Genomic DNA, 72089 nt, shown 5'->3' with positions numbered 1-72089 from the left:
GGCAGGAAGATTGAGAGTTCACAACCGGCCTGGTCTAATGTAGAAATACAATGTCTGCAGGAAAAAGAAAAAAAGATAGAAACGAGAAGGACGGGTAGGGAGGATGAGGAGGAGGGGAGGCACAAGAGGGGGAGGAGAGGGGTAGAGGAAAGGAGGGGAGTGGGACAAAGGGGAAGGGGGAGTAAGCTGAGGCAGTTTTCAAGTGAAAAGGGAAATGATATATGTTGTGATGTGACGTGACGTGATTTGAAGATGTGATGTGAAGATGTGACTTGTAATGTGCCATGATATCATGATGATATGATGGAATCCTGTGAGATGGTGACATGATGTGATGATGTGATGTGAAGTGACCTGGCGATATTAAGTAATAGTATGATATGATGTGATGTGATGATGGAACAACTGTATGTGAAGTGGTGATGTAAGGTGATGCAATGATGTGATGTGATAATGTGATGTGAAGATGTAACCTAATTTTCTGAGGCATAAATAAAAATTGTAACTCACACCAAGTACCTTTAACACCTTAACCATAGCCTTAATATCGACAACCCCATATCTGAGACATAATCGCAATCATACCAACACTGAAAAAAGGAGCCCTAAGACCAGAAACCCTGACCTCTAACCACAAATACCCAATTTGTTAAACGTAAGCACAACCGAAACCATTCCGTGACTTATCAGACAATGTTCTGCATCCTTGGAGGTTGGTGGCCTTTTTTTGTCAAGCATGCTTAAGGGGTTTCCAAGTTTACAAAGATAGACAGCACTCGATCCCCCACCAATACCATTACATGTGTGGGCATAGCAGGTACATGAACACACTGAAACCACAGCTGACCATTTATTCAAGTCTCCATTATCACCCAAAGTTAGGTGAAGCGAGAGCACACCATCAAGCATGGTATGTCAAGCTCTCTGATCAAGCAACCCCACACAGCTGAAGGCCACACAGGCTTGGAATCATGAATACTAACAAGTACTTCAAACACATATCTGGAGAAAACAGAGAAGAGAAGAGAGGCAGATGGAAGGGGAGAGGAGAGCACAAAATGACAGGAGACGAGGAGAAGACAGAAGACACTTTTCAAATGAAAAGGGGGATGAAATCCCACACTATTTTATTCTAAAGTCTGTTCCTACTAAAACAGAACTAAATAAGTACATTTGCAAAATTTTAGATCATAAATTATACTTTATAAAAATGAACCAGATAGCGTGGCACATTCAGGTAAGAATGAAGTGATGTGATGTGAGGATGTGGAGTATTCTGAGGATGTAATAGTGTTACGTGATGTGGTGATGTGATGTCATAGTGTAAAGTGCTGTGCTGATGTAATGTGATCTATCTTTCTGCAGCATAACTAAACACTTGTCATTCACACCATGAGTATCGGTAACACCCAACCTTGACATCAACGACCCTACGCCTGAACGCTAATCAAAATCCTAACAACCCTAAACACAGTAGCCCTAAGAACTCTAACCCTTACCTCTAACCTCACACACCTAACACAATTCCTTAAAGCCCAACCATAACTGACTCCATGACTTACCAGACAGTGCTCCGCATGCTTGGAGGTACATAGCCTTATTTTGTCAAACATGCTTAACATGTGTCCAAGTTTACACAGAAATACACAGCACTCAATCCCTCACCCATACCCTCACGTGTTTGCAGAGCAGGTGCATAAACACAGTGAAAGCACAACTGACCATTTGCTCAAATCTCCATGGTCACCCATAATTAGGCACAGCCAGAGCACACCATCACGCATGGTAAGGCAAGGACTCTGATCAAACAACCCCACAACTGCTGAAGGTCATCGGAGTGGCCTGACACACATTCTGAACCACACGGGTTCGTAATCATGAATACTAACATGTGCCTCAAACATAAAATAACTTAAGAAAACAAGAGAAGAGAAGGAAGGGAGGGGAGGAAGCAGAGGATGCAGGGGCGGAGGGGGCAGGTTAGAGGCAGAAACGAGAAATTAAAGTTTTCAAATGAAAACGGGAATGAAATCCCATTCTATTTTGTTCTACAGGTCTCTTGCTACTAAAACAGAACTAAATAAGTGCCTTTTCAGTAACTTGTACATCATAAATTAAGCAAGGAAGGGTGGCAAATTCAGTTAAGCTCCACAGTTACCAGGCTGAGGCAAGAAGACTGAAAGTTCAAAACCGGCCTGGTATAGTGTATAAATACAATGTCTGGAGGAAAGATAAAAGAGAAAGATGGGAGGGTGAGAGGAGGAATAAGAGGAGAAGGATGAAAAGAGGAGAAGGGGGAGTAGGAGGGAGAGAAGAAAAGGCAGTCTTCAACTGACAAGGGGAATGATGTGATGTGACAACATATGATGGTGTGATGTGACTATGTGCCGTGATATGTTCTTGTGATGTGATTTGAGGATGTCATGTGATACTGTGATGTGAAGATGTTAAGTCATATGTGATAAAGAGTCCTGTAAATTGGTGACGTGACGTGATTTGACGTGACGTAATCTGCTGATATGAAGTGGTGTGACTAGTGATGGTGTGACCTGATATTATAATGTGATGAGATGATATGGTATGATATTGTCTATTGTGAGGATGTGACGTGATGTGATGTGAGGTGAGGTGATGAGACATGATGTGATGTGATATGATGTGTTGTGTTTCTCTAAAGCATAACTACAAATTGTAATGCACACCCTGAGTCTACTTAACAACACACAACCTTAACCCTATCCTTAACATCCACAACCCTAAACCCTAATCTCAATCATACCAACCCTGAAAACAGTAGCACTAAGATCTGAAACCACTACCTCCAACCCTAGACACCTAACAACCCAATTGCTTAAATTAAAGCCAAACCCCAACCCACTCTGTGACATACCAGACAGTGTTCTGCATCCTTGGAGGTACGTAGCCTTATTTTCTCAAACATGCTTAAGGGATTTCCAAGTTTACACACAGAGATACACAGCACTCAATCCCCCACCCATACACTCACGTGTGTGCAGAGCAGGTGCATGAACACAGTGAAAGCACAGCTGACCATTTTTTCAAGTGTCCATTGTCACCCATAGTTAAGCGCAGCAGGAGCACACCATAAGGCATGGTACGTCAAGGACTCTGATCAACAACACCCACAACTCCACAATTGCTGATGGCCATCGGATTGGCCTGACACACATTATGAACCACACAGACTTGGAATCATGAATGCAAACATATACCACAAGCATAAAACGTCTGGAGAAAAGAAAGAAGAGAAGGAGCGGAGGGGAGGAAGAGGATGAGGGGTGAGAGGCAGGGAGGAGAAAATACAGTTTCCAAATGAAAAGAGTAATGAAATCACATTCTATTTTATTCTATAGGTAAGTCTCTTACCACTGAAACAGAACTAAAAAAGTGCCTTTTCAAGAACTTTTGAATCACAAATTGAGCAAGGTAGGGTGGCAAATTCAGGTAAGCTCCACACTTGGTAGGCAGAGGCAGGAAGATTGAGAGTACAGAACCCACCTGGGTCTAATGCAGAAATACAATGTCTAGAGGACAAAGAAAAGAAAGAGAAAAGATAGAAAAGAGAAAGATGAGACAATAGGAGGAAGAGGAGGAATGGAGGAAGAGGAGAGTGGAGGAGGGCGAGGAGAGTGGAGGAGGGCGAGGAGGGGGAGGAGGAGGGAGAGGAGATGGGGAGAAGGGAGGGGAATGGGAGAGCAGGGGAGGGGAGGAGGGAGCAGAGAGGACAGAGGCAGCTTTCAAGTGACAAGGGGAATGATGTGATGTATTGTGATTGATGATATGATGTGACCTGTGGGATGGTGTGATATTATGTGACAAGATATGATGGTGTGATGTCACGATGTGACGTGATATATTGACACGTAATGTAATGTGACATGATTTGAGGATGTAATAGTGTGATGTGAAGATGTGACTTTATATGAAGATGTGATGTGATGTCATATGATGTGAGGGAGTCCTGTGGCTTGTTTCGGTGATGTGATGGTTTGATGTGATGTAATGTGACATGATATGATGAGGTGTGGGGATGATGTGGAACGATATGTTGTAATGTGAGGATGTGACATATTGTGATATGAAAAAGAATTATGAGAAATGTGTTGAGGTGATGGAGTATATAAAATGATGTGATTATTTGACATGATATGAGGATGTAATCTGATATTCTGCAGCATGAATAAAAACTGTAATTCACAACCTGAGTATCCTAAACAACACCCAACCTTAACCCTATCCTTAATATCGACAATCCTACACCTGAACCCTAATCTCAATCATACTAAACCTGAAAACAGTACTCCTAAGAACACCCCAGACACCTAACAACCCAATTCCTTAAACTAAAGCCCAAGCCACTCCATTGCTTATTAGTGTTCTGCATCCTGGAGAGAGGTGGCCTTGTTTTGTCAAACATGCTTAAGGGTTGACACACAGCACTCGATCCCCCACCCATACCCTCAGATGTGTGTGCAGAGCAGGTGCATGAACACAGTGAAAACAAAGATGACCGTTTATTCAACTCTCCATTATCAACCAAACTTAGGCGCAGCGAGAACACACCATCAGATATTGTAGATCAAGGACTCTGATCAAACAACCTCACAACAGCTGAAGGCCATCGGAGTGGCTTGACACACTCTAAACCATGAATGGTAACATACAACTGAAACATAAAATGTCGGCAGAAAACAAGACAAAAGAAGGAGGGGAGGGGAAGAGAGGAAGTGGAGGAGGTGGGGGTGAAGGGGGCGGGGGCAGATGAGGGGGTAATGGTGGCAGAGACGAGAGGAGAGAATAAAGTTTTCAAATGAAATGGGAAATTAAATCCCATTCTATTTCAATCTTCTGGTTAAGGTTTGGTACTAAAACAGGACTAAAAAAGCGCCTTTTCAGTACCTTTTAGATAATAAAATTGATCCAGGCAAGGTGGCAAATTCAGATAAGCCCCAGAGTTGGTAGGCTGAGACAGGAAGATTGAGGGGCCTGGTCTAATGTAGAAATACAATGTCTAGAGGAAAGAGAAAAGACAGAAAGGAGGATGGGAAGGGAGGGGGAGAAGGAGGAGAAACGGAGGAGGGGGAGGAGAGGGGTAGAGGAAGGGAGGGGAATGGGAGAGCAGGGGAGGTAGGGAAGGAGCTGATAGGAGAGAGGCAGTTTTCAAGTGAAAAAGGAAATGTGATGTGTTATGATGTCACGTGATGTAAGGATGTGTTGTGAAGATGTGACTTATTATGATGTGATGTGATGTCTTGATGATGTGATGGAGTCCTGTGACTTGGTGACAAGACTTGATGATGTGACGTGTTCTGGTTATGTGAAGTGATGGTGTGATGTGATAATGTGGTGTGATTATGTGACATGTGTAATTATGTGATAGTGTGTTGTGAGGCGATGCATTATGTGGTGATGTGATGATGTGATGTGAGGATTTAATCTAATTTTCTGAAGCATAGCCAAAAATTGTAATTCCACCAAGTATCCTTAATAACACCCAACCTAAACCCTATCCTTAACATCGACAACCCCATACCTGAACCCTAATCTCAATCATAACAACCCAGAAAACCCCAACCCACTCCATGACTTACTAGACAGTGTTCTGTATCCATGGAGGTAGGTGGCCTTCTTCTCTCAAGCATGCTTAAGGAGTGTCCAAGTTTACACACAAAGATACAAAGCACTTGATTCCCACACCTGTACCCTAACATGTGTGGGCATAGCAGGTACATGAACACAGTGAAAGCACAGCTAACCATTTACTGAAATCTCCATTGTCAGCCAAAGTTAGGTACAGCGGGAGCACATCAAACATGGTAAGTCAAGCACTCTGATCAAGCAACCCCATAACAGCTGAAGGCCATCGAAGTGGCCTGACAAACATTGTGAACCATACAGGTTTCGAATCATGAATACTAACAAGTAACTCAATCATAAAATGTCTGGACAAAACAGAGAAGAGGGACTGTGGATATGGCCTAGTGGCAATAGCGCTTGCTTCGTATACATAAGGCCATGGGTTCAATTCCCCAGCATCACATACATAGAAAATGGCCAGAAGTGGCGCTGTGGCTCAAGCGGCAGAGTGCTAGCCTTGAGCAAAAAGAAACCAGGGACAGTGCTCAGACCCTGAGTCCAAGCCCCAGAACTGGCCAAAAAAAAAAAAAAAAAAAAAAAACAGAGGAGAGGACAGGAGAGGGATAGGGGAGGATAGGATAAAAGGACAGAAGAAGAAATGGAGAAGAGAGAATAAAGTTTTCAAATGAAAAGGGGAATTAAATCACATACTATTTTATTCTATAGGTCTCTTGCTCCTAAAACAGAACTAAAGAAGTGCCTTTTCAAGAACTAAATTTTAGGTCATAAAATTAAACCACGTAGGGTAGCACATTCAGGTGAGGTTGGCGTGATGTGATGATGTGGCGTGATCTGAGGATGTGATGTGATATGCGGATGTTATGCGGTCAGTTGATGGGATGATGTGATCTTTCTAGAGCATAACCAAAAACTTAATTGTAATTCACACCTGAGTATCCTTAACACCAAACCTTAACCCTATCCTTAATATAGACAATCCTACACCTGAACACTAATCTCAATCATACCAACCCTGAAAACAGTAGTCCTAAGAACTCCAACTGTTACCTCTAACCCCAGACAGTAACAACCCAAGTACTTAAACTAAAGCCCAACTGACACTCCATTGCTTAACAGTGTTCTGCATCCTTGGAGGTAGGTGGCCTTATTTTCTCAAACATGCTTAGGGGATTTCCAAGTTTACACACAGATACACAGCAATCGATCCCCCACCCATACCCTCACGTTTGTAGGCATAGCAAGTGCATGAACACAGTGAAAGCACAGCTGACAATTTACTCAGGTCTCCATTGTCACCCAAAGTTATGTGCAGCTAGAGCACACAATTCAGCATGGTAGGTCAAGCACCCTGATCAAGCAACCCCACAACAGCTGAAGGCCATCGGAGTGGCCTGACATATTCTAAATCATACAGTTTTGGAATTATGAATACTAACATATACCTCAAACATAAAATGTATGGAGAAAACAGAGAAGAGAGAAGACAAGGAGAGGGGAGAGGAGAGGACAAAAAAAGAGGAGAGGAGAAGGACAAGGAGAATAAACTTTTCAAATGAAATCCCATTCTGTTTTATTCTACAGGTAAGTCTGTAGCTACTGAAACAGAACTAAAAAAGTGCCTTTTCAAGAACTTTTCGATCATAAAATTGAGCCAGGTAGGGTGGCACATTCAGATAAGGTTGGGGTGATGTGATGTGATAATGTGACATGATGTGATGACTTGATGGGATGATGTGATATATCTTTCGGAAGCATAACTAAAAATTGTAATTCACACCCTGAGTATCCTAAACAACACCCAACTTAACCCTATCCTTAACATCAACAACCAGACACCAAAACCCTGATCTCAATCATAACAACCCTGAAAACAGTAGCTCTAAGAACTCTTAACCACTGACACCTAAAAAACCAATACCTTAAAGTAATGCCCAACCCACGCCATTGCTTAGCAGTGTTCTGCATGCTTGGAGGTAGGTGGCCTCTTTAGTCAAGCATGCTTAAAGGTTGTCCAAATTTAAACAAAGAGATACAGCACTCGACCCCCCACCCATACCCTCACATGTGTGCAGAGCAGGTGCATGAACACAGTGAAAGCACAGCTGACCATTTATTCAAGTCTCCATTGTCACCCAACTTAGCTACAGCAGAAACACACAATAAAGCATGGTAGAGCAAAGAATGTTTTCAAACAAACCCCACAACTACTGAAGGCCATCGAGTAGCACAAGACACATTCTAAACTATACAAGTTTGGAATCATGAATAAACATGTACCTCAAACATAAAATGTCTGGAGAAAACAGAAAAGAGAGAAAACAGAGAAGAGGAGAGCAAGGGCAGAGGGAAGGGCAGAGGAAAAAAGGACAGCAGAGGAGAAGAGAGAATAAACTTTTCAAATGAAAAGGGGAATGAAATCACATTCTATTTTATTCTACATGTAAGTGTCTTGCTGCAAATACAAAACTAAAAAAGTGCCGTTTCAAGAACTAAATTTTAGATCATGAAATTGAACCAAGTAGGGTGGCACATTCAGGGAAACCCCACAGTTGGTAGGCTGAGGCAGGAAGATTGAGAGTTCAAAACAGGCCAGGTCAAATGTAGAAATACAAATACAATGTCTGGAGAAAAAAGAAAGGAAACACATAAGAGGAGGAGGGGGTAAGGGAGGGAGGAACAGTGACAGGAAGGGGAAGGAAGAAGAGAAGGAAAAGGAGGAATAGCAGAAGAGGGAGGAGGAGAAATGGAGGAAGAGGCGGGGTGGAGGTGGAGGGGAGGAAAAGGAGACAAAGTTTCCATATGAAAAGGGTACTGAAATCCGATTCTATTTTATTCTTCAAGTGTCTGTAGCTACTAAAACAGAACTAAAAAAAAGTGCTATTTCTAAAACTTTTAGGTCAAAAAATTGAGCCAGGTAGGGTGGCAAATTCACATAAGCCCCAGCGTTGATAGGCTGAGGCTTGAAGATTGAGAGTTCAAAACCGGCCTGGTCTTATATAGAAATACAATGTCTGGAGGAAAAAGAAAAGAGAAAAAATATAAAAGAAGGATGTGAGGAGAGGAGGAGGAGGAGGAGGAATGGTGGCGGAGGAGGGGGAGGAGAGGGAGAGGAAAGGAGCGGAGAGGAGAGAGGCAGTTTTCAAGTGACAAGGGGAATGATGTGATGTGTTCTGATGATGTGGTGTGATGATGTGCAGTGATCTGGTGATGTGATGGGAGCTGGTGATGAGATGGGATCTAGTGATGTGAAGTGATGGTGTGATGTGATGACGTGATGTGATTATGTGACGTGTAATTACGTGACATACTGTGGGGATGTAATCTACTTATCTGAAGCATAACTAAAAAAAACAATCTGAAAGCATAACTAAAAAAACCAATCCTGAAAACAGCCGTAAGCCCTGAAACCCCCACCTCTAACCCCAGACACCTAACAATGTAACCTTAATGTAAAGCCCTACCCCAATGCATTCCGTGACTTACCAATGTTCTGAATCCCTGGAGGTAGTTGGCCTTATTTTTGTCAAACATGCTTAGGGGGTGTCCAAGTTTACACATAGAGACACAAAGCACTCGATTCCCCACACATACCCTCACATGTGTAGGCAGAGCAAGTGCATGAACACAGTGAAAGCACAGCTGACCATTTATTCAAGTCTCCATTATCACACAAAGTTAGGCATAACAGGAGAACACAATCAAGCGTGGTAGAGCAAGGACTCTGATCAAACAACCCCACAACTGATGAATGCCATTGGAGTGGTCTGGCACACATTCTAAAACACATGGGTTTGGATTCATCAATAGTAACATGTACCGCAAACATAACTGGAGAAAAGAGAGGAGAAAAAAAGAAAAGAGAAGGAGGGGAGGGGGTGGAGGAGGCTGGGACATAAGAGGAGAGGAGGAAAGGAGAGAATAAAGTATTCAAATGAAAAGGGGAATGAAATCCCATTCTATTTTGTCCTACACATAAGTCTCTTGTTACTTAAAATTGAGCCAGGAAAGGTGGCAAATTATGGTAATCCCCACAGTTGGTAGGCTGAGGAAAGAAGATTGAGAGTTCAAAACAGGCCTGCTCGAGTGTGGAAATACAATCGGGAGGAAAAAGAAAAAAGAGAAAAGATACAAAATAGAAGGATGAGAGGACGTAGAAGAGGAGAAGGATGAATGGAGGAGGAGGAGGAAGAAGAGAGGGGAGAGGAAGGGAGGAAGAAGAGGGGAGGAGGGGAAAGAGTAGAGGAGGATAGAGAGGTGGAGAGGCAGGAGGAGAGGGGGGGAGGAAGGGGGAAGTGGGAAAGCAGGGGAGGAGAGGATGGAGCAGAGAGCACAGAGGCAGTTTTCAAGTGACAAGTGGAATGATGTGATGGGTTGTGATGGTATATCAGATTCTTCTGAGGAGTTCCCAGTACATTATCCTTTCCCCTGTGTAATTACCTTAACAAGCTCCAGCTGTTTTTATTCTCAGAAGGTTTACTCCCTGATATGCAGCTGCCTACCCCCTTCGTAAGTGCAGGTCCTAAATGAGCATTTTTCTGTTCCCTCACCACAATCCAGATTTTTTGGGGAGTTACCAGTACAGTAACCATACCAGGAAGTACTCAATTTATTAAGCTACTGCTTTTCTTAGTCTCATTGGAGATATTTACTGATAAACAGCTACCTACGCAGCATGTTCATGTCGTTCCTAAATGAGCTTTTATCTCTCTCCCCTCACCAAAAATCAGATTCTTCTGAGGAGTTCCCAGTACATTATGCTTTCCCCTGTGTAATTACCTTAACAAGCTCCAGCTGTTTTTATTCTCAGAATGTTTACTCCCTGATATACAGCTGCCTACCCCCTTCGTAAGTGCAGGTCGTAAATGAGCTTTTTTCTCTGTTCCCTCACCACAATCCAGATTCTTTTGGGAGTTACCAGTACAGTAACCATACCAGGAAGTACTTAATTTATTAAGCTACTTTTTTTCTTAATCTCAGTGGAGATATTTACTGATAATCAGCTACCTACGCAGCATGTCCATCTCGTTCCTAAATGAGCTTTTATCTCTCTCCCCTCACCACAAATCAGATTCTTCTGAGGAGTTCCCAGTACATTATCCTTTCCCCTGAGTAATTACCTTAACAAGCTCCAGCTGTTTTTATTCTCAGAAGGTTTACTCCCTGATATACAGCTGCCTACCCCCTTCGTAAGTGCAGGTCCTAAATGAGCTTTTTTCTCTGTTCCCTCACCACAATCCAGATTCTTTGGGGAGTTACCAGTACAGTAACCATACCAGGAAGTACTTAATTTATTACGCTACTGCTTTTCTTAATCTCAGTGGAGATATTAACTGATAAACAGCTACCTACGCAGCATGTTCATGTCGTTCCTAAATGAGCTTTTATCTCTCTCCCCTCACCATATATCAGATTCTTCTGAGGAGTTCCCAGTACATTATCCTTTCCCATGTGTAATTACCTTAACAAGCTCCAACTGTTTTTATTCTCAGAAGGTTTACTCCCTGATATACAGCTGCCTGCCCCGTTCGTAAGTGCAGGTCCTAAATGAGCTTTTTTCTCTGTTCCCTCACCACAATCCAGATTCTTTTGGGGAGTTACCAGTACAGTAACCATACCAGGAAGTACTAAATTTATTAAGCTACTGCTTTTCTTAATCTCAGTGGAGATATTTACTGATAAACAGCTACCTACGCAGCATGTTCATGTCGTTCCTAAATGAGCTTTTATCTCTCAACCCTCACCACAAATCAGATTCTTCTGAGGAGTTCCCAATACATTATCCTTTCCCCTGTGTAATTTAACAAGCTCCAGCTGTTTTTATTCTCAGAAGTTTTACTCCCTGATATACAGATGCCTACCCTCTTCGTAAGTGCAGGTCTTAAATGAGCTTTTTTCTCTGTTCCCTCACCACAATCCAGATTCTTTTGGGGTGTTACCAGTACAGTAACCATACCAGGAAGTACTTAATTTATTAAGCTACTGCTTTTCTTAATCTCAGTGGAGATATTTACTGATAAACGGCTACCTACGCATCATGTTCATGTCTTTCCTAAATGAGCTTTTATCTCTCTCCCCTCACCACAAATCACATTCTTCTGAGGAGTTCCCAGTACATTATCCTTTCCCCTGTGTAATTACCTTAACAAGCTCCAGCTGTTTTTATTCTCAGAAGGTTTACTCCCTGATATACAGCTGCCTACCCCCTTCGTAAGTGCAGGTCCTAAATGAGCTTTGTTCTCTGTTCCCTCACCACAATCCAGATTCTTTTGGGGAGTTACCAGTACAGTAACCATACCAGGAAGTACTTTATTTATTAAGCTACTGCTTTTCTTAATCTCAGTGGAGATATTTACCGATAAACAGCTACCTAAGCAGCACGTTCATGTCGTTCCTAAATGAGCTTTTATCTCTCTCCCCTCACCACAAATCAGATTCTTCTGAGGAGTTCCCAGTACATTATCCTTTCCCCTGTGTAATTACCTTAACAAGCTCCAGCTGTTTTTTTTCTCAGAAGGTTTACTACCTGATATACAGCTTCCTACCCCCTTCGTAAGTGCAGGTCCTAAATGAGCTTTTTTCTCTGTTCCCTCACCACAATCCAGATTCTTTGGGGAGTTACCAGTACAGTAACCATACCAGGAAGTACTTAATTTATTAAGCTACTGCTTTTCTTAATCTCAGTGGAGATATTTACTGATAAACAGCTACCTACGCAGCATGTTCATGTCGTTCCTAAATGAGCTTTTATCTCTCTCCCCTCACCACAAATCAGAATCTTCTGAGGAGTTCCCAGTACATTATCCTTTCCCCTGTGTAATTACCTTAACAAGCTCCAGCTGTTTTTATTGTCAGAAGGTTTACTCCCTGATATACAACTGCCTACCCCCTTCGTAAATGCAGGTCCTAAATGAGCTTTTTTCTCTGTTCCCTCACCACAATCCAGATTCTTTTGGGGAGTTACCAGTACAGTAACCATACCAGGAAGTAATTAATTTATTAAGCTACTGCTTTTCTTAATCTCAGTGGAGATATTTACTGATAAAGAGCTACCTACGCAGCATGTTCATGTCGTTCCTATATGAGCTTTTATCTCTCTACCCTCACCACAAATCAGATTATTCTGAGGAGTTCCCAGTACATTATCCTTTCCCCTGTATAATTACCTTAACAAGCTCCAGCTGTTTTTATTCTCAGAAGGTTTACTCCCTGATATACAGCTTCCCACCGCCTTCGTAAGTGCAGGTCATAAATGAGATTTTTTCTCTGTTCCCTCACCACAATCCAGATTCTTTTGGGGAGTTACCAGTACAGTAACCTTACCAGGAAGTACTTAATTTATTAAGCTACTGCTTTTCTTAATCTCAGTGGAGATATTTACTGATAAACTGCTACCTACGCAGCATGTTCATGTCGTTCCTAAATGAGCTTTTATCTCTCTCCCCTCACCACAAATCAGATTCTTCTGAGGAGTTCCCAGTACATTATCCTTTCCCCTGTGTAATTACCTTCATAAGCTCCAGCTGTGTTTATTCTCAGAAGGTTTACTCCCTGATATACAACTGCCTACCACATTCGTAAGTGCAGGTCCTAAATGAGCTTTTTTCTCTGTTCCCTCACCACAATCCAGATTCTTTTGGGGAGTTACCAGTACCGTAACCATACCAGGAAGTACTTAATTTATTAAGCTACTGCTTTTCTTAATCTCAGTAGAGATACTACTAATAAACAGCTACCTACGCAGTATGTTCATGTCGTTCCTAAATGAGCTTTTATCTCTCTCCCCTCACCACAAATCAGATTCTTCTGAGTAGTTCCCAGTACATTATCCTTTCCCCTTTGTAATTACCTTAACAATCTCCAGCTGTTTTTATTCTCAGAAGGTTTACTCCCTGATATACAGGTGCCTACCCCCTTCGTAAGTGCAGGTCCTAAATGAGCTTTTTTCTCTGTTCCCTCACCACAATCCAGATTCTTATGGGGAGTTACCAGTACAGTAACCATACCAGGAAGTACTTAATTTATTAAGCTACTGCTTTTCTAAAGCTCAGTGGAGATATTTACTGATAAACAGCTACCTACGCAGCATGTTCATGTCGTTCCTAAATGAGCTTTTATCTCTCTCCCCTCACCACAAATCAGAATCTTCTGAGGAGTTCCCAGTACATTATCCTTTCCCCTGTGTAATTACCTTAACAAGCTCCAGCTGTTTTTATTGTCAGAAGGTTTACTCCCTGATATACAACTGCCTACCCCCTTCGTAAATGCAGGTCCTAAATGAGCTTTTTTCTCTGTTCCCTCACCACAATCCAGATTCTTTTGGGGAGTTACCAGTACAGTAACCATACCAGGAAGTAATTAATTTATTAAGCTACTGCTTTTCTTAATCTCAGTGGAGATATTTACTGATAAAGAGCTACCTACGCAGCATGTTCATGTCGTTCCTATATGAGCTTTTATCTCTCTACCCTCACCACAAATCAGATTATTCTGAGGAGTTCCCAGTACATTATCCTTTCCCCTGTATAATTACCTTAACAAGCTCCAGCTGTTTTTATTCTCAGAAGGTTTACTCCCTGATATACAGCTGCCCACCGCCTTCGTAAGTGCAGGTCATAAATGAGATTTTTTCTCTGTTCCCTCACCACAATCCAGATTCTTTTGGGGAGTTACCAGTACAGTAACCATACCAGGAAGTACTTAATTTATTAAGCTACTGCTTTTCTTAATCTCAGTGGAGATATTTACTGATAAACTGCTACCTACGCAGCATGTTCATGTCGTTCCTAAATGAGCTTTTATCTCTCTCCCCTCACCACAAATCAGATTCTTCTGAGGAGTTCCCAGTACATTATCCTTTCCCCTGTGTAATTACCTTCATAAGCTCCAGCTGTTTTTATTCTCAGAAGGTTTACTCCCTGATATACAACTGCCTACCACATTCGTAAGTGCAGGTCCTAAATGAGCTTTTTTCTCTGTTCCCTCACCACAATCCAGATTCTTTTGGGGAGTTACCAGTACAGTAACCATACCAGGAAGTACTTAATTTATTAAGCTACTGCTTTTCTTAATCTCAGTGGAGATATTTACTGATAAACAGCTACCTACGCAGCATGTTCATGTCGTTCCTAAATGAGCTTTTATCTCTCTCCCCTCACCACAAATCAGATTCTTCTGAGGAGTTCCCAGTACATTATCCTTTCCCCTGTGTAATTACCTTAACAAGCTCTAGCTGTTTTTATTCTCAGAAGGTTTACTCCCTGATATACAGCTGCCTACCCCCTTCGTAAGTTCAGGTCCTAAATGAGCTTTTTTCTCTGTTCCCTCACCACAATCCAGATTCTTTTGGGGAGTTACCAGTACAGTAACCATACCAGGAAGTACTTAATTTATTAAGCTACTGCTTTTCTTAATCTCAGTGGAGATATTTACTGATAAACTGCTACCTACGCAGCATGTTCATGTCGTTCCTAAATGAGCTTTTATCTCTCTCCCCTCACCACAAATCAGATTCTTCTGAGGAGTTCCCAGTACATTATCCTTTCCCCTGTGTAATTACCTTCATAAGCTCCAACTGTTTTTATTCTCAGAAGGTTTACTCCCTGATATACAACTGCCTACCACATTCGTAAGTGCAGGTCCTAAATGAGCTTTTTTCTCTGTTCCCTCACCACAATCCAGATTCTTTTGGGGAGTTACCAGTACAGTAACCATACCAGGAAGTACTTAATTTATTAAGCTACTGCTTTTCTTAATCTCAGTGGAGATATTTACTGATAAACAGCTACCTACGCAGCATGTTCATGTCGTTCCTAAATGAGCTTTTATCTCTCTCCCCTCACCACAAATCAGATTCTTCTGAGGAGTTCCCAGTACATTATCCTTTCCCCTGTGTAATTACCTTAACAAGCTCTAGCTGTTTTTATTCTCAGAAGGTTTACTCCCTGATATACAGCTGCCTACCCCCTTCGTAAGTTCAGGTCCTAAATGAGCTTTTTTCTCTGTTCCCTCACCACAATCCAGATTCTTTTGGGGAGTTACCAGTACAGTAACCATACCAGGAAGTAATTAATTTATTAAGCTATTGCTTTTCTTAATCTCTGTGGAGATATTTACTGATAAACAGCTACCTACGCAGCATGTGCATGTCGTTCCTAAATGAGCTTTTATCTCTCTCCCCTCACCACAAATCAAATTCTTCTGAGGAGTTCCCAGTACATTATCCTTTCTCCTGTGTAATTACCTTAACAAGCTCCAGCTGTTTTTATTCTCAGAAGGTTTACTCCCTGATATACAGCTGCCTACCCCCTTCGTAAGTGCAGGTCCTAAATGAGCTTTTTTCTCTGTTCCCTCACCACAATCCAGATTGTTTTGGGGAGTTAACAGAACAGTATCCATACCAGGAAGTATGTAATTTATTAAGCTACTGCTTTTCTTAATCTCAGTGGAGATATTTACTGATAAACAGCTACGTATGCAGCATGTTCATGTGGTTCCTAAATGAGCTTTTATCTCTATCCCCTCACCACAAATCAGATTCTACTAAGGACTTCCCAGTACATTATCGTTTTCCCTGTGTAATTACCTTAACAAGCTCTAGCTGTTTTTATCCTCAGAAGGTTTACTCCCTGATATACAGCTGCCTACCCCCTTCGTAAGTGCAGGTCCTAAATGAGCTTTTTTCTCTGTTCCCTCACCACAATCCAGATTCTTTTGGGGTGTTACCAGTACAGTAACCATACCAGGAAGTACTTAATATATTAAGCTACTGTGTTTCTTAATCTCAGTGGAAATATTTACTGATAAACAGCTACCTACGCAACATGTTCATGTGGTTCCTAAATGAGCTTTTATCTCTATCCCCTCACCACAAATCAGATTCTACTAAGGACTTCCCAGTACATTATCCTTTTCCCTGTGTAATTACCTTAACAAGCTCTAGCTGTTTTTATCCTCAGAAGGTTTACTCCCTGATATACAGCTGCCTACCCCCTTCGTAAGTGCAGGTCCTAAATGAGCTTTTTTCTCTGTTCCCTCACCACAATTTAGATTCTTTTGGGGGTTACCAGTACAGTAACCATACCAGGAAGTACTTAATTTATTAAGCTACTTCTTTTCTTAATCTCTGTGGAGATATTTACTGATAAACAGCTACCTAGGCAGCATGTTCATGTCGTTCCTAAATGAGCTTTTATCTCTCTCCCCTCACCATGAATCAGATTCTTCTGAGGAGTTCCCAGTACATTATCCTTTCCCCTGTGTAATTACCTTAACAAACTCCAGCTGTTTTTGTTCTCAGAAGGTTTACTCCCTGATATACAGCTGCCTACCCCCTTCGTAAGTGCAGGTCCTAAATGAGCTTTTTTCTCTATTCCCTCACCACAATCCAGATTCTTTTGGGGAATTACCAGTAGAGTAACCATACCAGGAAGTACTTAATTTATTAAGCTACTGTTTTTCTTAATCTCAGTGGAGATATTTACTGATAAACAGCTACGTATGCAGCATGTTCATGTCGTTCCTAAATGAGCTTTTATCTCTCTCCCCTCACCACAAATCAGATTCTTCTTAGGAGTTCCCAGTACATTATCCTTTCCCCTGTGTTATTACCTTAACAAGCTCCAGCTGTTTTTATTCTCAGAAGGTTTACTCCCTGATATACAGCTGCCTACCCCCTTCGTAAGTTCAGGTCCTAAATGAGCTTTTTTCTCTGTTCCCTCACCACAATCCAGATTCTTTTGGGGAGTTACCAGTACAGTAACCATACCAGGAAGTACTTAATTTATTACGCTACTGCTTTTCTTAATCTCAGTGGAGATATTTACTGATAAACAGCTACCTACGCAGCATGTTCATGTCGTTCCTAAATGAGCTTTTATCTCTCTCCCCTCACCACAAATCAGATTCTTCTGAGGAGTTCCCAGTACATTATCCTTTCCCCTGTGTAATTACCTTAACAAGCTCCAGCTGTTTTATTCTCAGAAGGTTTACTCCCTGATATACAGCTGCCTACCCCCTTCGTAAGTGCAGGTCATAAATGAGCTTTTTTCTCTGTTCCTCAGCACAATCCAGATTCTTATGGGGAATTACCAGTACAGTAACCATACCAGGAAGTACTTAATTTATTAAGCTACTGCTTTTCTTAATCTCAGTGGAGATATTTACTGATAAACAGCTACCTACGCAGCATGTTCATGTCGTTCCTGAATGAGCTTTTATCTCTCTCCCCTCACCACAAATCAGATTCTTCTGAGGAGTTCCCAGTACATTATCCTTTCCCCTGTGTAATTACCTTAACAAACTCCAGCTGTTTTTATTCTCAGAACGTTTACTCCCTGATATACAGCTGCCTACCCCCTTCGTAAGTGCAGGTCCTAAATGAGCTTTTTTCTCTGTTCCCTCACCACAATCCAGATTCTTTTCGGGAGTTATCAGTACAGTAACCATACCAGGAAGTACTTAATTTATTCAGCTACTGCTTTTCTTAATCTCAGTGGAGATATTTACTGATAAACAGCTACCTACGCAGCATGTTCATGTCGTTCCTAAATGAGCTTTTTTCTCTCTCCCCTCACCACAAATCAGATTCTTCTGAGGAGTTCCCAGTACATTATCCTTTCCCCTGTGGAATTACCTTAACAAGCTCCAGCTGTTTTTATTCTCAGAAGGTTTACTCCCTGATATACAGCTGCCTACCCCCTTCGTAAGTGCAGGTCCTAAATGAGCTTTTTTCTCTGTTCCCTCACCACAATCCAGATTCTTTTGGGGAGTTACCAGGAGAGTAACCATAACAGGAAGTACTTAATTTATTAAGCTACTGCTTTTCTTAATCTCAGTGGAGATATTTACTGATAAACAGCTACCTACGCAGCATATTCATGTCGTTCCAAATGAGCTTTTATCTCTCTCCCTCACCACAAATCATATTCTTCTGAGGATTTCCCAGTACATTATCCTTTCCCCTGTGTAATTACCTTAACAAGCTCCAGCTGTTTTTATTCTCAGAATGTTTACTCCCTGATATACAGCTGCCTACCCCCTTCGTAAGTGCAGGACCTAAATGAGCTTTTTTCTCTGTTCCCTCACCACAATCCAGATTCTTTTGGGGACTTACCAGTACAGTAACCATACCAGGAAGTACTTAATTTATTAAGCTACTGCTGTTCTTAATCTCAGTGGAGTTATTTACTGATAAACAGCTACCTACGCAGCATGTTCATGTCGTTCCTAGATGAGCATTTTTCTCTGTTCCGTCACCACAATCCAGATTCTTTTGGGGAGTTACCAGTACAGTATGCACACCAGGAAGTACTCAATTTATTAAGCTACTGCTTTTCTTAATCTCAGTGGAGATATTTACTGATAAACAGCTACCTACGCAGCATGTTCATGTCGTTCCTAAATGAGCTTTTATCTCTCTCCCCTCACCACAAATCAGATTCTTCTGAGGAGTTCCCAGTACATTATCCTTTCCCCTGTGGAATTACCTTAACAAGCTCCAGCTGTTTTTATTCTCAGAAGGTTTACTCCCTGATATACAGCTGCCTACCCCCTTCGTAAGTGCAGGTCCTAAATGAGCTTTTTTCTCTGTTCCCTCACCACAATCCAGATTCTTTTGGGGAGTTACCAGGAGAGTAACCATACCAGGAAGTACTTAATTTATTAAGCTACTGCTTTTCTTAATCTCAGTGGAGATATTTACTGATAAACAGCTACCTTCGCAGCATGTTCATGTCGTTCCAAATGAGCTTTTATCTCTCTCCCTCACCACAAATCATATTCTTCTGAGGATTTCCCAGTACATTATCCTTTCCCCTGTGTAATTACCTTAACAAGCTCCAGCTGTTTTTATTCTCAGAAGGTTTACTCCCTGATATACAGCTGCCTACCCCCTTCGTAAGTGGAGGACCTAAATGAGCTTTTTTCTCTGTTCCCTCACCACAATCCAGATTCTTTTGGGGAGTTACCAGTACAGTAACCATACCAGGAAGTACTTAATTAAGCTACTGCTTTTCTTAATCTCAGTGGAGATATTTACTGATAAACAGCTACCTACGCAGCATGTTCATGTCGTTCCTAGATGACCTTTTTTCTCTGTTCCATCACCACAATCCAGATTCTTTTGGGGAGTTACCAGTACAGTATCCACACCAGGAAGTACTCAATTTATTAAGCTACTGCTTTTCTTAATCTCAGTGGAGATATTTACTGATAAACAGCTACCTACGCAGCATGTTCATGTCGTTCCTAAATGAGCTTTTTTCTCTGTTCCCTCACCACAATCCAGATTCTTTTGGGGAGTTACCAGTACAGTATCAATACCAGGAAGTACTTAAATTATTAAGCTACTGCTTTTCTTAGTCTCAGTGGAGATATCTACTGATAAACAGCTACCTACCCAGCATTTTCATGTCGTTCCTAAATGAGCTTTTATCTCTCTCCCCTCACCACAAATCAGATTCTTCTGAGGAGTTCCCAATACATTATCCTTTCCCCTGTGTAATTACCTTAACAAGCTCCAGCTGTTTTTATTCTCAGAAGTTTTACTCCCTGATATACAGATGCCTACCCTCTTCGTAAGTGCAGGTCTTAAATGAGCTTTTTTCTCTGTTCCCTCACCACAATCCAGATTCTTTTGGGGTGTTACCAGTACAGTAACCATACCAGGAAGTACTTAATTTATTAAGCTACTGCTTTTCTTAATCTCAGTGGAGATATTTACTGATAAACAGCTACCTACGCAGCATGTTCATGTCGTTCCTAAATGAGCTTTTATCTCTCTCCCCTCACCACAAATCAGATTCTTCTGAGGAGTTCCCAGTACATTATCCTTTCCCCTGTGTAATTACCTTAACAAGCTCCAGCTGTTTTTATTCTCAGAAGGTTTACTCCCTGATATACAGCTGCCTACCCCCTTCGTAAGTGCAGGTCCTAAATGAGCTTTTTTCTCTGTTCCCTCACCACAATCCAGATTCTTTTGGGGAGTTACCAGGAGAGTAACCATACCAGGAAGTACTTAATTTATTAAGCTACTGCTTTTCTTAATCTCAGTGGAGATATTTACTGATAAACAGCTACCTACGCAGCATGTTCATGTCGTTCCAAATGAGCTTTTATCTCTCTCCACTCACCACAAATCATATTTTTCTGAGGATTTCCCAGTACATTATCCTTTCCCCTGTGTAATTACCTTAACAAGCTCCAGCTGTTTTTATTCTCAGAAGGTTTACTCCCTGATATACAGCTGCCTACCCCCTTCGTAAGTGCAGGACCTAAATGAGCTTTTTTCTCTGTTCCCTCACCACAATCCAGATTCTTTTGGGGAGTTACCAGTACAGTAACCATACCAGGAAGTACTTAATTTATTAAGCTACTGCTTTTCTTAATCTCAGTGGAGATATTTACTGATAAACAGCTACCTACGCAGCATGTTCATGTCGTTCCTAAATGAGCTTTTTTCTCTATTCCGTCACCACAATCCAGATTCTTTTGGGGAGTTACCAGTACAGTATCCACACCAGGAAGTACTCAATTTATTAAGCTACTGCTTTTCTTAATCTCATTGGAGATATTTACTGATAAACAGCTACCTAGGCAGCATGTTCATGTCGTTCCTAAATGAGCTTTTATCTCTCTCCCCTCACCACAAATCAGATTCTTCTGAGGAGTTCCCAATACATTATCCTTTCCCCTGTGGAATTACCTTAACAAGCTCCAGCTGTTTTTATTCTCAGAAGGTTTACTCCCTGATATACAGCTGCCTACCCCCTTCGTAAGTGCAGGTCCTAAATGAGCTTTTTTCTCTGTTCCCTCACCACAATCCAGATTCTTTTGGGGAGTTACTAGTACAGTAACCATACCAGGAAGTACTTAATTTATTAAGGTACTGCTTTTCTTAATCTCAGTGGAGATATTTACTGATAAACAGCTACCTACGCAGCATGTTCATGTCCTTCCTAAATGAGCTTTTATCTCTCTCCCCTCACCACAAATCAGATTCTTCTGAGGAGTTCCCAGTACATTATCCTTTCCCCTGTGGAATTACCTTAACAAGCTCCAGCTGTTTTTATTCTCAGAAGGTTTACTCCCTGATATACAGCTGCCTACCCCCTTCGTAAGTGCAGGTCCTAAATGAGCTTTTTTCTCTGTTCCCTCACCACAATCCAGATTCTTTTGGGGAGTTACCAGTACAGTATCCATACCAGGAAATACTTAATTTATTACGCTACTGCTTTTCTTAATCTCAGTGGAGATATTTACTGATAAACAGCTACCTACGCAGCATGTTCATGTCGTTCCTAAATGAGCTTTTATCTCTCTCCCCTCACCACAAATCAGATTCTTCTGAGGAGTTCCCAGTACATTATCCTTTCCCCTGTGTAATTACCTTAACAAGCTCCAGCCTTTTTTATTCTCAGAAGCGATACTCCCTGATATACAGCTGCCTACCCCCTTCGTAAGTGCAGGTCCTAAATGAGCTTTTTTCTCTGTTCCCTCACCACAATCCAGATTCTTTTGGGGAGTTACCAGTACAGTAACCATACCAGGAAGTACTTAATTTATTAAGCTACTGCTTTTCTTAATCTCATTGGAGATATTTACTGATAAACAGCTACCTAGGCAGCATGTTCATGTCGTTCCTAAAAGTGCTTTTTTCTCTGTTCCCTCACCACAATCCAGATTCTTTTGGGGAGTTACCAGTACAGTATCAATACCAGGAAGTACTTAATTTATTAAGCTACTGCTTTTCTTAGTCTCAGTGGAGATATCTACTGATAAACAGCTACCTACCCAGCATTTTCATGTCGTTCCTAAATGAGCTTTTATCTCTCTCCCCTCACCACAAATCAGATTCTTCTGAGGAGTTCCCAGTATATTATCCTTTCCCCTGTGTAATTACATTAACAAGCTCCAGCTGTTTTTATTCTCAGAAGCGATACTTCCTGATATACAGCTGCCTACCCCCTTTGTAAGTGCAGGTCCTAAATGAGCTTTTTTCTCTGTTCCCTCACCACAATCCAGATTCTTTTGGGGAGTTACCAGTACAGTAACCGAATGTTGTGTTGTGATGTGATGTGATGTGATGTGACAAGTTATGATGCTGTGATGTGATATGACGTGATTTGAGGATGGATGTGATAGTGTTATGTGAAGCTGTGACTAGATATGAGATGTGATGTCAGATGATGATGTGATGGAGTCCTGTGACTTGGTGACATGACGTGATGATGTGACGTGATCACCCAGCCTTAACCATATCCTTAACATCGACAACCCTATACCTGAACCCTAATATCAATCATTCCAACCCTGAAAACAGTAGGTCTAAGAACTGAAAACACCTACAACTAACCACAGACACCTAACAACCCGATTCCGCTCAACCCCAACCCACTCTGTGACTTACCAGTGTTCTGCATCCTTGGACGTAGGTGGCCTTCTTTTGTCATGCATGCTTAAGGGGTGTCCAAGTTTAAACAGAGATACACAGCACTCGGTCCCTGCCCAAACACTCACATGTGTGTGCAGAGGGAGCACATCAGCCATGATGAGGCAAGCACTGATCAAAGAACGCCCACAACAGCTGAAGGCTGTCACAGACAGCCTTCTAAACCACACAGAGAAGAGAGAAAACAGAGGAGAGGGGAGAGGAGAAGACCAAAAAAAAGGAGAAGAGAAGGTAAAGAGAGAATGAAGTTTTCAAATAAAAAATACAATGAAATCCCATTGTGTTTTATTCTACAGCTAAGTCACTTGCTACTAAAAAAAGTGCCACTTCGGGGCTGGGGATATAGCCTAGTGGCAAGAGTGCCTGCCTCGGATACACGAGGCCCTAGGATCGATTCCACAGCAACACATATACAGAAAACGGCCAGAAGCGGCGCTGTGGCTCAAGTGGCAGAGTGCTAGCCTTGAGCGGGAAGAAGCCAGGGACAGTGCTCAGGCCCTGAGTCCAAGGCCCAGGACTGCTCAAAAAAACAAAAAAAAAAAGTGCCACTTCACGAACTTTTAGGTAATAAAATTGAGCCAGGTAGGGTTGCAAATTCAGTTAAGCCCCACAGTTGGTAGGCTGAGGCAAGAAGATTGAGAGGTAAAAACTGGCTGGGTATAATGTAGAAATACAAATACAATGTCTGGAGAAAAAAGAAAGTAATGAGAAAAGACAGAAAACAGGAGAATGGCAGGAAGGAGCACAGAGGAGAGGGGGAAGGAGGAAGAGGAAGAGGAGGAGGAGAGGGGGAGGCAGAAGGTAGGGGGAGGAGGAAAAGCAGAAATGGAGGGGGCGGGGCGGAGGTGGAGAAGAGGGGAGGAGGAGAGAAAGTTTTCAAATGAAAAGGGGAATGAGGGGCTAGGGATATGGCCTAGTGGAAAGAGTGCTTGCCTTGTATACATGAGGCCCTGGGTTCGATTCCCCAGTACCACATGTACAGAAAACGGCCAGAACTGGCGCTATGGCTCAAGTGGCAGAGTGCTAGCCTAGAGCAAAAAGAAGACAGGGACAGTGCTGAGGCCCTGAATTCAAGGCCCAAGACTGGCCCAAAAAGCGGGGGGGGGAATGAAATCCCATTCTATTTTATTGTTCAGGTAAGTCTGCAGCTAGTACAACAGAACTAAAAATGTGCCTTTTTGTGAACTTTTAGATCATAAAAGTTAGCCAGGTAGGGTGGCACATTCAGGTGAGGTTGGCATGATGTGAGGGGATGACATAACATGCTATGATGATGTGATATGGTGTGAGGATGTGATGGTTTTCTGCAGCATAACGAAAAACTTATTTGTAATTCACACCCTGAGTATCCTTAACACTCAACCTTGACCCTATCCTTAACATTGACAACCCTACACCTGAACCCTAATCTCAATCATACCAGCTAAACCCTGAAAACCCTCCATCTGACCCCTGACACCTAACAACCCAATTCCTTAAACTAAAGCCCAACCCCAACCCACACTGTGACTTACCAGACAGTGTTCTGCATCCCTGGAGGTAGGTGGCCTTCTATTGTCAAGCATGCTTAAGGTATGTCCAAGTTTACACAGAGACACACAGCACAGGAACTCCCACCCATACCCTAACATGTGTATGCAGAGCAGGTGCATGAACACAGTGAAAGCACAGCTGACCATTTTTTCAAGTCTCCATTGTCACCCAAAGGTAAGCCCGAAGGAGCATATCATCAGGGATGGAAGGTCAAGGACTCTGATCAACACCCACAAAACTGCTGAAGGCCATCGGATTGGCCTGACACACATTCTAAACCACACAGGTTTGTAATCATGAATGCTAACATGTACCGCAAACATAAAACGTCTGCAGAGTAAAGAAGGAGCAGAGGACAGGAAGAGGAGGAGGGGTCAGAGGCGGAAAGGAGAGAATACAGTTTGCAAATTAAAAGGGGAATGAAATCCCATTGTATAGGTAAGTCTATTGCTACTGAAACAGAACTAAAAAAGTGCCTTTTCAAGAACTTTTAGATCATAAAATAGAGCCAGGTAGGGTGGCAAATTCAGGTAAGGTTGGTGTGAAGTAATGCTGTGGTGTGATCTGAGGATGTGATGTGATTTGAGCACATGCCATGATGTAGTGATGTGATGGGATAATGTGATCAATTTTTCTGCAACAAAACTAAAAACTTAGTTATAATTCACACCCTGAGTCTTCTTAACACCCAACCTTAAACCTATCCTTAAAATTGACAACCCTAGGGCTGGGGATATGGCCTAGTGGAAAGAGTGCTTGCCTCCTATACATGAGGCCCTGGGTTCAATTCCCCAGCACCACATATACATAAAATGGCCAGAAGTGGCGCTGTGGCTCAAGTGGCAGAGTGCTAGCCTTGAGCAACAAGAAGCCAGGGACAGTGCTCCGGCCCTGAGTCCAAGCCCCAGGACTGGCCAAAAAGAAAAAAAAAATTGACAACCCTACACCTGAACCCTAATCTGAATCATACCAATCCTGAAAACAGTAGCCCTAAGAACTCTAACCCTTACCTGTAACCCCAGACACCTAACAATCCAATTCCTTAAACTAAAGCCCAACACAACCACTTCCGTGACTTACCAGTATTGTGCATCCTTGGAGGTAGGTGGCCGTGTTTTGTCAAACATGCTTAAGGGGTGTCCAACGTTTACACACAGAGATGCACAGAACTCAATTCCCCACCCATACCCTCACATGTGTGTGCAGAGCAGGTGCATGAACATAGTGAAAGCACAGCTGACCATTTATTAACGTCTCCATTGTCACCCCAAGTTAGGCACAGTGGGAGCAGACCATCAAGCACGGCATGGCAAGGACTCTGATCAAACAACCACACAACAGCTGAAGGCAATCGGAGGAGCCTGACAACCCAATTCCTTAAACTAAAGCCCACCCAACCCACTCCGTGACTTACCAGACAGTGCTCTGCATCCTTGGAGGTAAGTGGCCTTCTTTTGTCAAACACGCTTAAGGGGTGTCCAAGTTTACACAGAGATACACAGCACTAGGTCCCCGCCCGTACCCTGACATGTGTGTGCAACAGGAGCACGCCATCAGGCATGGCAAGGCAAGGACTCTGATCAAACATGCCTAGAACTGATGAAGGCCGTAGAAGACACATTCTAAACCACACGGGTTTTTAATCATGAATGCTAACATGTGCCTCATAGAATGTCGGGAGAAAACAGAGAAGAGGAGGAGAGGAGGAGGAGACAGAAGCAGGGGCGGTAGAGGTGGGTGCAGGGCGGAGAGGAGAAGGAGAAGAGGGGAGAATACTTTTCAAATGAAAAGGGAAATGAAATCACATTTTGTTGTATTCTACAGCTAAGTCTCTAACTACTAAAACAGAACTTAAAAAGTGCCATTTTAAGAACTTTTAGATCATGAAGTTGAGCCAGGTAGGGTGGCAAATTAAGATAAGCCCCACAGTTGGTAGGCTGATGAGAGGTCAAAATCGGCCGAGTCTAAAGTAGAAATACAAATACAATGTCTGGAGAAAAAAGAAAGAGGAAAGACAGAAAAGAGGAAGATGGGAGGGGAAGGAGGAGCAGGGAGGGGAGTGGGGAGGAGAAAGAGGAGGAGCAGGAGAGAAGGCAGGGAGGGGCAGGAGAAGGAGGAGAAATGGAGGAGGGATTGGGGCAGAGGTGGAGGAGGGGAAGAGAAAAGGAGAGTTACTAAAACAACTATAAAAGTGCCTTCTCAAGAACTTTCAGATCATAGAATTGCTTATGCTATTCATATGAGGAAATGCTATATCATGTGCTCCAATCATTAATGGCACTAATCAGTTTGCGAACCCTCCAATCATAATTGGTATAACTATAAAGAAAATTATAACAAATGCGTGGGCGGTGACAGCTACATTGTAGCTTTGATCATCCCCTAATGGAGCTCCTGGTTGACAAAGTTCAGCTTGGATGAGGATGCATAAACCCGCACCTACTCTTCCGGCTCATGCTCTGAATATAAAGTATAGGGTTCCAATTTCTTTATTGGTTGAAAATAATCAATGAATAATGAACATAATTATTGATAGAATGGCTGAGTAAGGAATTAGACTGTAAATCTAATTACAGGGGTAGACCACTTTCTATCATAGTCCTGAGGTGACATTTCATATTGAATTGCAAATTCAAAGGAGCAGCTTCAATCCTTCCGGGACTTCTCCTGCCTTTTTTCTTGGCGGGAGAAGTACATTGAAGCCAGATGATTTAGGGTATTTAGCTGTTAACTAGTATTTTGTAGGTTTGATACCTATCAATCTAGTGAGGATTTAGCTTAAGTGATTGGTTTGCGTCCAGAAGATGTACTATTCGTTCTGCAGTCCTTAAAGACGGAAATTAAATTTGAGTGTTTACTTAGGGTCTTTGGTTGACCTAAATTTCTAGAATATTGAGTTCAATAATGGGGATGGGAGAGTGAAAATGAGGATAGACAAAGAAGAGTCGGGATGGGTCATAAGCTCATATGAATTTATTATTTGGAAGGGGAAATAATGTAAGGGCAGATGAATAGATTAGTCAAAGATAAAAGTAAAGGTTTAGTATGGCTGATATGGCTATAAATATACTTGCTATAATATTTTTGTTTGACACTATTTCTTGGATAATAAACCATTTAGGTAGAAATCCTGTTAGTGGGGGTAGTCCTCCTAATGATATGTGTGACCAGCATAATTAAAGTAATTAATAGGGGAGAATTTCATGCTATGGTTAGAGATGTAGTGTTATTAGCTGAAAGAAAGTCTAAGGAGATGAACATGTTAATTGTACGTATGATGTAAGTAAGTTAAGGGTTATTGCGGTGGGATTATAGATTGTTGTTGCTGCTATCCATCCTACATGGGCGATGCATGAATATGCTAGGCTTTTCCGTATTTGAGTCTGATTAAGACCTCCTCAGCCCCCAATAAGAATTGCTGATATAGCTATAAATATTATGTTTGTATTTAGGTTGTTGGCCATTTGGTATATAATTGAGATTGGAGCCAGTTTTTGTCATGTTAGTAGGATTATACCAGAGAGTAATGGAATGCCTTGAGTAACTTCTAATACTCAAAGGTGGAATGGGGCTAATCCAAGTTTTATGGCTAGGGCAATTGGTAGTATATATAGGTATAGGTTGTCTTTTAGGTCAACTATGTTTCATTGTCCAGATGAATCAAGGTTATTGAGGATGTCATATATAAGGATTATTGATGCTGTTGCTTGTGTTAGGAAATATTTTGTGGCTGCTTCTGTTGAACGTGGGTTACTGTTGTAAATTATTATAGGAATAATTGCTAGTATGCTAATTTCTTTTTTTTTTTTTTGGCCAGTCCTGGGCCTTGGACTCAGGGCCTGAGCACTGTCCCTGGCTTCTTCCGCTCAAGGCTAGCACTCTGCCACTTGAGCCACAGCGCCACTTCTGGCCGTTTTCTGTATATGTGGTGCTGGGGAATCGAACCTAGGGCCTCGTGTATCCGAGGCAGGCACTCTTGCCACTAGGCTATATCCCCAGCCCCCCAAGTATGCTAATTTCTAGTCCTATTCATATGTATATTGAGTGTGAGGTTGTGAGAAATAAAGATACTATAAAGATAGTAAATGTAACTAGTGAATATACAACAATATTAATATGGGAGGGGATAAAACCAACATTTTCGGAGTATGGGCAGGAGACCTTTAATTAGCTGACCTTACTAGAATTTAGTGTAATAGGTAGCACGAAGAATTTTGAGTTATTAGGTTGAGTTCGAGTCCTACAATTCTAGAAATAAAAGGAATATAACCCTTATATTTTACTCTATCAAAATAACTCTTTAGACAGACATATTTCTATATTAGTGGTGGTATGCTCGTCTTACATATAGGTAGTGAAATGTGCCACATACATAGAGCAGGGTTAGGGGAAGGAAGTTTTTCATAGAAAATGCATAAGTTGGTCATATCAAAAATGATCCATAGAGGGCTGGGGATATGGCCTAGTGGCAAGAGAGCTTGCCTCCTATACATGAGGCCCTGGGTTCGATTCCCCAGCACCACATATACAGAAAACGGCCAGAAGTGGCACTGTGGCTCAAGTGGCAGAGTGCTAGCCTTGAGCAAAAGGAAGCCAGGGACAGTGCTCAGGCCCTGAGTCCAAGGTACAGGACTGGCCAAAAAAAAAAAAAAAATGATCCATAGAAACGAAGAAGTTAAAATTAATACTTTTACAACTAAATTTGAAGTTATCATTTCTGCACTGAGTGTTGAGTATGTTAGACCAAAAAATAAAATATCGGTTAATGAATTTATTAGGATAATATTTATATATTCTGCCATAAAGAATAAGGCATTCGGTCCTGTGGCATATTCAACATTGAAGCCTGAAACTACTTCAGATTCACCTTTGGTTGGGTCAAAGGGAGCTCGGTTTGTTTCAGCTAGTCTGTAGATAAATCATATTATAGCTAGGGGTCATGCTGGGAGAATTATTCAGATATATTCTTGAGACATTGATAGGGATAATATTGAGAATGGTCCAGCTAATAGTATGATTGATAGGAGGATGATTGCTAGGCTTACTTCATATGAAATGGTTTGAGCTATAGCTCGTAATGCTCCAAATATAGCGTATTTTGAATTGGATGCTCAACCTGATCATAAAATTGAATACACTGATATGCTTGATGCCGATAAGATGAATAGGCTCTTTAATGATCAGTTTTATAGCATCCAAGAATGGTTGAAAAACACCGTATGGACATACAATGTTAAGACCTTTTTGTAATTGTATATAGCCTAGGATCTTGCGTTCCAGTAGGGTTAAGAAGGCTATTGCTAATAAAATTGGAATAATAAATACAAGTAAATTTAAAATAAACAAGATGTTAGGAAGAGGAGTTGAACCTCTGATAATAAAGTTTTAGATCTTACACAATTGCCGAGCTCTGCCATCCTAACAGTTCCTTATCCTGGAACTTATTTTGGGCATGCTAATTTAATGAAGAAATAAATCATTAATTAAGCATTAAGGCGCTTTGGAAAAAGTTGGCCTTATTTCTCTGGTCCTTTCGTACTACGAAAAATAGTAAATAGATAGAAACCGACATGGATTTCTCCGGTCTGAACTCAGATCACGTAGGACCTTAATCGTTGAACAAACGAACCTCTAATAGCTGCTGCACCATTTGGATGTCCTGATCCAACATCGAGGGCGTAAACCTCATTATCAATATGGACTATTTCATGAGATTGCGCTGTTATCCCTAGGGTAACTTGGTCCATTGATCAGAAATTCTGGATCAAAGGTGACGTAGTTTAACTTTGACTTGAAAGTCCAGGTCTAGGTCTTTCGGAGGATTATTTTTTTCTCCGAGGTCACCCCAACCAAAATTTTCTTTCTAGCTTGTTACTGTTTACCTCTGCTACAGTGAGTTTAAGTTTTTAATAGAAGTTAATTTAAGGTCCATAGGGTCTTCTTGTCTTATTATTTAATTTCCGCCTCTTCACGGAAAGGTCAATTTCATGGGCTAAATGTAAGAGACAGTTAAGCCCTCATTATGCCGTTCATACTAGTCCCTAATTAAGAAACAAGTGATTATGCTACCATTGCACAGTTAGGATACCACAGCCATTTAATGTTAGTCACTGGTCAGGCAGTGCCTCTAATACTTGTGATGCTACAGGTGCTGTTTTCAGTACACAGGCGGGGCTTGTGTTTGCCAAGTTCCTCTTAAAATTTTTAAATCTTTCTTTGGTGACATAGCTGTGTTGGATTAACATTGGTTTGTATGGGTTTAAGATTAATATGGGGTTTTTTAAATGTTAATTTTAATTATCAGTGACTTATTCGGGCGGATATACATTTATGTCAAGAGAAATTATTCTTATTACTTATACTAACATTGGTGCATCTAATATAATTGGCCCACTGTATTTGTAGGAATTGTTATAGGTTTTAGTAATATTTATATTTAACTCGTGTTGAGCTTGAACGCTTTCTTAATTGGTGGCTGCTTTTAGGCCAATTATGATTATTTATTCACTAGAAAAGGTTGAATCGTAATTCTGAAGAGCTGTAACTCTTTAGATTAACATTAAAATTTACATTTAATTTATTAATATTTTAGGTAAATTTTAAGTTGAACTACAATTCTTTGGCTGGGCAACCAGCTATCATCTGGCTCAGTAGGATTTTCACCTCTACCTTTAAATTATCTCACTATTTTGCGACATAGAAGAGTTGGCTCTTGTCGGGAGCCGAGCTAGCAGCTAAGCTCATCCTGACCTCTGGCTGTGCCGATGTCGCCAAGATGTCGGGAGTCAAACTTGCACCTAGGTTCATTTTCACCTCTGGCTGTGCTGTTACCGCCAGGATATGCTAAAGGCAAAGTCCACAGCCACTGTCCGGAATTGCTTTGTTACCTTGTGTTTACTGTAATCAAATGTTGTAAACTTCAAAGCCTCTTTGTGTTCTGGAATTTTAACAACCCTATGTTATTCCCTGGTTCCAAAACTGCATATAAGCTGGAAGTTAAGAATAAACTGTTGCTGCAGTCTTGAGTCTCAATCTCGAGATGCAGACCTCCCGTACCCCATCTTTGTCTCTTGTCTTTTTTCTCTTGCCTTATTTTTCCTTTTCCGTATCCCTGCCGCCCCTCAGTCAGGATTCTTGTCCCCCTGCCGGCTGGCCCGGCAGGGGCTCTGGCTAGCCATTTAAAGGTATTGCGTCTGATTTTGGGGTGTTTGGCGAAAACACTTTTTGTCAAATTTATTCTAGTTAGTCCACTATGCAAAAGGTGGAAGGTTTTTATCTTTGCTTTATTATACTTTAATTATATCTTTCATCTTTCCTTTGCGGTACTGTTTCTATAAGATCTAGTAATAAAATTTCTATCTCCTATACTAGTTTAGGAGTGAATGATTTAATTTATACATTAAGAATAATTTAGTTTATGGAAGGCTAGGCTAGCAATAGTTCAAAGCATTCAAGTATTTTGAAGTATTCTGACTGTAAGTCACATGCTTTATTTAAGCTATACTTTGATTAATCAAGGTGCACTTTCCAGTACGCTTAGCTTGTTAAGACTTATCTCCTCTTAATTCTTGTAGTTAAAAGTTATGTACTTATCTGCATCAAATATTGAGGAGGGTGAGTGGCGGTGTGTGTGTGTGTGCTTCATTGCTCTATTCAAGTAAACACTCTATTTTTACTTTACTGCTAAATCATCCTTTATGTTGTCTATTCCAGACAAGGTTTCCTATGTTCTGGACCAGAAAATGTAGGCCATTTCATCCCGAGTTACACCTCGACCTAACTTTTTTAAATAATATAATTGGGCTTACTTGAGGGCCTTTTTAGGGTTTTCTGAAGATGTTGGTATATAGACTGAATTCGCAAGAAATAGTGAGGTTTATTGGGGTTTATTGATTACGGAACAGGCTCCTCTACATGGATATAAAGCACTACCAAGTCCTTTGAGTTTTAAACTGTGCCTAGTTCTCTGGTGAATATGCTTGTTTTAAACCTATTTATGTTTACAACTTACATAGTGGGGTATATAATCACAGTTTGTGTTATAGTTTTACTGTTTTAATTACATAAGATTTCTTTCCACATTGTTTTTCATAAATGGTAGGACTTCTTACAGCTTAGCTGTACTTTAATTTTAATGGATATTTAATTCAACACTCGTTACACCGAACTTTATTTGGGTCTTTCGTATGACCGCGGTGGCTGGCACGATGTTTACCAACCCTATGTCAGTATAACTTAAGTCGAACTTAAGTTCATAGCTTAATTTTTATCCCTGATGTAGCCCATGGGGATGTGGTTAAACATGGCATTATGAGCTTCAATTGTTATATTGAGAGCTTAAAACCTACTCCTTTTATTCTAACTGAATTTTAGGGTAAAACTCACCAGCGTACTGATATTTGCATGTATAATTTTAATGACAGCAAATAAAAAGGCCAAGACCAAACCTTTGTGTTTATTGGATTAAACAATTACATTAACCGGGTGGCCTTAGGAGTTTTGAGTGTCCACTAAGTTTTTAGAAAGTTCAGATTAGGACTACGTTGGTATTTGCATCTATTAATGTTTAGGGAAATGGGTGTTAACAAAGTGCTAATCTCCTAAGGGGGGAAGAATAAATATTATTTCTGTGTATGCATTAGAGTACTATTTTAGTATAACATTTTTTCATGTCCTCGAGCATTAATTAATATGTCAATGGCTTGATACTTATGGGGTTGGAGAATGTTAGTTAATAAATCCAGCTATAGATCAATTGACTGCGTCCATGCCTTGAAGGCTTAGCTGCCTTGACGGCTTAGCTGAGTCACAGCATGCAGAAAATAAAAAAATACCAGGGGTATGACAGTTATGTTGGTCATGGCTGATTACTCACTAATCCATCAAGATGTCTTAAGGGGAACGTGTGGGTGATCTTAATTTTATGGCCCTGAGGTACAAACCAGATGTCAGGTATAGTTTCACAATAGCTACCCCCAAGTTTTATGGGCCTGGAGCAAGAAGGGTAGGCTGAGTAGGCGGGTTGATGGTTTCACGGAGGATGGTAGATTAAGAGACAACAAGTAGTAGGGGATATCCACGTGTTCAAGGACTAACGAAATTTAATGGACTAATGTGCGTATGGTATTACTGTTTACAAGCATTAACTGATTATACTGTACAATATTCATATTTTGGAGCATTTAATGTGGATAGAACAGGATGTAAACGTACTTTATGGGGGTTATTACTTGCTTATAAGCATGTATGCATTAATTTAATGTGGCATAAGCATTTTACAGTTTATGAACAATTAATCATAATATGCACGGTAATTTTTTTTGGGGGGGGAGAGTTTAAGATTAAGCCTGATGAAACAGTTTAAATTTATTAAGTCTCCCAAGTACAGGGAATACTTTAATTAAGAATTCCAGAAGAGAGAAAGATGGCGCCGAGACAATAGGGAGGCACCCCGACTCGCACCAACTGAATAGCGAGCTGGGAACTCCAACACCCAACACTCCACCAAGAACCCAGCAAAACCAGCATCCAGAAGCAGTGGAGAAACGCAGGAAAACAAAAAGGAGCAAAAAAGAAGAACCGAAAACCTACACGGAGCCGGAGATTAATCGGGGCACCCTCCCCCCACCAGCCGGCCCTGGCCCAAACAGGGTCAGGCTGGGAAAGGGAAACCCGGCGATCGGCAGACAGGTTGCCAGGAGCGCAGAATCCATATAGCGGGAGACCCCACGGACACAAAGCAGGGTGCGGACCAAGACACACCCAGCAGCGACGAGAAGTTCGGGTCCACACCGGATTCGGACAAGGGAACCCAGCGCGGCAGAAAGAGGGAACGGGGGAGCCACCACGACACTTCGCCAACCCCTGAAGGGCCAACGGCGGTGCGGGACACACACACAAAGCAGCAAAAGTGAGTCCCCCATAATCCCTTCCCCCAACGGGAGACCCAAGCCCGACAAAGACGATATATCTCCCTCCCTCCCCCTCCCCACTCCCGTGGGAACAAAGATTCCCCAAATCAGGCGGGAAGCTCCCAGCAGGCACTGGGAAGCCAGTCTAGCAGGGGAAGGGCGGAACAGCCCCAAGCCCCCAAAGGTTCCTGAACTGGCAGAACCGGCCCCGTCCCCTTCCCAACAGGGGCCAGGGACGGCCGGCAGGGCAAGCCCCACCCGAGGCGCCTAGACCTTGCGGACTCTTACAACTAAAATCACAGGCGCTGGTGGGCAATACCAGCCCAGCAGGGTCACCTGAGCCTGATCTCGTTCCCCCTCCTCGCAGCGGAGGCGAGGTCTGAGGGTGCCAAGCCACACCCGGACAGTCGATCCCACTGGGCCCCACACATACTGCTTCCCCCCCCCAACGGACTCGCGGGAGGGCGCAAGCACAACCCAACAACCCAGGGCTCGCTCTGGGAGGCAGACCCCACTTAAGTGCCTGTTGTAGGGGACTCACAGTGCACAGGAGGGCGGGGCCCCGGCGAAAGCGCCCGCTCTGATAGGCGTGCCCTGCACTGGTGGGCGGGGCCACAGCGACAGCACCTGCTGACGCAGACACGCCTACACAGAAGGGAGGGAAGATCTACACAGACTTCCAGATGCGCAAATCACAAAGAAACATAACTCAGTTCATCAAAGGACAAGCCAACTCGCCAGCTCCAAAAAGCAGCACGACTGGAGAGGAGATGGAGAATAAAAAAGCAAATGAGGACATGTTAACAGGAATGATCGAAACCGTCAGAAATGAAATCAGAAAACAATTCCAGGAGTTTAGAGCGGAAATCTGGAAGGACACCCAGGAAGCCAAGAAAGAAATGGAAGCAAAACTGGATACAATGCAAGCCTCGTTTAAAGAAATGGAAGCAAAAATGGATACAATGCAAGCCGCCTTTAAAGAAAATCTCCACACCCTGAGAATTGAAATGCATGAAAAAATAGATTTAAAATACAACTCTTTAAAGGAAGAAATTTCCACGATCAGAGCTGATATGACAACCATGAATAGCTCTCTGACATCCATAAACTCCGCAATTGAAACCATAACACAAAGAGTGGACCATATGGAATCCAGAATCTCTCGCCTGGACGATGAAGCAGCTGACAACAACCAGAAAATGACCACACTCCAAGAAAAGGTGAAGCTTCAGGGAAGATTACTCCAGGAACTAATGGACAAAGACAAGAGATATAATCTGCGTATAATTGGAATAGAAGAAGGAGCCGAATATCAGAGCAGAGGGCTTAATCATGTTCTCAATAAAGTTATTGCAGAAAACTTCCCCAATCTCACAGGGGACCCCATCCAGGTAACCGAAGCCTATAGGACACCTGGCAGGCCAGACCCCAGGAAAACCACCCCAAGGCACATAATATTCAAGACTACAGACCTCAAGATTAAAGAGCAAATTCTGAATTCAGCCAAAGCGAAGAAGGAAACTTTTTTCAATGGGAAGAGGATTCGAATAACATCCGACTTATCCACACAAACTTACCAAGCTCGAAGTGAGTGGAAGAACACCATCCAAGTACTTCAGAATAACAATTTACAACCTCGTATCAAATATCCAGCGAAACTGGAGTTCACATTCGAAGGGAGAACCAGATCTTTCCACACCAAAGAGGAGCTAAAGGAGTATGTGAATAAAAAACCAGCCCTACAGCGAATATTAAGAGGGGAAGCCCACCCAACAGAGATCGTAAAAGACACACAGACAGATTCAGAAAGAAACTTCAATAGCCAAAGTCCAGCAGAAACACAAGCTCACTAAAGACAAGAAGAAAAAAAAAACAACAGGAAAAAACAGCCCAACAAGAAAATGGAAGGAGAAAAAACACCCTTATCCTTGATCTCTTTAAATATAAATGGCTTAAACTCCCCGATCAAGAGGAGCAGACTGGCAGAATGGATCCGCAAGCAAAAAGTTGACATCTGTTGTCTACAAGAGACCCACCTTACAGCAAGGGACAAAAACAGGCTTCGAATGAAAGGATGGAGCAAGATCTACCAAGCAAATGCACCCACCAAAACGGCAGGTGTAGCCATCCTGATCTCAGACAAGCTGGATTTCTCTTTAAAGTCCACTCAAAAAGACAAAGAAGGACACTACATATTGATACAAGGAAAAATCCAGAATCAAGACATCACGGTGATAAATGTATACTCACCGAACAAAAGAGGCCCGACATATGTCAAGCAAATTCTCACAGAATTACAGAGCAAGATAGATGCAAACACAATCATAGTGGGTGACTTTAATACTCCTCTCTCTCCAAGAGACAGATCCAACACCCAGAGGATTAGTAAGGGAGCTGAGGACCTAAATAACACCATTGCCCAAATGGATCTAACAGACCTATATAGAACCTTCCACCCTACAGAGACCCAATACACCTTCTTTTCAGCAGCCCATGGATCATATTCCAAAATAGACCACGTCATAGCCCACACAAAGAACCTCAGCAAATACAAAAGAATTGACATCATCCCATGTATTATATCTGATCACAGTGGATTAAAGGTAACCCTCAACAACAAAGGATACCACAGAGCCTATACACACTCTTGGAGGCTAAACCCCACGCTGCTATCCAACACTTGGGCCACAGATCAAATTAAAGATGAAATCAACGAATTCATAAGCCACAATGACAAAGAAAACACATCACAAAGAAACCTATGGGACACAGCTAAGGCAGTACTGAGGGGCAAGATCATTGCACTCAGTACCCACATTAAAAGAATGGAAGCAGAGCAGGTGAATACCCTCACGATGAAACTAAAACAACTGGAGAAACAAGAAATGACAGAATCTAAAACGACTAGGAGGGGAGAGATTACAAAGATTAAAGAAGAGATAAATCTGATTGAAAATAGAAAGACCATTCAACAAATAAATAAGACTAAAAGCTGGTTCTTTGAGAAAATAAACAAAATTGACAGACCCCTTGCAAGACTCACAAAAAAAAGAAGAGAAGAGACTCATATTCGTAAAATCAGGGACTCCACAGGAAAAATTACAACAAATACACACGATATTCAAACAATCATAAGGAGCTATTTCCAAAACCTCTACTCAACAAAAAACAATAATTTTACAGAAATGGATCAATTCTTAGAGAAGTACAAACTGCCCAAACTGAACCAAGAAGAAATAAATCAACTAAATAAACCAATAACTTACGGTGAGATACAGGAGGTAATCAAGAACCTCCCTACTAAGAAAAGCCCAGGCCCAGATGGATTCACCAATGAATTCTACAAAACCTTTAGTGAGGAGCTAATTCCAATACTCCTCAAACTCTTCCGCGAAATAGAAACGGAGGGAAAAATCCCGAACTCATTCTACGAAGCTAATATCATACTCATCCCCAAACCAGGCAAAGATCCAACAAAAAAAGAGAACTACAGACCAATATCACTAATGAACACAGATGCAAAGCTCCTCAATAAAATATTAGCTAACAGGATCCAGAAAGTGATCAAGAATATCATACATCATGACCAAGTAGGCTTCATCCCTCAGTCACAAGGATGGTTCAACATCCGTAAATCAATCAATGTAATTCACCACATAAACAGAACTAAAATCAAGAATCACATTGTTATCTCAGTCGATGCCCAAAAAGCCTTTGACAAAATACAACATCCATACCTATTAAAAGCTTTGGAGAGAACAGGAATAGATGGAACATTCCTCAAAACAATAAAAGCCATATACAACAGACCAACTGCTAATATCATATTAAATGGAGAGAAACTTAAATCATTCCCCCTAAACACAGGAACAAGACAAGGATGCCCACTCTCCCCACTTCTGTTCAACATAGTACTGGAATCCCTAGCCATAGCAATAAGGCAAGAGGAGGACATCAAAGGGATCCACATCGGCAAGGAAGAAATCAAGTTATCCCTATTCGCAGACGACATGATCTTATATCTCAAGGACCCAAAAAACTCAGTACCCAAACTCCTACATCTAATAAACCAATTTGGCAAAGTAGCAGGATACAAAATCAATCCACAAAAGTCAGCAGCTTTTCTGTACACCAGCAATAGACAAACAGAAAAGGAAATTATGGAAACGATTCCATTTACAGTAGCCAAAAAAAGAATAAAGTACCTAGGGATCAACTTAACCAAGGACGTGACGGACCTATTCAATGAAAACTACAAAAATCTAATAAGGGAAATCAAAGAAGACACAAGGAGATGGAAAGACCTCCCATGCTCATGGGTAGGCAGAATCAATATAGTGAAAATGGCCATACTGCCCAAATTGTTATACAAATTCAATGCAATACCTATCAAAATCCCAGCCACATTCTTCACTGAAATAGAGAAACCAATCCATAAATTCATATGGAACAGCAAAAAACCTAGAATAGCCAAAGCAATTCTAGGCAAAAAACATAGTGCAGGAGGTATCACCATACCAGACTTCAAGCTCTACTACAAGGCCATCATAACAAAAACAGCATGGTATTGGTATAAAAACAGATCGGAAGACCAGTGGATTAGAATTGAAGACCCAGAAATAAAACCGCACTCTTACAGCCAACTGATATTCGACAAAGGAGCTAAAGACATACAATGGAATAAACATAGCCTCTTCAACTACTGGTGCTGGGAGAACTGGGCAGCCATATGCAGAAAACTCAAAGTAGACCCAAGCCTATCACCATGCACCAAGATCAACTCAAAATGGATCAAGGACCTCAACATCAGACCTGAATCCTTGAAACTACTGAAGGACAGAGTAGGAAAGACACTAGAACTTATAGGCACAGGAAGGAACTTCCTGAATAGAGTCCCAGGCGCACAACAAATAGGGGAAAGACTCAACAAATGGGACTACTACAAATTAAAAAGTTTCTGCACAGCTAAGGTCATAGCCACCAAAATAGAAAGACAGCCAACGATATGGGAAAGGATATTTACCAGCACAGCAACAGACAAAGGCCTGATATCTGTCATCTACAGAGAACTCAAAAAACTAAGCCCCTCCAAGCCCAATAAACCTATTAGGAAATGGGCAAAAGAGCTAAAGAGAGACTTCACAAGAGAAGATATAAAAATGGCAAAGAAACACATGAGGAAATGCTCAACATCCCTGCTAGTAAAGGAAATGCAAATAAAAACAACCCTGAGATACCACCTCACCCCAGTTAGAATGGCCTATACTCTGAACTCAGGAAACAACAAATGCTGGAGGGGCTGCGGGGAAAGAGGAACCCTTCTCCATTGTTGGTGGGAGTGCAAATTAGTACAGCCACTTTGGAGAACAGTATGGAGGTTTCTCAAAAAGCTCAATATAGACCTACCCTATGACCCAGCCATACCACTCCTAGGCATCTATCCTAAACAGCAAAACCCAAGATATCAAAAGGACATTTGTACTTCCATGTTTATCGCAGCACAATTCACAATAGCCAAAATTTGGAAACAACCCAGATGCCCCTCCACAGATGAATGGATCCAAAAAATATGGTACTTATACACAATGGAATACTACATAGCGATTAGGAATGGTGAAATATTGTTATTTGCAGGGAAATGGTCAGAACTCGAACAAATAATGTTGAGTGAGACAAGCCTAGAACACAGAAAACAAAGGGGCATGATCTCCCTGATATATGACTGTTAACAAAGGGAGATGGAGAGACAGTAGAGACCAAGTCTGTGAACACTGTATATGTGCTTGATACATTGTATACTGCATATGGGTCTACCTGACCTAGACAAGGGATGGGAAAACAGGTTGTAAGATATCACAAGAAATGTACACAATGCCCTACTATGTAACTGCACCCTCTTTGCACAGCACCTTGTAAAAAAAAAAAAAATTTATGTTCAATTGATAATAAAAAAAAATTTAAAAAAAAAAAAAAAAAAAAAAAGAATTCCAGCTTTGGGGGTTGGAAGCAGGATTGTATTCTTTCCCTGAATGCTTTAAGAAGATAAAATCTTCATCTTACGTTTACAAGACCTATATAATCCTTATACTATTAAAGCAGTCTTCATTTAAGTATTTTATTATCAATTAATCCGACAATTGAGAGAAAGAGAAGGATAATAGAAAAATAGACAATGGATGCGATTTGTCCAATAATGATAAAGGGGGGTTCTACTGGTTGTCCTCCCATTCAGGTTAGAATAAATAAATCTGAGACTAAAATTCAAAATAGGATTTGGCTAATAGGTAGGAATATTAATCCACGTTGGTTAGATGTATGGAGGAGTGGGAATAGGGCAAGGACTAGGATTGATAGGATCAGGGCAACTCCTCCTCCTAGATTATTTGGAATGGAGCGTAGAATAGCACAGGCAAATAGTAAATATCATTCTGGTTTAATATGAGCTGTTGTATTGAGTGGGTTAGCTGGTGTATAATTATCTGGGTCTCCTAAGGCATCTGTGAAGAATAAAACGATCATAAACAAGAAGGCTAGCAATGCTACACCTCCTAATAGATCTTTGAACGAGTAGTAAGGATGGAATAGAATTTTATCTAAATCAGACAGGATGCCTAGTGGATTATTAGATCCTGTTTCGTGAAGAAATAAAAGATGAACTATGGACATTGCTGCAATAATAAATGGTAGAATGAAATGGAATGCGAAGAAATGAGTTAAAGTAGCTTTATCAACTGGAAACCCCCCTCAAATTCACTCTTGCTAGGTCTGAGCCAATATAAGGAATTGCAGATAATACATTGGTAATTACAGTGGCTCCTCAAAATGAAATCTGTCCTCATGGAAGTACATATCCTATAAAGGCTGTAGCAATTACTAGAAATAGAATAATTCCGATATGTCAGGTTTCTTTGTAGAGGTATGAGCCCTAATAAATACCTCGTGCAATGTGCAGATAAAGACAAATGAAGAATTATGATGCTCCGTTAGAGTATATACATCGGAATAATCAACTATAGTTAACATCTCAGCAAATATGCGCGACTGAAGAAAATGTTGTGAGTGTATCAAATGTGTAGTGCATAGATAAGAATAGGCCAGTAGAAATTTGGATAATTAAGCATACTCCAGAAAGGGATCCTAAGTTTCATCATCCTGAGATGTTGGAGTTGGAAGGTCAATGAAAGCATGGTTTACTATTTTTATGAGAGGATGAGACTTTGATATGATTGTCATTATAAAGTGTTTTTATAGTTCAATTAACAATGATTTTTCATGTCATTGGTCATGGTTTAAGTGCATGTGAAAATCATGACAAATTTACTTTATTTAACTTTAATCTTAATAGTTTTAGGTTTTGTTGGGGCGGCTATAAAAGCTTCACCTATTTTCGCGGGTGTAGGATTGATTGTTAGTGGGGCTGTTGGGTGTGATCTTAATAATTCCAAATGATAGCTCTTATATTGGTATGATTGTATTTTTTTATTTATTTATGAGGGATGTTAGTAGTATTTGGTTATACAAGTGCTATATCAAGTGATGAATATCCTGAAACTTGAGGCTCAAATTTATGAGACTGATTTTTACTATTATTAGGAATCACACTAGAAGTCATTTTAGTAATTACTGTTCTGCATTTTGAGGGGTTAGGTGTAGGTGGATTATATAATTGAGATAATATTTTAGCATTTGGTGAAGACAATGTATTACTAGTTCGGGAAGATTCACTTGGGGTGGCGGCTAAGTACAGTTATGGGAGTTGAATTACAGTAGTTGGTGATTGAACTCTATAGCTGTTTATCTTATTATTGAAATTACTCATGGCATTTAGCTAATAATAACTAGTAGAAGTAGGGTGGATAAGATGAATGATGAATACATTTAATAGGCCTTTATGATATGACACGGAGCTAGAAAATGTATTAATGGTAGCTAGGGTTTTAGGTATAATTTTTTCATTTCATGTATAGTCTATAGTTGATGTTGCTAATTTTTGACTAAATGTGAGACCTATATTAGGAAGGAGTCTATGTATGATGGTTGGAAAAATTCCTAGCTGGTTAGAGAAGTTGAATGAATATGATTTTGGATTTAATTTTAAATAAGATGATATAATGTTTAGTTCTATGTCAGGAGCTGAGCTAGCAGCTAAATTCTTCCTGACCTCTGGCTGTGTTTTCAAAGACACGCAAGGACATGGCTTAATGGAAAATCAGAAATGTTTTACTGTGTCTGCCATGAGTCCATTCTTATGTTAACCAACCTCATCCAGTCTTAGCTATCATCGGGTATTGCTAACTCCAAGCCTTTTTGTGTTCTGGAATTTTAAGCCTATGCTGCTGTTTCCTGGTTTTCAAACTGCATATAAGCTGGAAGTTAAGAATAAACATGGCTGCAGTCTTGAGTTTCAATCTCCAGATGCACACCTCCCGTGCCCCATCTTTGCCTCTTATCTTTTTTCTCTTGTCTTCTATTTTTCCTTTTCCTTAATCCTCGCCGCCCTCAGTCAGGATTCCCGTTCACTGCCGGCTGACTCGGCAGGGTTCTATTGCAGTAATAAACCCTATGATAGTTACTGTTAGAGCTGATAATTTGATTATAAGGCATAGTTACAGTTTGGGTGTTGATAGGATTAATACAGTTGGAAAATAGGAAACCAGTGAAGATGCTTCCTATTAAAAGGCGTTTGATCGGATTAATTAGGCTTGGATTATTTTAATTGATGGAATTAATTGGTAAAAATTGTGGATGTCCTTTTAAAATGAAGAAAATAATTTGTGAGCTGTAGATAGCTGTAAAAGATGTTGCAATTAGGGTGATTAGGGCCCAAGAATTAGTATATGACAGATTTATTGCTTCATTGATTAGGCCTTTTGAGTAAAATCCTGTAAGGAAGGGTGTGCCAGTTAAAGCTAGGCTACATACAATTAGAGCAGATGTTGTAAATGGTAGACATGGGGCGATTCCTCCTATTTTTCGAATGTATTGTTCATCGTTTAAGTTGTGGATAATTGAGCCAGAACATATAAGTAACATAGCTTTGAAGAATGCATGTGTACAGATGTGAAGAAATGATAAATAAGGCTGATTAATGCCTAGAGTTACTATTATCAAACCTAGTTGGCTTAAGGTAGAGAATGCAATAATTTTTCTAATATCGTTTTGGGTCAGGGCACAGATTGCTGTGAATAAGGTTGCAATGGCCCCAATACATAGCATTAGTGATATAATATTTGGGAGATTAGCTACAAAGGGATAAAAATGAATTAACAGAAAGATTCCTGCTTCAACTATAGTACTAGAGTATAGTAGACCAGATACAGGTGTAGGACCTTCTATGGCAGATGGAAGCCATGGGTGTAAGCCAAATTGAGCGGATATACCAGTAGCTGCTACAATTAAACCCAGTAAGGGTAAGGCAGTTTCATTACTTATTAAAAAAAAGTTGTTGAAGTTCTCATGAATTACAGGTATTATAAAATCATGCTATAGATAAAATAAAGCCAATGTGTCCAATGTGGTTATAGATAATACCTTGTAAAGCTGCAGTGTTAGCATCTGCTCGACAATACCATCATCCGGTTCATAGAAAGGATATAATTCCTACACCCTCCCATCACTAAAGAGTTGGAACATATTATTAGCTGTGACTAGGATGATCATAGTGATGAGAAATATAAGGAGGTAGGTCATAAATCAGTTTAGGTTTGGATCTGAATGTATATAGCATGTAGAAAATTCTATGATGGACCAAGTGAGGAATAAGGCTATAGATAAAAAAAATTAACAGCATAAAGATCTAACTTAAAGCTTATAGCTTATGTATAATTCTGTGGAGTGAATAGTTATTCAGTGATAGAGATGACTGTCTCTTTTTTTATATTGATGAAAAGGAATAGTGGAATCAGACTAATAATGAAGGCTCATTTTATAGATTCAGTCATTTGATCAGGATACGTTACTGTTGGTTGACCCATTAAAACTTTTGCTAGGGGTTTTAGAAGAATAGCTATTATGAATATAAAAGATAGGATAAGCATTATAGGTTACTTTACCTTGGATTTGCACCAAATTTTTGGCTCCTAAGGCCACTGGATTACCATTATCCTTAAAAAGTTAATTAAAAAGCCATACTTTTATGTATGGGTGGAGGAGTTAGGAGCTCCTCTTCACCTTTTCGGGTAATTAAAAGAACTATAATTCTTTGTTTCTAGATTCACAGTCAATTGTTTTGTTTAAACTATAATGTAAACTAGAGTTTAAACTATAATTGTAGGGCCAAGAATAGGACTTGGTGGAATTGTAAGAATGATTGGCATTAAGTGAAGAAAAATTAAGGTATGTTCTCATGTTATCAATGGAGAGGAGGAGAGGAGAAGGCGGAGGAGGAAAAGGAGGCAAGGACACAGAGGAGAGATAAGGAGAAGAGAAGAGGGAGAATAATGTTTTCAAATGAAAAGGGGAACGAAAACCCATTCTATTTTATTCTACAGGTAAGTCTGTTATTCAAACAGAACTAAAGGAGTTCCTTGGGGGGGAGGGCAGTCTTGGGGCTTGGACTCAGGGCCAGAGCACTGTCTCTGGGTTCTTTTTGCTCAAGGCTAACCCTTTGCCACTTGAGCCACAGCACCACCTCTGACCCTTTCTATATATTTCGGGCTGAGGAATCGAACCCAGGGCTTCATGTATAAGAGGCAATCACTCTTGCCACTAGACCATATTCCCTGCCCCTAGAAGAGTCTTTTTTCAGGAAATTTTAGATCATAAAATTGAGCCAGGTAGGGTAGCAAATTCAGGTAAGCCCCACAGTTGGTAGGATGAGGAAGGAAGATTGAGAGTTCAAAATAAGCTTGGTCTAATGTAGAAATACAACATCTAGGGGACAGAGAAAAGACAGAAAAGAGGAGGGGAAGAGGAGGAGAGAGGATGGAGGGGGAGGAGGAAGGGAGGAGGGGAGGGGAAAGATAATATTGAGACTGGTAGGGTGGTAAATGCAGGTAACCACAACAGTTGGGAGGCTGAGGCAAGAAGACAAATTTGAGACCCCCCTGGTCTAATGCAGCAATACAATGTCTGGAAAAAGAAAAAAGAGGAGGGGAGGGGAGGAGAGAAGAGAGGGAAATAGGAGAGGAGAGAGGCACTTAAATGAGACACTAGGTGGCACAAGTGCAGTTTTCTTCAGTGTACTAATTCGTAAAAGCTGCTGGTCTAGAAGAATCCAACATCAACTGTATTTTGCATGTTAACAATCCAACACTTAGTCAAATAAACCCAATCCTAGAAATAATGAAACACCAAAAACGTCCCTAAGAATCACCATCAATACAGGGGATTTGCACATATGAATCTGAAAAAGAATTAACAGTCATTTGTGCCACTGTTGAACAATCAATGACATACAATTTATGGAGATTCAACAGTTAGTCGCATCTCCTTCCATGTTCACATGTTTGGACCATGTGTCTCTCAGGTTATTCAGTGGTCTGTTCTTTTGCTGTTGTCCGTCGTGGGCTGTCCTTGAGCCAGTGCCACTTCTGGTTTTCTGGCATTTAATTGGAGATAAGGGACTCAAGGACATTCCTGCCTGCACTGGCTTTGAGCCATGATCCTCAGATCTCAGCCTCCTGAGTAGCAAAGATCATTGGTGTGAGCCACTGGTGCCTGGCTCTATTCTTGATTTATTGACACTCTGTACTTAGGAATTAATGGGTGCTTTGTCTGACGAGTTTTGCAGCTTACGTTTGGAATCTTAGGAGGTTTGTACTGATTTTCTTTAAAGGATTTCAATTTATCAAACTTTTCTTTTAATGGCTTGTAGATTTTCTGTCACCCATGATAGCACCTACTAATCTCCGGGCTTCAGCTTTATCCAGCCCAAGCATCATGGTGGCCTTTCCAGCCTGAGTCTACAATGCTCAGTGCATGCCTGGGACACCCCACTCTCTACCATCAAACAACCCTAGTGTTGATCAAGTGAGGCCCATGCTTCTGTTGCTTCAACGGCGACGTCTGATCCTCAGATGTGCCTAAAGTGTCATCTCAAAACCCAAGACTGGGGCTGAGAATGTGGATTAGTGGTAGAGTGCTTGCCTAGCATGCATAAAGCCTTGAGTTCGACTCCTCAGTACCACATAAACAGAAAAGCCCGGAAATGGTGCTGTCGTTAAAGTGGTAGAGTGCTAGCATTAAGCAAAAAGAAGCTCAGGGACAGCTCCCAGGCCCAGAGTTCAAGTACCAGGAGTAAACAGCCAGCCCTGCTTTATGGCAGGCTTGCCAGGCATGCCAGGCATGCTTTATGGCTAAAATGTGTGTTTTGCCAAGTCTCATTCTGCATCCTGCCTCATAGCAGCAATTGAGGGCCCAAGCATCTGTGTGGCTACTTAGATGGAGTCCCTGTCTGGAACTGCGCATTAATGAGCATAAGGAATAGCTGTCAGGGTCTGAGAGGCCATTTGCCTGTTGACACCATGGCACTTTCAAGTCCCTCCATCGCCCAGTATTACCTTGGAGCAGGGCCAGCCAGGGTCTGGTTGCTTCAGTCCCAGCCACACTGGTTGCTCAGCTCGTAAACTAAACCCAGTGGCCATGTTTTCATACCAGATCCTTGTCACCTTCTCCCTGATGCCTCCTCATATGATTGTGATTCAATGATTAGAGGGTCTTAGAACTTTGACGGACAGTGATGCCAACTTCAGAATGTTTTTGAATGGGTGTCACTTCTTCAGGGGAGGGGATGTCATTCAAGCTACTTTTCTACATTGGGCCATACTTCCAGATACTGCACTCAAAATTCCAAGTGTATGTACTCCATGTTTTCTGCTGATACTAGACACATTTTGCCCTCAAAGTACTTACAAGCAGAAGAAGTCAACAGGCAACAAAGGATGGGCATGCTGGAACTACTCCCCAGGGAAGCAGGATCCTATATAGGCGACAAGGGAAGAACAAAACAGAAAGTCACACAGGAGGTCCTTACTAGAAAACTTGAAAAAAACAGTATAAAGGAACTGACTGGGTTATATTAAAGGGGTGAGGTTCAGTGTTGAGTTGCTTGCCTAGGTTGTGGGAGGCCCTGAAACAATAAATTTTACATTCACCAAAAAGAAACTTATATGCTTTGCTATGCTAAACAAAATGTGTGTAAAACCTATGTAATAAAAATAACATATTTTCCACACAGCCCCTCAGCCCCTAACTCACAATCACAGAGCAGGACATGACCAAAAGCAGAAATGAATACATAGCAAAGAGTCAGAGGCTTGGGCAGGGGCCTAGGGTCACTGAAATTGTTCTGATCAGCACCAACATATGAAGGATTAAAGATAAGCTGCCCTTCCTCACAAATGCCTTCACCTCCTTCTCCAGGCCCCAGGATGGATATGAAAGTATAAATGAAAACTTTATGCAGACTTGAACATAGGCCAGGGGCCTGGGCAAGGCATGATTTTTCCAGAGCAGGTTCTAATGGGGTCCATCCACACTGTTCTACCTAGGGCTATAGAGCCAGCACCTCTATTCAGGATTCCAAGCTTCCAGGCTCTACACATTTTATTCTGACACCCTGTGCATTTTCTCTCCGAAATGCCTACAAAGGCAGCATAAAAACAACCAGGGCTAAGAGCTGAGGTACTTGCCTAGCTTGTGGAAGGCCCTGGAACACAATACCACTGGAAATCACTAAAAAGAAAGTGAAAGAGTTTTGTAGGCCTAATAAAATGTGGCTCACTCCTGTCATGCTAGCTACTCAGGAGGCTGAGACCAGAGGATCCAGGTTCAAAGCCAGCTCAGGCAGGAAAGTTCATAAAACTGTATCTCCAACGACCCACTAGAAAACCAGAAGTGGTGCTGTGGCTCAGGTGGTAGAGCACTAGACTTCAACCGAAGACCTCAAGGACAGAACCCAGGCACAGAATTCATACCCCACATTCGGCAAAGAAAAAAAATTTTAAATAAATTAAAGTTTAAAAATACATGTGTAGGAGCCAGCGACCACACAGGAAAATAGCAGAACAGAGTCCAAAATCCGTAATATTCGTGTGTCTATGTAACATTTGCCAGTCACCCATCGTAGAAGCAGTTTTCAGAAAACTTGTAGCAGACCAAAATGTTACAGATAATTGGGCCATTGGCAGCAGTGCTGTTTCCGACTGGAACGTGGGTCGTGCCCAAGATCCAAGAGCTATGAGCTGCCTAACAAATCATGACATTAGCACAGCCCATAAGGCAAGACAGGTCACCAAAGACGAAGTAATCAAGTTAAAAACTGCAAAGCTAAAATTGAACTACTTGGGAGCTATGATCCACAAAAACAACTCATGATTGAAGATCCCTATTATGGAAACGACTCCGACTTCGAGCTGGTCTATCAGCAGTGCCTCCGGTGTTGCAAGGCCTTCCTAGAGAAGGCCCACTAGGTTAGCAATGCCCACAGCCAAGCCAACAACTCACCCAATAGTCCTGTGCCTAAGTGTAGAAGCTTTCCTTAGCCCCAGCCACGGTTGTTTCTTCAGCTGACTTACTCTTAAACATAAGTCTGGTGACAAATTAGTTTTATTTAACCAAGAAGTTAAATGACTTCTCATTTTCCCCTGATTACCAAACAGTGGAACAAGGAAATAGGGAAGAACAAAATACAACCCTGTGAAGTAATAATGACCTGAGCTCAGGAAGACCTGGACAGTATGGTCTACCTGGCATGTTGAATGCCTAGCACTGCCCAGTGCTACTGCTTACCTTGTACCTTGCTGACCTGGGCTCTTATAGAGTCACAATAGCTCTACTGATAGCAGCTCCTCCGCTCTCAGAAACGTTTTAACTCAGTTTACTCATGGAGCACACTTGTATGTTTCAGATAGAAGCAAGGAATGGTGGTGCCTGTAAATCCAGCACTAGGGAGGCTGAAGCAGAAGGCCAGCCTGGGTTATAACATGCCTCAAAATACAAAATAAAAACACAAAATAAGAGGAAGACGGGTGGAATAAATCTTTAATATTCTTACTACTTGTTGCTTTGTATTTAGTTTATTTCATGGGAGTCAGATTATTTGCTCCAATTTAAGCCACTTTACCTTTAAGAATAGAATTCTAGGGGCTGGGGATATGGCCTAGTGGCAAGAGAGCTTGCCTTGTATACATGAGGCTCTGGGTTCGATTCCCCAGTACCACATATACAGAAAACGGCCAGAAGTGGCGCTGTGGCTCAAGTGGCAGAGTGCTAGCCTTGAGCAAAAGGAAGCCAGGAACAGTACTCAGGCCCTGAGTCCAAGGCCCAGGACTGGCCAAAAAAAGAATTGAATTCTATATTGAAAGTGCACTTGTATGCAGGTTACCTTCCGTCAGTAGAGAGAATGTTTTTCATACACATCAACTCAAGTGTCCAACCAAATTTGACCAGTCATGAAGTTTTAAAAATTGCAGGGTGCAGTCACCAACCTCTGCCCCAGATTCAGGGAGCCTCTTCTAGCCCCTGGCTCTCTCAGCAGTCTCACTTCCCCCTCCTACCAAACCTTCCCACTGTGCAGCACAACCTGCCCATGCAAGCACAGAGATCTTCTGCTGAAACCAGAGAGCTGAGGGAGGCCCTGCTAAAGATCTTCCCTGACTCCAAGCAGAGGCGGAAAATCGACCAGATCTTGGTGGCCTATCCATACATGAAAGATCTGAATGTCATCAATGCCATGATGTTGGACTGAAGGCTGTGCTGAGAAGCTTGAGCTCAGGGCCCACTGATAACACTCGAGCTGACTGCCACCTGTGATGGGAAAAATATTGTGAAGAAACCTTTTCTCCAGTGTAAACATTGTTATATTGTACAGGGAAAAGAAAAAAAAATGTTTTGTGTATACAAAAATCTGGGTTTTCAAAGACAGCTTTTATATAAAATGCTGCTATTAGAGATTTAACATTTTCTATAAAAGGAAAGTATACATTTTCTGCCTGTTCAGAACTGTTTAATAGCAGTTACTCTTCAGCGTACTTACATTTTTATATTTTTTAAACTATTTACCTTAAAGTTGAAGATATATTAGTATATGGATATGGTAGCCTTTCTAAAATAATAATGAAAGAGTCATTTTCTTAAAAAAAATTTACAGGGTGCCATTAGGTTTGTGTGCTATAATAATGTGTTAGTAACTATTCTTTCAGCAGCATTTAGAAATTCCAGACAAACAGGTAATACTGGTATACCATCAATTAGCTCACCTCAAATTATAAGGATATTTCAGAAAATACTATTTACAAAATAAACCACTATGGAGTTATATAAGATAAAAAATAAATAAACGTGTGTAAGACCTATATGATAAAAATGAAAATCTTTTTTTTGAAAATCCTACAGCTTGAAATAAGGGTCTAGGCACTGTCCCTGAGCTTCTTTTGCTCAAGGGTAGTACTCTACCACTTGAGCCACAACACCACTTCCTGCTTTTTCTGTGTATGTGGTACTGAGGAATCAAACGTAGGGTTTCATGAATGCTAGGTGAGCACCCTACCACTAAGCCACATTCCCACCCCCAAAAATCTTTTTGAGCTGGTCCTGGGGCTTGAACTCAGGCATGAGCACTCTACCACTTGAGACACAGCTCTGCTTCTACTAGAGATTTTTTGTTGTTGTTGATTGGTGATAAGGAGCCTCGTGGACTTTCCTACTGCAATCAACAGATCTTGGCCTCCTGAGTACATAGGATTACAGGCATCTGGAAAAAAAATTTTCCACACATCCCCTCCACCCTAACCTCTGTGTCCTATGCAAGACCTAGATTGAGGTGTATATTCTCCTAACCAAGATTTGTTGGGGTCCACTGAGCCCATCCTACATTGGACTGGAAACCTAGATCCAACACCTACCATTGCAATGCTCAACACTTAGGCCTCTCCTCTGTTCAGTGGGATCAGAGCATGGCTGATGGAAGGAAAAACAGGAAAAGGCCATTTAGACCACACTTTCTGCTCCTGCCTTCTGCTACCTCCCTCCACTTCCTAATGGGACAAGTCTCAGGCCAGGCCTGGGGGCAGTGATGGGACACGAGTCAGTATAAAGGTGGTTGCCTGGCTGGTGAGGCATGCTCCAAAAACTAGACAAAATACCTTGGTATGCCAAGTACAATGTGGAATAAACAAGACAGGCAGACTGAACTTCTCCACACACTTTCACAAATACCCCCACAACCATGTCCTGAGCCTGCCCAGACTTAAAACACCATCTAAAGTCTCTGCAGTGACTGGGAGCTGGATCTAGAAGCCTGGTTTGGGCCTGTTATAATATAAATGATCAGAGAAACCACATTTTGAAGGATCCAATCTTGCAGTCTATTAAAATGCTAGCAGTCTATAGGCAGCCAATTGTTACAAAGGCCTGCTGCCCCCAAATATATTAAACACTGTTAGGAAACAGGCCAGAGAAGAAAGAAAAAACAAAAACTATACTAACAAACCAACTGAGCTCCAAGCGCTGATTTGGGACACCATATTGACCAGAGATAAGCCAGGAGACAACACAGGATGCAAACACGGAGATGTGTGGTATGGTGTAATGGCACCTGTGCTTGTCTGGGCCTAAATAAGGTAAAGTCAGGGGACAGGGTAATAGGAAGCTCCTATTCCCAAGCCCTGGACTGACAGGTTCAGTCACCTATAAGGGAAGTGCTCACCCCTGTCTCCAGGAATTAAGGCACAACCATCACCTGGAGGTCAGAATTCCCTCCCTCTACTATGAAGACAAGATGCCAGACCCTATAATTACACGTGTGTGACCAAGATGGCGCCGGTCAGACCTGACTTCCCTCCTGCAGGGCTTGGGCACCCTGAAGCCACCACAAGAAGAGCACAAGCAAGCAAGCAGGGAGGCGGGCCATGCTCCTCAACACACACTGTCACACCCACCCCATGCCCATGCCCCGGGCCGCACCTGACAGGATGCTCTGCTTAGTTGGCTGCGCTTGGATAGTCTCCCAGAGTCGCCTCAAGGTCGGCAGGAGGTGCTCCAGGCCGCTGTCCATGGGCCTTGGCTCTGCTGACTTCGGCTCTCCTCCCACCCACAGCTCGGCTGACCAGCCTCCATTGTCCACAGGCCTGGAGCTCTGGCCTCCTCTGTACGCAGGCCCCTGCTCTCCTCTTGTCCTCCGTCCTCAAGCCCGGCCCTGCTCTCCTCTAGCCCGCAGGTCTGCGAGTCCAGCATGCAGCACTAGGCTCTCGAGGCTGCGGCGTTCCTGAGCCTCAGGTCCCTTTCCCAGAAGTCCCGCTCTAGCAGGGTAGAGGCAGAGGTTCAGGTCCCCTACACGTGGGGCGGGGCCTCTCCCAAGCTCTGCATTGGGGCGGGGCTGTGTGGGCACTGTGGGGCGGGGCACAGACACTGTCAGGGGTGAGGATCTCCACATTTGGGGCTAGGACTGTCGACCCTTGACCTGTGCAAATACACTTGTCCTCACCATCCCCAAAACCATTGCCCTCAGGGCCGCGTGTTAGGGCCGGGTGCTCACCCCACGGGGCCTTGCTACATTGGACTGGACACCTACATCCAACACCTACCATTCCAATCCTCAGCACTTAGGCCTCTCCTCTGTTCAGTGGGATCAGAGCCATGGCTGATAGAAGGAAAAACAGGAAAAGGCCATTTAGACCACACTTTCCGCTCCTGTCTTCTGCTACCTCCATCCAGCTCCTAATGGGACATCTCAGGCCAGGCCTGGAGGCAGTGATGGTCCACTGAGACCACCACGGGACACGACTCAGTATAAAGGTGCTTGCCTGGCTGGCAAGGCATGCTACAAAAACTAGACAAAATACCTTGGTACGCCAAGTAAAATGTGGAATAAACAAGAGAGGCAGGCTGAACTTCTCCACACACTTTCACAAATACCCCCACAACCATGCCCTGTGCCTGCCTAGACTGAAAGCACCATCTAAAGTCTCTGCAGTGACTGGGAGCTGGAGCCAGAAGCCTGGTTTGGGCCTGACAGGAGGCTCCTCTTCTTTGGCTGTGCTCAGATGGTCTCCCTGAGTCGCTGCCAGGTCAGCAGGCGCAGTGCTCCCAGGCTGCTCTCCGCGGACCTGGGCTCCTCAGACCTTGGCTCTCCTTCCACCAACAGCTAGGCCGCCTGGCCTCCATTCTCCACAGGCCAGGGGCTCAGGCCTCCTCCGTCCTCAGGTCCCTACTCACTTCCTGTCCTCCTTCCTCAGGCCCGGGGCACCGCTCTCCTCCTGCCTGCGGGCCTGTGGATCACGCCTGTGGCAGCTCACCTGCACAAGTCACTCCTGGCTGTGGCTTTCTGGCACCTCGGCTTCCTTTCCCGGAAGTCCCGCCCTCCCAGGGTGGAGCCAGAGGTTCTGGTCCTCTCAACATGGGGCGGGGCCTCTTCCCAGGCTCTGCAGAGGGCCGGGGCCTTGTGGAAGGCATAGGGCAGGGCTGTGACACCACCAGGGGCGGGGCCGTGGCGATGGCATGGGAAGGGGCCACAAAGCCACCAGGGGCGGGGCTGTGTGGGCACTGTGGGGCGGGGCCCAGACACGGTCAGGGGTGAGGATCTCCACATTTGGGGCTAGGACTGTCGACCCTTGACCTGTGTAAATGCACTTGTCCTCGACATAGCCAAAGCCATTGCCCTCAGGGCCACCAGTTCGGGCTGGGCCCTTACCCCGTGGGGCCTTGCCCTCACACCAGGCCTGGCGTTCAGACCAGGCCTTCACTGTCCCCACCCCACCGCTGAGCCGCAGCTCTTCTCTGGCCTTACAGTGTGCATGCTTGTATGGGGATGGGAGGATGGGACTCAGGGCTCCCACATGCAAGGCACCAATCCACCTGGAGCCAGTGCTCGCGCGTGATGGAAGGGGATGGTGTCGCCATGGGTGGCATGTGCGGGAGGCCTGTATATCAGCGACGTGCTAGCAGTGCCCTGACCCCTAAGACAACCCCACCACCCTCGCCGCAACCCAATCCAACCCTGACCCCTGACCCAGGTCCCAGGAAGGACATGAAACGAAGAGGCCAGGGGCCTGGGTAAGGCATGAGTTCTCCAGAGAAGGTTCTAATGGGGTCCATCCACACTGTTCTACCTTGAGCTATAGAGCCAGAACCTCTATTCATGATTCCAAGCTTCCAGGCTCTACACATTTTACCCAGAAACTCTGTGCATTTTCTCTCCAAAATGCCTACAAACGCTAGAAATCATGAAAACCAAAGGCGGCATAAAAACAACCAGGGCTAAGAGCTGTGGTACTTGCCTAGCTTGTGCAAGGCCCTGGAACACAATACCACTGGAAATCACTAAAAAGAAAATTAAATACTTTTGTGTGCCTAATAAAATGTGGCTCACTCCTGTCATGCTAGCTACTCAGGAGGCTGAGACAAGAGGATCCAGGTTCAAAGCCAGCTCAGGCAGGAAAGTTCATAAGGCTGTTATCTCCAATGCCACACTAGAAAACCAGAATTGGCGCTGTGGCTCAGGTGGTAGAGCACGAGTCTTCAACTGAAGACCTCAAGGACAGAACCCAGGCACAAATTTCAGGCCCCACATCCGGCAAAGAAAAAAATTTTAAATAAATAAAAGTTTAAAAATAAATGTGTGTGGGGCTGGGGATATGGCCTAGTGGCAAGAGTGCTTGCCTCGTATACATGAGGCCCTAGGTTCGATTCCCCAGCACCACATATACAGAAAATGGCCAGAAGTGGCGCTGTGGCTCAAGTGGCAGAGTGCTAGCCTTGAGCAAGAAGAAGCCAGGGACAGTGCTCAGGCCCTGAGTCCAAGGCCCAGGACTGGTCCAAAAAATAAATAAATAAATAGATAGATAGATGTGTGTAAGACTTATATGATAAAAATGAAAATCTTTTTCTTGTCAATCCTGGAGCTTGAAGTCAGGGTCTAGGCACTGTCCCTGAGCTTCGTTTGCTCAAGGGTAGTACTCTACCACTTGAGCCACAACACCACTTCCTGCTTTTTCTGTGTATGTGGTACTAAGGAATCAAACAGAGGGTTTCATGAATGCTAGGGGAGCACCCTACCACTAAGCCACATTCCCACCCCAAAAAAATCTTTTTGTGCTGGGCAGGGGCTTGAACTCAGGCATGAGCACTCTACCACTGAGACACAGCTCTGCTTCTACTAGAGGTTTGTTGTTGTTATTGGTGGTAAAGAACCTCATGGACTTTCCTACCAGGGCTGGTTTCGAACTGCAATCAAGAAAGCTTGGCCTCCTGAGTACATAGGATTACAGGCATCTGGAAAAAACATTTTCCACACATCCCCTCCACCCTAACCTCTGTGCCCTATGCAAGACCTGGGGGTCTTGGGGTTGATGTTCTAATAACCAAGATTTGTTGAGGTCCACTGAGCCCATCCTACATTGGACTGGACACCTAGATGCAACACCTACCATTCCAATCCTCAGCACTTAGGCCTCTCCTCTGTTCAGTGGGATCAGAGCCATGGCTGATGGAAGGAAAAACAGGAAAAGGCCATTTAGAACACACTTTCTGCTCCTGTCTTCTGCTACCTCCATCCAGCTCCTAATGGGACAGATCTCACGCCAGGCATGGGGGCAGTGATGGTCCACTGAGACCACCAGGGGACACGACTCAATATAAATGTGCTTGCCTGGCTGGCAAAGCATGATCCAAAAACTAGACAAAATACCTTGGTATGCCAAGTAAAATGTAGAATAAACAAGAGAGGCAGGCTGACCTTCTCCACACACTTTCACAAATACTCACACAAACATGCCCTGAGCCTGCCTAGACTGGAATCACCATCTAAAGTCTCTGCAGTGACTGGGAGTTGGATCCAGAAGCCTGGTTCAGGCATGTTATAATGTAAATTATCAGAGAAACCACATTTTGAAGGATCAAATCTTGGAGTCTTTATAAGAATGCTAGCAGTCTATGGGCAGCCAATAGTTACAAAGGCCTGCTGCCCACAAATATATTTATCACTGTTAGGAAACAGGCCAGAGAGGAAAGAAAAAACAAAAACTATACTAACAAAACAACTGAGCTCCAAGAGCAGATTTGGGACACCATATTGACCAGAGATAAGCCAGGAGACAGGACACAGGATTCAACACGGAGATGTGTGGTATGGTGTAATAGCACCAGTGCCTGTCTGGGCCTAAATAAGGTAAAGTCAGGGGACAGGGTAATAGGAAGCTCCTATTCCCAAGCACTGGACTGACAGGTTCAGTAACCTATAAGGGAAGTGCTCACCCTTGTCTCCAGGAATTCAGGCACAACCATCACCTGGGGGTCAGAATTCCCTCCCTCTAACATGAAGAAGAGATGCCAGACCCTACAATTCAACATGTGTGTGGCCAAGATGGCGCCAGCCAGACATGACCCCCTTAATTGAGAGCTTAGCCACCCTGAAGCCACTGTAGGAAGGGCACAAATGAACAAACAAGAGAGGAAGGCCACACTTCACACACAATCACACCCCACACCCATGTTCTGGGCCTCAAAGTGCAAGCTAAAAGCTCGACAATGACTAGAGCCAGCTTCAGAGGCCTGATTTGGGGACTGGCCTCACCCAAACCACTTTAGGAGAAGCAAACTATTTCTCCACACTGTCCCTCACCTGTATCCATGCCCTGGGCCTGCCTAGACTGAAAGTGCCAGCTAAAAGCCAGCTCCAGAAGCCTGGTTTGGGGACTGGCCCCACCAAAGCCACTTCAGGAAGGACACAAACAGAGAGGCAGGCAGGCAGGCAATAAAAACCAACACCCACGCCATGGGCCTGCCAGGACTGAAAGCTCTGGCTAAAAGCTCTGCACTGACTGGGAGCAATATCCAGAAGACTGGTTTGAGGCCTAGCCTCACCGAAGCCAACAGGGAGGCAGGCCGCGCTCCTCCACACACTTTTACAAGCACCCCACAACCATAGCCTGGGCCTGCCAAGACTGAAAGCCAGCTAAATGCTCGGCACTGACTGGAATCCGGCTCTGGAGGCCTGGTTTGAGGCGTAGCCTTACCAAAGCCACTTGAGGAAGGGCACAAAGGAGCAAACAGGAGAGGCAGGCCATGCTTCTCCACACACATTCACAAGCACCCCATACCCATGCCGTGGGCCCAACCTGCCAGGAAGCTCGGCTTACTTAGCTCTGCTTGTCTTCTGGAGCTGCCTTGGTGGACCTGGGTCCAGCCTTTTCCACACACAAGCAGCATCTGCACACGCAGTCCTCCAGGCTTCCCCACACAGAAAAGCGGCTGATGCCTGATAGGACAGGTGTACGAAGGCCAACCCATCAGCAAACCACAGTGAGCCTGACCAGCTTTGTAGGCCTGACCCAACTAGAGGACCCGCAGAGAAAGGAGCTCTTCCTAGCCTCCTGGCATGTCTGTTTGTTCCAGGCAGAAGGGACCTAAACCAATCCAGCACCCAAGCCACACCCCTTGACCTCTCACTTCCTCCCCTTGCCTCTCCCTTCTCCTTCCATGTTGCCCCATAAGCCCAGTCCTTTCACTTCTCATTTCCTTGCCCTCACCCCTCCCCTCTCCTGCAGTGATGACCCACAAGCCTCACCCCTGCACCTCAGGCACAACTCCTCTACCCACTTTCACAGCCAGCCTCAACCATTGCCTGGGCCTGCCAAGACAGAAAACCACAGCTAAAAGGATGGGCACTGAAGAAGCCAGCTCCAGAGGCCTGCTTTGAGGCCTAGCCTCAACCAAAGCCACTTCAGGAAGGGCACAAACAAGCAAACAGGAAGGAGAGGCCGCACTCCTCCTCACACTTTCACACCCACCCCACAACCGTGGCCTGGGCCTGCCAAGACTAAAAGCACCAGCTAAAATCTCTGCACTGACTCGAAGCCGGCTCCAGAGGCCTGGTTTGAGGCCTAGCCTCACCTAAGCCACTTCAGGAAGGGCACAAATGAGCAATCAGGAGAGGCAGGATGCGCTCCTCTACACAATTTCACAAACACCACACAACCACAGCCTGGGCCTCCCAAGACTGAAACCACCAGATAAAGGATAGGCAGACACTGACTGCAAGCTGGCTCCGGAGGCCTGGTTTGATGCCTAGCCTCACCGAAGCCACTTCAGGAAGGGCACAAACAAGTAAACAGGAGGGGCAGGCCACGATTCTCCACACACTCTCACACCCACCCAACAACCATGGCCTGGGCCTGCCAAGACTAAAAGCACCAACTAAAAGCTCGGGACTGACTCAAGGCCGGCTCCAGAGGCCTGGTTTTAGGCATAGCCTCACCAAAGCCACATCAGGAAGGGCACAAACAAGCAAGCGGGAGAGGCAGGCCATGCTTCTCCACACACTTTCACAGCTCCCCACACCCATGCCCTGAGCCCCACTGCCACATAGCTCTACTTGTATTCCAGAGTTGCCTCAAAGTCAGCTTGGTGCACCTAGGTCAGGCCTTCGCCACACACAAGCCGCATCTGTGAATGGTCAGTGTTCCTCCAGGTTTCCCCACACAAACAAGGGTATGGTGTCTGATAGGACAGGTGTACATAGGCCCAGACCCACCACCAAACCACAGTGAGCCTGACAGCTTTATAGCCCCAAACCCAAAGATGGGGGCTACTGGCAGGACTACTAGTCCCAGGCAGAACCGAAATAAACCAGTCCACTTCCAGGGCCACGGCCCTTACTTCTCACTTCCTCCTGCTTTCTCTGCCCCTCTTGTGCTGTAAGGCCCCATAAGTCCTGCCCCTGCACCTCTAGCTTCCTTGCCCTTGCCCCTCCCCTCTCTAGCTGTGATGGCCATAAGCTCCAGCCCAGCACCTCTAGCTTCCTGGCTCTTGCCATGCCTCTCTTGTGCTCTGACACCCCATAAGCCTTGACCCTGCACCTCTAGCTTCCTGAGGCCCCACCTGCTGCCCTGCCTGCCTAGCAGAAGGCCTTTGCTCCAACCCAGGGCCTGGTGCAGGACACTCCACAAGCCTTCAGGGTCTCTCCTGCACCTAGAACTATCAACCCACTGGCACAAGCAGGCTTAAGGGGACACCTGCTAGGGACAGCGGCTAGGGGCATCACATGGTAATTTCCATTCATCCCAGATTACTGTCACAATCAGACTTGGCAGATAAGGGGGCCAGGGGAGGGAGAACAGAGAGAAGGACAGACAAGACCAGAGAGCAAAACAAAACAAGAATAAACAGGCTGGGTTTTTATTGATGTTTACATATTATTCTGTTTTCCAGAGACATGGGTCTGTTAGACCTTTACAGCAATCTACTTGGTGAAGGATGAATTTAAATTAAAACATTCAAACTTCTCCTGACTTCATCAACCAGTATTTCCTTCAAAAATTTAAAGTGGGATGCAGGCAAACAGCCATGGAAAACAATGGCCAAGAATTCATAGGCAACAAGTGCTATCTTCACAAAAAGCTACCATCCAACATTAGTTTATTTGTAGCTTCATGCTCCCTCATAAACTACAAAAACGAATTAAAAACCTGTACTCTCCCTCTCCCTCCCTGCCTTCTTCCTTCCCTCACTCTGACCTCATCCCTGCTTGCCCAAATAATACTCTAGAAACAGAGTAAAGAGATCTTTAAAGATGAAATTCATGCTGGAAAACACAGAGACAAAATAACACACACACACACACACACACACACACACACAGACAAAATGAAGCCAGAATATGGGCTGAAACTCAAACAGTGCAGCACAATCTTTAGTAGAAAAGCTAAAGAACAGCACCCAAGTCCTAAATTCAATCCCTATTAACAGCGCGCACATGCGCGCACACACACACACAACTAAGGAAAAAAACACTGTTCCACACACATACATGTCACACCTGTCATTTCCCAAGTAAACAGCAGAGGGCGCCCTAGCACTTGGGACAGCACCACAGAGCCCAACTCTGACTATGTACGGACAATTTCCACAGGTTCCTACTGATATTGTCTTGGGTGCCTTCTCACTGAAGCACTGAGGGAGTCATTGAGCATAGGGCAGAGTCCAACTATTAGAGAAATACCTAAAGGTAGAACGAATGGGTCACAGCATAAGATATCTGTTTTTGAGCCGGGTAGGGTGGAAAATGCAGTTAACCCCAACAGTTGGGAAGCTGAGGCCGAAGACTACAAGTTCGAGACCGGCCTGGTCTATTGCAGCAATACAACGTCTGGAGAAAGAAAAATGAGAAGGGGAGGAGAAAAGAGAGGGAAAGGGGAGAGGAGAAAGCCACTGTTTTCTTCAGCATACTAATTCATAAAAGCGGCTGGTCTAGAAAAATGCAACATCAACTGTATTCTGCATGGTAACATTCCAACACTTACTAAAATAAAGCCAATCCTAGAAATAATGAACCACTAAAAATGTCCCTAAGAATCACCATCAACACAAGGGATTTGAACATATGAATCAGAAAAAGAACAAACAGTCAATGTGGGCCACTGTTGAACAATCAATGACATACAATTTATGGAGATTCAACAGTTAGTTGCATCTCCTTCCATGTTCACATGTTTGGACCATGTGTCTCTCAGGTTATTCAGTGGTCTGTTCTTTTGCTGTTGTCCGTCGTGGGCTGTCCTTGAGCCAGTGCCACTTCTGGTTTTCTGGCATTTAATTGGAGATAAGGGAATCAAGGACATTCCTGCCTGCGCTGGCTTTGAGCCATGATCCTCAGATCTCAGCCTCCTGAGTAGCAAGGATTACTGGTGTGAGCCACTGGTGCCTGGCTCTATTCTTGATTTATTGACACTCTTAGGAATTAATTTTTGCAGCTTAGATTTGGATTCTTAGGAGGTTGATACTGATTTCCTTTAAAAGATTTCAATTTATCAAGACTTTCTGTTAAAGACTTGTGGATTTTCTGTCACCCCTGATAACACCTACTAATCTCCAGGGTTCAGTCTTATCCAGCCCAAGCATCATGGTGGCCTTTCCAGCCTGAGTCTACAGTGCTCAGTGCATGCCTGGGACACCCCACTCTCTACCATCAGACAACCCTCGTGTTGATCAAGGGAGGCCCATGCTTCTGTTGCTTCAAAGGCGACAGCGTCTGATCCTCAGATGTGCCTAAAGTGTCATCTCAAAACCCCGGACTTGGGCTGAGAATGTGGCTTAGTGGTAGAGTGCTTGCCTAGCACGCATGAAGCCTTGAGTTCGGCTCCTCAGTACCACATAAACAGAAAAGCCCGGAAATGGTGCTGTCATTAAAGTGGTAGAGTGCTGGCATTAAGCAAAAAGAAGCTCAGGGACAGCTCTCAGGCCAAGTTCAAGTACCAGGAGTAAACAGCCAGTCCACATGGCATGCTTTATGGCTAAAATGTGTGTTTTGCCAAGTCTCATTCTGCATCCTGCCTCATAGCAGCAATAGAGGCCCCAAGTATCTGTGTGGCTACTTAGGTGGAATTCATGTCTGAAACTGTGCACAAATGAGCATAAGGGATAGCTCCCAGGGTTTGAGAGGCCATTTGCCTGGTGACACCATGGCACTACTTCAGCATAGTTTTCAAATCCCTCCATCGCCCAGTACTACCTTGCAGCACGGACAGCCAGGGTCTGGGTGCTTCAGTCCCAGTGACACTGATTGCTGAGCTACTAAATTAAACCCAGTGGCCATCTTTGCATACCAGGTCCTTGTCACCTTCTCCCTGATGCCTCCTCATATGATTGTGATTCAATGATTAGAGGGTCTTAGAACGTTGACCTACAGTGACACCAACTTCAGAATGTTTTTTAATGGGTGTCACTTCTTCAGGGGAGGGGATGTCATTCAAGCCACTTTTCTACATTGGGCCATACTTCCAGATACTACACTCAAAATTCCAAGTATATGTTCTCCATGTTTTCTTCAGCTACTAGACACATTTTACCATCAAAGTAATTACAGTCAGAAGAAATCAACAGGAACCAAAGGATGGCCATGCTGGAACTACTCCCCAGGGAAGCGGGATCCTATACAGGTGACAGGGGAAGAACAAAACAAAGTCACACAGAAGCTCCTTACTAGAAAACTTGAATAAAACCAGTCTTAAGGAAATGACTGGGTTATATTAAAGGGGTGAGGTTCAGTGTTGAGTTGCTTGCCTAGGTCGTGGGAAGCCCTGAAACACAATAAATTTCAAATTCACCAAAAAAAAAAATTTAAATGCCTTGGTATGCTGAACAAAATGTGTGTAAGACCTATGTAATAAAAATATTTTCCACACAGCCCCTCATCCCCTAACCCACAATCACAGAGCAGGACATGACCAAAAGCAGAACTGAATGCATAGCAAAGACTCAGAGGCTTGGGCAGAGGCCTAGGGTCACTAAAGTTGTTCTGATCAGCACCAACCTACCAAGCAGTAAAAGATAAGCTGCCCTTACTCACACATGCCTTCACCTCCTTCTCCAGGCCCCAGGATGGATATGAAAGTATAAATGAAAACTTTATGCAGACTTGAACAGAGGCCAGGGGCCTGGGCAAGGCATGAGTTCACCAGACCAGGTTTTAATGGGAGCCATCCACTATGTCCTACCTTGAGCTATAGACCCAGAACCTCGATTCAGAATTCCAAGCTTCCAGGCTCTACACATTTTATTCTGACACTCTGTGCACTCAGTGCATTTTCTCTTCAAAATGCCTACAAAGGCTGGAAATCATGGAAACCAAAGGCGGCAAAAAACAACCAGGGCTAAGAGCTGAGGTACTTGCCTAGCTTGTGGAAGGCCCTGGAACACAATACCACTGGAACTCACAAAAAAGAAAGTGAAATACTTTTACATGCCTAATAAAATGTGGCTCACTCCTGTCATCCTAGCTACTCAGGAGGCTGAGACCAGAGGATCCAGGTTCAAAGCCAGCTCAGGCAGGAAAGTTAATAAGACTGTTATCTCCAATGACCCACTAGAAAACAGAAGTGGTGCTGTGGCTCAGACTAGTCTTCAGCTGAAGACCTTGAGGACAGAACCCAGGCACAGAGTTCACAACCCACATTCGGCAAAGAAAAAAATTTTAAATAAATAAAAGTTTAAAAATAAATGTGCAGGGCTGGGGATATGGCCTAGTGGCAAGAGTGCCTGCCTCATATACATGAGGCCCTGGGTTCGATTCCCCAGCACCACATATACAGAAAATGGCAAGAAGTGGCGCTGTGGCTCAAGTGGCAGAGTGCTAGCCTTGAGCAAAAAGAAGCCAGGGACAGTGCTCAGGCCCTGAGTCCAAGCCCCAGGACTGGCAAAAAATAAAAAATAAAAAAAATAAAAATAAATATAAATGTGCAGGCGCCAGCGACCACCCAGGCAGATAGCGGTACAGCGTCCCAAATCCGTACTATTTGTGTGTCTACGTAACATTTGCCAGTCACCCATCACAGAAGCAGTTTTCAGAAAACATGTAGCTGACCAAAATGTTTCAGATAATTGGGCCATTGACAGCGGTGTTGTTTCCGACTAGAACGTGGGTCGTGCCCCAGATCCAAGAGCTATGAGCTGCCGAAGATTTCATGACATTACCACAGCCCATAAGGCAAGACAGGTCACCAAAGACGACTTTGCTACATTCGAATACATGCTGTCTATGGATGAAAGCAATATGAGATATTTGAAAAGAATAAGTAATCAAGTTAAAAACTGCAAAGCTAAAATTGAACTACTTGGGAGCTATGATCCACAAAAACAACTCATGATTGAAGATCCCTATTATGGAAACAACTCCGACTTTGAGCTGGTCTATCAGCAGTCCCTCCGGTGTTGCAAGGCCTTCCTAGAGAAGGCCCACTAGGTTAGCACTGCCCACAGCCAAGCCAACAACTCACCCACTAGTCCTGTGCCTAAGTGTAGAAGCTTTCCTTAGCCCCAGCCCCTGTTGTTTCTTCAGCTGACTTACTCTTAAACATAATTGTAGGTGACAAATTAGTTTTATTTAACCAAGAAGTTAAATGACTTCTCATTTTCTCCTGATTACCAAACAGTGGAACAAGGAAACAGGGAAGAACAAAATACAACCCTGTGAAGTAATAATGACCTGAGCTCAAGAAGACCTGGACAGTGTGGTCTACTTGGCATGTTGCATGACTAGCACTGCCCAGTACACCTGCTTACCTTGTACCTTGCTGACCTGGGCTCTTATAGAGTCACAATAGCTCTACTGATAGCAGCTCCTCTGCTCTCAGAAATGTTTTAACTCAGTTTACTCGTAGAGCACACTTGTATGTTTAAGATAGAAGCAAGGAATGGTGGTGACTGTAAATCCAGCACTAGGGAGGATGAGGCAGGAGGATCATAAGTTCAAGGCCAGCCTGGGCTATAACATGTCTCAAATTACAAAAAAACACAAAATAAGAGGAAGACTGGTGGAATAAATCTTTAGTATTCTTATTACTTGTTGCTTTGTATTTAGTTTATTTCACGGGGGTCAGCTTATTTGTTCCAATTTGAGCCACTTTGACTTTAAGAATTGAATTCTATATTGGAAGTACACTTGTATGCAAGTAACCTTCAGTCAGTGGAGAGAATGTTTTCCATACACATGCAACTCTAGTGTCCAATCAAAATTGACCAGCCATGAAGTTTTAAAAATTGCAGAGTGCCATTAGGTTGGTGTGCAGTAATGATATGTTTGTAACTATTCTTTCATCAGCATTTAGTAACTTCCAGGCAAACAGGTACCTTTGGTGTACCATCAATTAGCTCACCTCAAATTATAAGGATATTTCAGAAAATATTATTTTCAAAATAAACAACTATGGAGTTATGTAGGATAAAAAATAAATAAATGTGTGTAAGACATATATGATAAAAAAATGAAAAATTTTTTTGCCAATCCTGGAGCTTGAAGTCAGGGTCTAGGCACTGTCCCTGAGCTTCTTTTGCTCAAGGGTACTACTCTAACACTTGAGCCACAGCACCAGTTCCTGCTTTTTCTGTGTATATGGTACTGAGGAATCAAACGCAGGGTTTCATGAATGCTAGGGGGACATCCTACCATTAACCCACATTCCCACCCCAAAAAATCTTTCTGTGCTGGTCAGGGGCTTGAACTGAGGCATAAGCACAGGCTGGTGACATCATGGGTGGCACCTGCAGGGAGGCATGTGCATCAGCAGCGCCCTGACCCCTGACCCCAACCCCGCAAACCTCACCCCGACCCAATCCAACCGCCATGACCCAATCCAACCCCGACCCCTAACCCAGGCCCCAGGATGGACATGAAAGGAACAGAGGCCAGGGGCCTGGGCAAGGCATGAGTTCTCCAGAGCAGGTTATAATCGGGGCCATCCACAGTGTTCTACCTTGGGCTATAGAGCCAGAACCTCTATTCAGGATTCCAAGCTTCCAGGCTCTACACATTTTATTCTGACACTCTGTGCATTTTCTCTTCAAAATGCCTAAAAAGGCTGGAAATCATGAAAACCAAAGGCGGCATAAAAATAACCAGGGCTAAGAGATGAGGTACTTGCCTAACTTGTGGAAGGCCCTGGAACACAGTACCACTGGAACTCACGAAACAGTGAAATACTTTTGTATACCTAATAAAATATGGCTCACTCCTGTCATCCTAGCTACTCAGGAGGCTGAGACAAGAGGATCCAGGTTCAAAACCAGCTCAGGCAAGAAAGTTCATAACACTTATCTCCAGTGACCCACTAGAAAACCAGAAGTGGCGCTGTGGCTCAATTGGTAGAGCACTAGCGTTCTGCTGAGGAGCTAAAGGACAGCACCAGGCCGAGAGTTCAAGCCCCACAGCCAGCAAAAAAAAAAAATACTTTAAATAAAAAATAAATGTGTGTAAGAACTGTAAATATGATGATAAAATGAAAATCTTTTTTGTTGTTGTTATAGCTGTTTTTGCCAGTCATGGAGCTTGAACTCAGGGTCTGGGCACTGTTCCTGAGCTTTTGCTGAAGGCTAATACTCTTACCACTAGACCCACAGCCCTACTTCCTACTTTTTCTGTGTATGTGGTACGGAAGAATAAAACACAGGGTTTCATGACTGCTAGAACACCCTACCACTAAGCCACATTCCCAGCCCCATGAAATCTTTTGGGGCTTTTGGGGCTTGTATGGGCACTCTACCACTTGAGCCACAGCTCTGCTTCTACTAAACGTTTTTTGTTGTTGATTGGTGATAAAGAACCTCATGAAAAAAAAAAAAAAAAAAAAGAGCCTCATGAACTTTCCTACCAGGCTGGATTCGAACTACAATCAACAGATTTTGGCCTCCTGAGTACATAGGATTACAGGCATGTGGAAAAAACATTTTCAACACATCCCCTCCACCCTAACCTCTGTGCCCTATGCAAGACCTAGATTGAGGTGTATATTCTCCTAACCAAGATTTGTTGGGGTCCACTGAGGGCATCCTACATTGGACTGGACACCTAGATCCAACACCTACCATTCCAATCCTCAACACTTAGGCCTCTCCTCTGTTGAGTGGGATCAGAGCATGGCTGATGGAAGGAAAAACAGGAAAAGGCCATTTAGACCACACTTTCTGCTCCTGCCTTCTGCTACCTCCATCCAGCTCCTAATGGGACAGATCTCACACCAGGCCTGGGGGCAGTGATGGGACACGACTCAGTATAAAGGTGCTTGCCTGGCTGGCGAGGCATGCTCCAAAAACTAGACAAAATACCTCGGTATGCCAAGTAAAATGTGGAATAAACAAGACAGGCAGGCTGACCTTCTCCACACACTTTCACAAATACTCCCACAACCATGCCCTGAGCCTGCTCAGACTGAAAGCACCATCTAAAGTCTCTGCAGTGACTGGGAGGTGAATCCAGAAGCCTGGTTTGGGCATGTTATAATGTAAATTATCAGAGAAACTACATTTTGAAGGATCAAATCTTGGAGTCTTTATAAGAATGCTAGCAGTCTATGGGCAGCCAATTGTTACAAAGGACTGCTGCCCCCAAATATATTTATCACTGTTAGGAAACAGGCCAGAGAAGAAAGAAAAAACAAAAACTATACTAACAAACCAACTGAGCTCCAAGAGCTGATTTGGGACACCATATTGACCAGAGATAAGCCAGGAGACAAACAGGATGCAAACACGGAGATGTGTGGTATGGTGTAATGGCACCTGTGCTTGTCTGGGCCTAAATAAGGTAAAGTCAGGGGACAGGGTAATAGGAAGCTCCTATTCCCAAGCACTGGACTGACAGGTTCAGTAACCTATAAGGGAAGTGCTCACCCCTGTCTCCAGGAATTCAGGCACAACCATCACCTGGGGGTCAGAATTCCCTCTAACATGAAGAAGAGATGCCATACCCTACAATTCAACATGTGTGTGGCCAAGATGGCGCCAGCAAGACCTGACCTCCTTAATTGAGGGCTTAGCCACCCTGAAGCCACTGTAGGAAGGGCACAAATGAACAAACAAGAGAGGAAGGCCACACTTCTCCACACAAAATCACACCCCACACCCATGTTCTGGGCCTGAAAGTAAAAGCTAAAAGCTCGACAATGACTAGAGCCAGCTTCAGAGGCCTGATTTGGGGACTGGCCTCACCAAACCACTTTAGGAGAAGCAAACTGTATTTCTCCACACTGTCCCTCACCTGTATCCATGCCCTGGGCCTGCCTAGACTGAAAATGCCAGCTAAAAGCCAGCTCCAGAAGCCTGGTTTGGGGACTGGCCTCACCAAAGCCACTTCAGGAAGGACACAAACCAACACAGAGAGGCAGGCAGGAAGGCAATAAAAACCAACACCCATGCCATGGACCTGCCAGGACTGAAAGCACTGGCTAAAAGCTCTGCACTGACTGGGAGCAATATCCAGAAGACTGGTTTGAGGCATAGCCTCACCGAAGCTCCTCCACACACTTTCACAAGCACCCCACAACCATAGCCTGGGCCTGCCAAGACTGAAAGCCAGCTAAATGCTCGGCACTGACTGGAATCCGGCTCTGGAGGCCTGGTTTGAGGTGTAGCCTTACCAAAGCCACTTGAGGAAGGGCCCAAAGGAGCAAACAGGAGAGGCAGGCCATGCTTCTCCACACACATTCACAAGAACCCCATACCCATGCCGTGGACCCCACCTGCCAGGAAGCTTCTTGGCTTACTTACTTCTGCTTGCCTTCTGGAGTTGCCTTGGTGGACCTGGGTCCAGCCTTTTCCACACACAAGCAGCATCTGCACACGCAGTCCTCCAGGCTTCCCCACACAGAAAAGCGGCTGATGCCTGATAGGACAGGTGTACGAAGGCCAACCCACCAGCAAACCACAGTGAGCCTGACCAGCTTTGTAGGCCTGACCCAACTAGAGGACCCGCAGAGAAAGGAGCTCTTCCTAGCCTCCTGGCATGTCTATTTGTTCCAGGCAGAAGGGACCTAAACTAATCCAGTGCCCAAGCCACACCCCTTGACCTCTCACTTCCTCCACTTGCCCCTCCCTTCTCCTTCCATGTTGCCCCATAAGCCCAGTCCTTTCACTTCTCATTTCCTTGCCCTCACCCCTCCCCTCTCCTGCAGTGATGACCCACAAGCCTCACCCCTGCACCTCAGGCACAACTCCTCTACCCACTTTCACAGCCAGCCTCAACCATTGCCTGGTCCTGCCAAGACTGAAAACCACAGCTAAAAGGATCGGCACTGAAGAAGCCAGCTCCGGAGGCCTGCTTTGAGGCCTAGCCTCAACCAAAGCCACTTCAGGAAGGGCACAAACAAGCAAACAGGAAGGAGAGGCCGAACTCCTCCTCACACTTTCACACCCACCCCACAACCGTGGCCTGGGCCTGCCAAGACTAAAAGCACCAGCTAAAATCTCTGCACTGACTTGAAGCCGGCTCCAGAGGCCTGGTTTGAGGCCTAGCCTCACCAAAGCCACTTCAGGAAGGGCACAAACAAGCAAACAGGAGAGGCAGGCCGCGATCCTCTACACACTTTCACAAACACCACACAACCACAGCCTGGGCCTGCCAAGACTGAAACCACCAGATAAAGGATAGGCAGACACTGACTGCAAGCTGGGTCCGGAGGCCTGGTTTGATGCCTAGCCTCACCCAAGCCACTTCAGGAAGGACACAAACAAGTAAACAGGAGGGGCAGGCCACGATTCTCCACACACTCTCACACCCACCCAACAACCGTGGCCTGGGCCTGCCAAGACTAAAAGCACCAACTAAAAGCTCGGCACTGACTCAAGGCCGGGTCCAGAGGCCTGGTTTTAGGCATAGCCTCACCAAAGCCACATCAGGAAGGGGACAAACAAGCAAGCGGGAGAAGCAGGCCATACTTCTCCACACACTTTCTCAGCTCCCCACACCCATGCCCTGAGCCCCACTGCCACAAAGCTCTACTTGTCTTCCAGAGTTGCCTCAAAGTCAGCTTGGTGCACCTGGGTCAGGCCTTCGCCACACACAAGCCGCATCTGCCAATGGTCCGTGTTCCTCCAGGTTTCCCCACACAAACAAGGGTATGGTGTCTGATAGGACAGGAGTACAGAGGCCCAGACCCACCACCAAACCACAGTGAGCCTGACAGGTTGTAGCCCCAAACCCAAAGATGGGGGCTACTGGCAGGACTACTAGTCCCAGGCAGAACCAAAATAAACCAGTCCACTGCCAGGGCCACGGCCCTTACTTCTCACTTCCTCCTGCTTTCTCTGCCCCTCTTGTGCTGTAAGGCCCCATAAGTCCTGCCCCTGCACCTCTAGCTTCCTTGCCCTTGCCCCTCCCCTCTCTAGCTGTGATGGCCATAAGCTCCAGCCCTGCACCTCTAGCTTCCTGGCTCTTGCAATGCCTCTCTTGTGCTCTGACACCCCATAAGCCTCGACCCTGCACCTCTAGCTTCCTGAGGCCCCACCTGCGGACCTGCTGCCCTGCCTGCCTAGCAGAAGGCCTTTGCTCCAACCCAGGGCCTGGTGCACAAGCCTTCAGGGTCTCTCCTGCACCTAGAACTATCAACCAACTGGCACAAGCAGGCTTAAGGGGACACCTGCTAGGGACAGCGGCTAGGGGCATCACATGGCAACTTCCATTTATCCCAGATTACTGTCACAATCAGACTTGGCAGATAAGGGGGCCAGGGGAGGGAGAACAGAGAGAAGGACAGACAAGACCAGAGATCAAAACAAAACAAGAATAAACAGGCTGGGGTTTTATTGATGTTTACTTATTATTCCATTTTCCAGGTAGAAGGGGGAAATACCTTTGTTATCACATGGGTCTCTGTTAGACCTTTACAGAAATCTAATTGGTGAAGGATGAATTTAAATTAAAACATTCAAACTTCTCCTGACTTCATCAACCAGTATTTCCTTCAAAAATTTAAAGCGGGGAAGCAGGCAAACAGCCATGGAAAACAATGGCCAGGAATTCATAGGCAACAAGTGCTATCTTCACAAAAAGCTTCAATCCAAGATTAGTTTATTTGTAGCTTCATGATCCCTCATAAACTACAAAAACGAATTAAAAACCTGTACTCTCCCTCTCCCTCCCTGCCTTCTTGCTTCCCTCACTCTGACCTCATCCCTGCTTGCCTGAATAATACTATAGAAACAGAGTAAAGAGATCTTTAAAGATGAAATTCATGCTGGAAAACACAGAGACAAAATCACACACAGACACACACACACACACACACACACACACACACACTTAGACAAAATGAAGAAAGAATATGGGCTGAAACTCAAGCAGTGCAGCACAATCTTCAGTAGAAAAGCGAAAGAACAGCACCCAAGTCCTAAATTCAATCCCTATTAACAGCGCGCACACACAAACACACACACACACAACTAAGGAAAAAAACACTTCCACACATACATGTCACACCTGTCATTTCCCAAGTAAACAGCAGAGGGCGCCCTAGCACTTGGGACAGCACCACAGAGCCCAACTCTGACTATGTATGGACAATTTCCATAGGTTCCTACTGATATTCTCTTGGGTGCCTTCTCACTGAAGCACTGAGGGAGTCATTGAGCATAGGGCAGAGTCCAACTATTGGAGAAATACTTAAAGGTAGAACAAATGGGTCACAGCATAAGATATCTGTTTTTGATGCTGTTAGGGTGGAAAATGCAGTTAACCCCAACAGTTGGGAAGCTGAGGCCGAAGACTACAAGTTAGAGACCGGCCTGGTCTATTGCAGCAATACAACGTCTGGAGAAAGAAAAAACAGAAGGGGAGGAGAGAAGAGAGGGAAAGAGGAGAGGAGAGAGCCACTGTTTTCTTCAGCATACTAATTCATAAAAGCGGCTGGTCTAGAAGAATCCAACATCAACTGTATTCTGCATGGTAACATTCCAACACTTACTAAAATAAAGCCAATCCTAGAAATAATGAACCACTAAAAATGTCCCTAAGAATCAACATCAACACAAGGGATTTGAACATATAAATCAGAAAAAGAATAAACAGTCAACGTGTGCCACTGTTGACAAATAAATGACATACAATTTATGGAGATTCAACAGTTACTTGCATCTCCTTCCCTGTTCACAGGTATGGACCATGTGTCTCTCAGGTTATTCTTTGGTCTGTTGTTTTGTTGTTGTCCATAGCGGGCTGTCCTTGAGACAGTGCCACTTCTGGTTTTCTGGCATTTAATTGGAGATAAGGGACTCAAGGACATTCCTGCCTGGGCTGGCTTTGAGCCATAATCCTCAGATCTCGGCCTCCTGAGTAGCAAGGATTACTGGTGCCTGGCTCTATTCTTGATTTATTGACACTC

At 43.6% G+C, this 72089-nt stretch overlaps 1 protein-coding gene and 1 long non-coding RNA gene across 2 annotated transcripts; one reads left to right on the top strand and one right to left on the bottom strand.

Annotated features, from left to right (window-relative positions):
• Nucleotides 1-30082: 30082 nt before the first annotated feature.
• On the bottom strand, nt 30083-39103 carry LOC125344666. The gene is made up of 3 exons (XR_007209615.1): nt 39090-39103; nt 36854-36859; nt 30083-30457 (listed from the first exon to the last, which is right to left on the bottom strand). It is a non-coding gene; the product is annotated as an uncharacterized LOC125344666 (long non-coding RNA).
• Nucleotides 39104-48477: 9374 nt separating this feature from the next.
• Nucleotides 48478-64183, top strand: LOC125344667 (low molecular weight phosphotyrosine protein phosphatase-like). The gene is made up of 2 exons (XM_048337091.1): nt 48478-48738; nt 63938-64183. The coding sequence occupies exons 1-2, from the start codon at nt 48478-48480 to the stop codon at nt 64181-64183; spliced, it is 507 nt and encodes a 168-aa protein (XP_048193048.1).
• Nucleotides 64184-72089: the final 7906 nt, after the last annotated feature.

This window comes from Perognathus longimembris, unplaced genomic scaffold (genome assembly GCF_023159225.1).
Source record: "Perognathus longimembris pacificus isolate PPM17 unplaced genomic scaffold, ASM2315922v1 HiC_scaffold_2737, whole genome shotgun sequence".
Lineage (NCBI taxonomy): Eukaryota > Metazoa > Chordata > Mammalia > Rodentia > Heteromyidae > Perognathus > Perognathus longimembris.
The sequence above is the reverse complement of the archived record's forward strand: the minus strand, read 5'-3'. Positions and strand labels throughout refer to the sequence as shown.

Excerpts from the sequence above, each read along its gene's own strand:
- LOC125344667 (XM_048337091.1), top strand. The coding sequence starts at position 48,478 with ATGTGTAGGAGCCAGCGACCACACAGGAAAATAGCAGAACAGAGTCCA. Across the intron at positions 48,739-63,937 it reads CAGCCCATAAGGCAAGACAG|GTCACCAAAGACGACTTTGC; the intron begins GTCACCAAAGAC and ends AAGGCAAGACAG.